Below are 71,798 nucleotides of genomic sequence, written 5' to 3' on the forward strand. Positions count from 1 at the left end.
GAGAACCACGTCTATATATATAGGGCCTAGCGAATCCCCAACCCTGGGCGGTATCGGAGTCGGAGCTCCCGGTCTTTCTTCTTTCATGGCCTGTTCCACGCCTCGTCTGCTTCTTGGACTCCGTCAGCCTGTATGCATGGTGGGCCGCTCCGGATCAGAATATATTTCAACTAGTAGTAGTTGATTCTAGAAAAAAAAAATAGTATTGGTGCACTGTTACCTTCTTGGAGACGTCGCTTTTGGAGAGTCTGGAGTTCTTGTGTTGTCTTGGTGGTGGATATACCGTTGTTGCTAGAGCTAGAATACCGTAGCGGGACTTTTCTTTTATGTAAATTCTTCTTTCTTTTTTTGGATGTATGCATCTGTAATGCTATTAGAGTATTGCGTTGTTGCAGATGCTGAGTGTAATTGGTATTTTCTTGATATTAATATATACTCCTTATCGAAAAAGAAAAAGAAACTAGTAGTAGTTCCATAATGGACAGTGCTAGGAATCCTCCGGCCTCCTAGACTCCTCCTGCTTACATGCGTGATATGTGTTTATTTTCTTCTTAAATCTAGTATTCGCATGGTGGGCCATGCAGCAAGCTCTGCGAGCCTATATGCATGGTGGTCGTGGGGTATAGAGGTGGTCTGCCGAGGGGACACAGATGACATGAGGATCCATGGGTGGTCAGTGAGGATGCTGACATAATTGAGGGGCCACCAGCTGTTGGCACAGTTTAGATGTAACTGGACCGCCCACGTGTTCTCAATGGGAGGCATGTTGCTGTCACGGCCTAGGCAATAGCAGCGTGGGCTCCGCTCGTGATGAGAAGACCGGCTTTGCTTGGGCTCGGACCAGAGGAGGGAGTGAGGGAGACGGTGTGTGGTGGTCGCTAATGAGATGGTCATTGGTGGTAGGGAGAGGTGGCCGATGACAACGTGCCAGCCAACGGTGACGAGTATATAATACACCGAGTATGACATGAAAATTCAACCCATGAAACCAACTGGATAGGCTCGACCAGTCTAGATATTTCCATCGACCTAGATATGGCATTGTCTAGAGATTTCACCGATAATAGAGACTGATGTCTACGCACTTCTATTCGTGTAGACAGTGTTGGGTCTCCAAGTGCAGAGGTTTGTAGAACAACAACAAGTTTTCCTTAAGTGGATCACCCAAATTTATCGAACTCAGGAAGGTAGAGCTCAAAGACATCCCTCTCAAGCAACCCTGTAATTACGATACAAGAAGTCTCTTGTGTCCCCAACACACCCAATACACTTGTCAGGTGTATAGGTGCACTAGTTCGACGAAGAGATAGTGAAATACAAGTAATATGAATGATTGTAAGTAGTAATTGCAGTCTGAAATAAAAATGGCAGCAAGCAAACATGTAGCAGAAGAGGTTGTAAACAGTGTTTCGATGCTTAAAAACAAGACCTAGGGATCATACTTTCACTAGTGGACACTCTCAACAATGATGCCATAATTAAATACATAGATATTATCACTTCACTATGCTACTTGATACGTCCAAAATGTATCTACTTTCCCGAACACTTTTGCTATTGTTTTGCCTCTAATTTGTGTATTTTGGATACAACTAACACGGACTAACGCTGTTTTCAGCAGAATTGCTCTGGTGTCTCGTTTTTGTGCAGAAATCCAACTTTCGGGAAAATCCCCGGAATTTATGTCGAAGGTCTTATTTTTCCAGAAGAATTACGGAGCCAGAAGGGCAAGCCAGGTGGAGGCCCGAGGCCCCCACACACCAGGCCGACGCGGCCCAGGAGGGGGGCGCGCCGCCCTACTGTGTGGCCGCCTCGGCTGGCCTCTGACGCCCTCCTCTGGACTACTTAAGGGTTTCGATCTAAAAACGCGAGAAGGGAAGTCGAAGTCGCCATAAACCATCCAGTACGCCGCCATCGTCGCGAAACTCCGTCTCGGGACCAGAAACTCCGTTCTGGCACTCCGCAGGGACGGGGAATTGGAGGAGATCATCGCCATCATCACCACCGACGCCTCTCCATCGACCAGCCATGTTTCCCCCATCCATGTGTGAGTAATTCCCCCGCTGTAGGCTGAGGGGATGGTAGGGATTGGATGAGATTGGTCATGTAATAGCATAAGATTGTTAGGGCATAGTGCCTAGTGTCCGTAATTGGTACTTTTATGATATTGTTGCAACTTGTTATGCTTAATGCTTGTCACTAGGGCCCGAGTGCCATGATCTCAGATCTGAACATGTTATCAATTCATGATGATATTCATTGCTTTATGATCTTACCTGCAAGTTGTATACACCTATTGTTATCTGGAACCCGAGGCCCCAAAGTGACAAAAATTGGGACAACCGAAGGGGAAGGCGGTGATATGAGGATCACATGTGTTCATGGAGTGTTAATGCTTTGCTCCGGTACTCTATTAAAAGGAGTACCTTAATTTCTAGTAGATTCCCTAGAGGCCCGGCTGCCACCGGCTGGTAGGACAAAAGATGTTGTGCAAGTTTCTCATTGCGAGCATGTACGACTAAATATGGAACACATGCCTATTGATTGATTAGTACTTGGATACCGTTTTATTATTATCTGCAAATGCCCTACTTTGATTGTTACATGAGTTTCTCTCATCCATGCAACACCCGTCATCTATCCCTGTGCCTACAGTATTTTAATCCTGCTGTTTACTATAATCACTACTGTTGTCTTTGTTACACTGTCGTCGTTATTTCACCACCGCTATCGCTATAAAGCTGTTACTATCGATAAACTCTTGCGAGCAAGTCTGTTTCCAGGTGCAGCTGAATTGACAACTCCGCTGTTAAGGCTTTCAAGTATTCTTTGTCTCCCCTTGTGTCGAATCAATAAATTGGGTTTTACTTCCCGCGAAGACTGTTGCGATCCCCTATACTTGTGGGTTATCAAGACTATTTTCTGGCGCCGTTGCTGGGGAGCATAGCTTTATTTGCAAGTTCACTTGGATTGATATTGTTCGCTGCAAATTCTCCATCATGGGTAAACCTCGCGATCCTAAAGTCGCCATATTACCATCCACTACAAGAAAGGTACAACTCGAGTACCTCTCGTTGCTCTTGATTCACCATCTCGTGATAGATAAACTTGTTTCACCACCACAAGCTTCACATGTCTGGTACTTCGCTAGATCTGAAAATTCCTCTCATAATTTTGATGATGCTTCTGCTGTGCTTGATAATGATGGTTCATTGGGATCTTTTCTAGATGCTACAATTGCTAGGTCTAGACAAATCGAAAGTACTCGAAACTCCTAATGAAAATGCTGCTACACTCGTTAATTCACCTAAGTCTCGTTGAATACTCTAGTGATGATCTTGATGAAGATTATGTAGAACTTGATGATGATTTTATTGATAAATGCAATGCTACTACTGATGCAAGGAAAATTAAAAAGTTGCTTGCACAACATACTGTTAGATATAAACTGTCTCCTGATCCTAAATTTGCCTCATCTCCTATAAACATTAAGGATAAGGATTATGATTTTTCTCTTGATTTGTCTCATATATCTATTGTTGAGAAAACACCTTTTTGTGGTACTGAAAAAGAAAGTGTTGTAGAACACATGATTGAGCTGTCTACTTTGAGTAGCTTGTTTTCTGATGATGTTAGGAAGCGTACTTATTTCGTTGCTAAAATTTTCCCTTTCTCATTAAAGGATGATGCTAAAACTTGGTATAATAGTTTGCCACATGATTCTATTAATAGTCCAAAAGAATTGCTTGATGTTTTCTTCCGGAAATACTTTCCGCTAGTGCTCAACATATTGCTTTGCAGAGAATTTATAATTTTGATCAGGAAGATGGAGAGAAATTGCCCGAGGCTTGGGCGAGATTTTGCTCTCTTATTAGAGCTCGGCCTGAACATGATTTGGAAAAGCATGATTTACTTGATATATTTTATAGTGGACTAACCATTGAGTCTAGGGCATACCTGGATAGTTGTGCTGGTTGTGTTTTCAGGAAAAGAACTCCATGACGATCGTCGAAGAATTATTGGCTAGAATAGGCCGGAATCATGATGATTGGTCTACACCCGAACCTACCCCGACACCAATATTGAAGAAGAGGGGTATGATTAAATTAAATGATGAAGATATGAGGGAAGCCAAGAAATCTCTTAAAGAGAAGGGTATTAAATCCGAAGATGTGAAGAATTTACCTCCCATAGAAGATTTATGTAAGATCACTCCCCCTTCATCCATGATTGAGGTACACTCTCTTGAACGCTTTACTAGGGAAGATATTCCGTATTCAAAACCTCCTGCTCAATGCTTAGATGAGTTTGATAATTATATTGTTAAGCAAAGTAATTTCAATATGAGAGTAGAGAATTATTTATTGGAAAATTCTCGAGCTATTGGTGAATTGCATGGTATTGTGGAGAGAACCTCCAATGATGTTAAGATGCTTGTTAAACATTTTCATATGATTCAAACTCAAATTGATCAACTCACTAAAGTGCAAAATGACTTGTTAAAAGATAATTCTAAAGAAAAACATGCTTATGAAGTAACAACTAGAGGCGGTGTTTCTACCCAGGATCCTCTATATCCTGAAGGGCATCCCAAAAGAGTTGAACAAGATTCTCAACGAACCGAAACTAGTGCTCCATCTAAGAAAAAGAAAAAGAAACATAAAGCCGTTGTAGAATCCTCCGAGCCTCGTTAATGATCCTAATAGTATTTCTATTTCGATGTCTAAACCGAAAGTGGTAATGAACATGATAAAGATAATGATAAGAATGATGCTTATGATAAAGAAGAAGTTGAAGAAGAACCTGAAAAGCATGCTAAAAATAAAAAGTATACTAAACAAGATTTTATTGCTAAGAAACATGGTAATGAAAGGGAACCTTGGGTTCAAAAGCAAATGCCTTTTCCTGCTAAGAAACTAAAATCAAAGGAAGAAGAACATTATAACAAATTCTGTGATTGGATGAAACCTTTATTCCTGCAAATACCTTTGACTGATGCTATTAAATTGCCTCCTTATTCAAAGTATATGAAAGATATTGTCTCTAACAAAAGGAAGATTCCTAATGAGGAGATTTCCACTATGCTTGCTAATTACTCTTTCAATGGCAAAGTTCCAAAGAAGCTTGGCGACCCGAGTATACCGACTATTCCTTGTTCTATTAAGAATAATTATGTTAGAACTGCTCTATGTGATTTGGGAGCAGGTGTTAGTGTTATGCCTTTCTCTCTTTATAAGAGACTTTATTTAGATAAGTTGATACCGACTCGATATATCTTTGCAAATGGCTGATAAATCTACCGCTATTCCTGTTGGTATATGTGAGGATGTTCCTGTTCAATTTACTAATAACCGCTTGATATTAACCGATTTTGTTGTGTTGGAAATGCCTGAAGATGATAATATGTCTATTATTCTTGGGAGACCTTTTCTTAACACCTGCAGGGCTGTTATTGATTGCAATAAAGGAAAAGTTACTTTCAATGTCGATGACAAGGAGCATACCGTTTATTTTCCCAAGAGGATTGAGAAAGCATGTGGAGTTAATACAATTTCTAATGTGAGAACTATCAAAGTGGGAACTATTGATTGTCCAATATATGAGCCTAAAGAAGAATATCAAACTCTTGTGATTGGATCCATATCAATACAATATAAGGTAACATGATTGATTTGAGGTTTATTTCTTCTTATGCTATGTAAAATTTATTTGGTGGCAAGACTTGATCAACCTTGTTAACAAATTCATTTTATATGCATAGAGGAACTAAACAACATCTCTTTCTTCCTCCACTTGTTCTACTTGCTGTAGCACTTTTGTTATGCAAAGTTCTTTAGTTAATTAGAGATTTCAAAAATCTTTTTATGCCCAGTAATAATAATTTTGACACCCAGAAATGTGCATTTTTCAAAGTTTTCAAAAATTCACAAAAATTATACCGTTGGTCTTATTTTTCGAAGAGGCACTCGGGAGCACCTGGGGATGACCAGTGGGGCACCCCGGGTGGCACCCCACAGGCCGGCGCGGCCAGCAAGGGGGTGCGCCACCTGCTGTGTGGGGCCCTCCTTGCCCCACCACTTCATCTCTTTCTCCCATCTCATTCTCTCTCCCGAAAAAACTCGCACCAGCTTTCTCTCACTCGCGTTTCTGCTCAAGAGCTCAAGATTTCTCGATCTCTTTGCTCAGCCTGCATTTCTGTCCGAAATTTGGCACATTTGCTCTCCGTATGTGACTCCTCCGATTATCCAAGTAGAATTTTGTTTTGTGGAGTATATCTTGAATATTTTGCTGCTGTAGGTAACATGTTTAGTGAGCTTGCATGCTTGTTCTAAGTGGTAAAAACTAGTTTTGATGCATGTTTAGTACTCTAGCAAGTTCCTATAGTAGTTTTCCTCAATTATATGTCACCAAATGAAATTTTATATTGTTTGTTGAAAAATTTCAGAAAATGGAGTGGAATAGTCATCAACTAAACCAACAAGAATTGGAGGTGCAACAAGTTATGAGAGTTAACCGCGAAGAGGGAGTATACCCCTCTTACTACCCGTGCGTTGATTTTATGAGGAGTGCAGGAATCTTGCAAGATGTTCAAAAACTGATTTCCAATGCAGGGTTGGAAAGTTTTGTTGTTGGTGAACCATACCAATATGCAAAATTGACCATGTCTGTGGTTCAGGATTTTGAATTCAATTGGTCTCAATCTAACCCCATGGTTCGATACAGAATTTATAATAAAACTGTCAACTTGTCATTCGATGATTTTTGTGAAGTTATTAGAGTGCCACAATGGGGATCATGCGAGAAGATAAGGGGACTGCCGCAGGAGCTCTTAAGTCTCTACAAGATGATTTGTCATGGAAGAAGCTTCTCAGAGGATAGTGGTAAAATCAGTAGTATTCAATTCCCAGCTATTCGCTACTTTGCTTATTTCATCACCAAGTGCGTTCTTGCTAGAAAGAATGCAGTAAGTTATCTATCCAGGATTTAGTTTTTCTAGCTGCTGCATTACAAGGTGATAGGACTTATAACTTGGGTGCTTTAATAGCCTATAGAGTAGCTACTAACCATGAGAATGGCGGAATTTGTGGAGGTCTCATCGCCTCTCGTTTATTAGCTATGCATGGTGTACAACCTCACCATCTTGATATTCAGCTCCCCATAGAGAAACTTGACATAGTCTCCATGATTAAGCATGAATTTGTTTCTGATTTGTCTAATTTGAGTAACCTGTCTTACAAGATAACATTTTACAAGAAAACTTGGAGAACAACTAAGAAAACTGAAAAACTAGTAGGATTGCTCGCACTGTTCGTTTAACCTTGATTCCAGGAGGGATTGGTCGACCACGGAAGGTGAACTGAATGCATACATAGAGGGAGATGGCCATCATGCAAGAGACAGACACGGAGGAGGCCGAGGAACACCTCGACTCATCATCCGATGCAAGCAAGTTCTTCGCATCAACATGTTGGGCATGAGGAGCCTTCACCCTTTTCTTCCGCACCGGGACCTTATTATGACTACGCCATGTATGATCCACCGGCATGGAACCCTGACCCTCGCTGGGGTTGATCTCCACTCAGGCCAAAAGCCTAAGCTTGGGGGGAGGTATACCGGCATCACTCATTCTTTGCATATTATGGTTGCTGGATACTTGTACATATCTGTTTAGCTTCTTGAAGTGGTTTTCTAATAAGAGGGAGATGATATTTGGGGAAGTGCTGATTGAAAATAGATTCTGGACTGATACAAAAAAAATTCTCAAAAACAGCCAGAACATTATTTTGCGAAGCCAATTTTTGTGCGTGTTCCCCAGGTTGTTATCTAACTTTCATTAGTTGAACACTTTTCGAGCTGAGCAGCGGAATAATTTCTTAGAAATCGATTACTGTACTGCTGTCAAGTTTGACGAATTCCTGCTGCTTTGTGTTTGTGTGACTCTTTTAGTTTTCATTCTTTAGTTTTTGCTTTGTTTCATTCCTAAAACACAAAAAGAACAAAAATATTTCTGTTGTTTCTCTTTACCATTTGTTTATTTTGTTTTCTTGCTTTTATTTTGTTTTATTTACTATTGTTGGTTTGCTATAAGAAAATCCAAAAAGATTTTGCTTTGTTTGCTTGTTTCCTTTTGTTCTTGTTTCCAATTCAAAAACACCAAAAATATTTGCTGTTCTTCTTTGGTTTTGTAAAGTTCATTATGAGTTCAATGGTCTTCGGTGGCTGGAGCGTGGTTTTCATTTCATATTATTCAAGCTACACAAGTGAAAGGCAATAATGACGATCTACGACAATTCGACCGTGGTGAGAGGCTGGTATGAACTCTATTTGTTTTCATTTTTGTACATACACTCATCCATGTGAGCATGCTTAGTTGGTTCATGTGAGGTATATGTCATTTAAGAAAGTCTAGTAGTTCATGATCTCTCATGTTTAGCTCCAATTTATTAATATGAGTAGCATATCATAAATATTTGCTTGCATTATTTTATTCATAGATAGGTATGACATTGTGGTATCCTCCTCTGAATAATTCACTTGAATCAACTTGGCACATGCTCACGCATGCATATGACTGAACAAAAGTTAATTAAGCCTCGATGATTTACTTTACCTCAGAGTTCTTGTATCACTTTTATGCCTCCGTTAATTTATTTTGTCGCGAGCATGATTATGACAATTACTGCTCTCTTGATTGTCGCTTCCCAGTCTATTGCTAGCCTTCACTTGTACTGAGCGGGAACGCTGCTCGTGCCTCCAAACACCTGAAAACCAAGTTATTCCAGAGTGTCCACCATAAATACCTATGCATGGAATTTCAAACCATTCCAAGTAAATTCTCATGTGCTACCTTTAAACCTTCAAAATACTTCTCAATTTGTGTTGATGTTTTATAGCTCATGAGGAAATATGTGGTGTTTATCTTTCAATCTTGTCATTTACTCTTGACAGACTTTCATAATGGACTAGTGGCACATCCGCTTATCCAATAATTTTGCAAAAAGAGCTGCCAACGGGGTTCCCAGCCCCAATTAATCAACTTTCATTAATAATTCTCTTCACACGTTTTGCCCTGATTTATCAGTAAGCAACTTAAATTGCAAATAGACACTCCTCCATGGTATGAGATTGTTGGAAGGCACCCGAGGATTCGGTTAGCCATGGCTTGTGTAAGCAAAGGTTGGGGGAGTGTCATCCATAATAAAACTAAAGTACGTGTGTAAACAAAAGAGAAGGGGGATGATTTACCTTGCTGGTAGAGATAACGTCCTTCATGGAAGCCGCTCTTGAAAGTCTGGTTGACGAGGTAGTTAGAGTATCCACTATCATTCGTTGACAACAACAAACACCTCTCAAAATAATTTTACTCCTGTTTTACAAATGAAAAGCTCTAGCACATGTTAATCCCTGCTTCCCTCTGCGAAGGGTCAATCTTTTACTTTTACATTGAGTCTCCATCCTTTCTTTGAGCACCTTCTTGAGAGCACAACTGTCATTCTTAGTATAATATGCTTGTCCCAAAATGTGATTATCTGTGGTATAACTTTGATGCTTTTATCTTTGATAATCTCTACTTCCAGTCTTTCTATGAACTTCAAAGGTGCCCGAGCATTTATATTTTGATGTACAAATACGGGCAAGCGAGATACCACTTTATCATATCCTTTTATGAACATTGCAATCCTGCTGATAGACATGATTCATGATGCTTATTGTTAATTTGTTGGTACCTTTACATGATTGACATAGCTGTTAGATGATTTTATTTGCATGTATCTTATTATGAATTGCTTAAGTACTTGCCATATCATGAGAATATTTACATCATATGAACAAATGTGTTCGTGAAAGTTCTTTTATCGCACTCAGTTGTTAACTGAATTGCTTGAGGACAAGCAATAAGCTAAGCTTGGGGAGTTGATACGTCCAAATCGTATCTACTTTCCCGAACACTTTTGCTATTGTTTTGCCTCTAATTTGTGTATTTTGGATACAACTAACACGGACTAACGCTGTTTTCAGCGAGAATTGCTCCGGTGTCTCGTTTTTGTGCAGAAATCCAACTTTCGGGAAAATCCCCGGAATTTATGTCGAAGGTCTTATTTTTCCGGAAGAATTACGGAGCCGAAGGGCAAGCCGGGTGGAGGCCCAAGGCCCCCACACACCAGGGCCGACGCGGCCCGGAGAGGGCGCGCCGCCCTACTGTGTGGCCGCCTCGGCTGGCCTCTGACGCCCTCCTCTGGACTACTTAAGGGTTTCGATCTAAAAACGCGAGAAGGGAAGTCGAAGTCGCCAGAAACCATCCAGTACACTGCCATCGTCGTGAAACTCCGTCTCGGGACCAGAAACTCCGTTCTGGCACTCCACCGGGACGGGGAATTGGAGGAGATCATCACCATCATCACCACCGACGCCTCTCCATCGACCAGCCATGTTTCCCCCATCCATGTGTGAGTAAATTCCCCGCTGTAGGCTGAAGGGGATGGTAGGGATTGGATGAGATTGGTCATGTAATAGCATAAGATTGTTAGGGCATAGTGCCTAGTGTCCGTAATTGGTACTTTTATGATATTGTTGCAACTTGTTATGCTTAATGCTTGTCACTAGGGCCCGAGTTCCATGATCTCAGATCTGAACATGTTATCAATTCATGATGATATTCATTGCTTTATGATCTTACCTGCAAGTTGTATACACGTATTGTTGTCCGGAACCCAAGGCCCCAAAGTGACAGAAATTGGGACAACCGAAGGGGAAGGCGGTGATATGAGGATCACATATGTTCATGGAGTGTTAATGCTTTGCTCCGGTACTCCATTAAAAGGAGTACCTTAATTTCCAGTAGATTCCCTAGAGGCCCGGCTGCCACCGGCTGGTAGGACAAAAGATGTTGTGCAAGTTTCTCATTGCGAGCACGTACGACTAAATATGGAACACATGCCTATTGATTGATTAGTACTTGGATACCATTTTATTATTATCTGCAAATGCCCTGATTTGATTGTTACATGAGTTTCTCTCATCCATGCAACTCCCGTCATCCATCCCTGTGCCTACAGTATTTTAATCCTGCTGTTTACTATAATCACTACTGCTGTCTTTGTTACACTGCTGCTGTTATTTCACCACTGCTACTGCTATAAAACTGCTACTACTGATAAACTCTTGCGAGCAAGTCCGTTTCCAGTGCAGCTGAATTGACAACTCCGTTGTTAAGGCTTTCAAGTATTCTTTGTCTCCCCTTGTGTCGAATCAATAAATTGGGTTTTACTTCCCGCGAAGACTGTTGCGATCCCCTATACTTGTGGGTTATCACTACTCTGAACCACTCTCCGGTTTGATCATAAACACAAATTCACTGTGTAGGATGCATAATCATTCCTTAAAGTTCGCATTCCCAATCTATGGACACCCCACGCTGTCACGTGATACGTCTCAAACGTATCTATAATTTCTTATGTTCCATGCTACTTTTATGATGATACTCACATGTTTTATACACATTATATGTCATTATTATGCGTTTTCTGGAACTAACCTGTTGACGAGATGCCGAAGGGCCGATTCTTGTTTCCTGCTGTTTTTGGTTTCGAAATCCTAGTAAGGAAATATTCTCGGAATCGGACGAAATCAACGCCCAGCATCCTATTTTTCCACGAAGCTTCCGGAACACCCGAGAGCCGCCGGAGGGGAGCCTCGGGGGCCCACACATGTGGCCGGCGCGGCCCGAGCCCCGGCCGCGCCGCCCTATTGTGTGGTGGCTCCGTACCCCCTCCGACTCCGCCTCTTCGCCTATTTAAGGTCCCCGACCTAAATCTTCGATACGGAAAAGCCACGGTACGAGAAACCTTCCAGAGCCGCCGCCATCGCGAAGCCAAGATCCGGGGACGAGAGTCTCGTTCCGGCACGCCGCCGGGACGGGGAAGTGCCCCGGAAGGCTCCTCCATCAACACCGATGTCTACGTTCCCCCTCCTTTCCGTAGACAAGTGTTGGGCCTCCAAGAGCGAGAGGTTTGTAGAACAGCAGCAAGTTTTCCCTTAAGTGGATCACCCAAGGTTTATCGAACTCAGGGAGGAAGAGGTCAAAGATATCCCTCTCATGCAACCCTGCAACCACAAAGCAAGAAGTCTCTTGTGTCTCCAACACACCAAATAGGTGCACTAGTTCGGCGAAGAGATAGTGAAATACAGGTGGTATGAATATATATGAGCAGTAGCAACGGTGCCAGAAAATAGCTTGCTGGCGTGTAGTTGATGGTGGTAGTATTGCAGCAGTAGTAACGCAAGTAAAACGATAAACAAGCAGCGATAGCGATATTTAGGAACAAGGCCTAGGGATTACACTTTCACTAGTGGACACTCTCAACATTGATCACATAACAGAATAGATAAATGCATACTCTACACTCTTGTTGGATGATGAACACATTGCGTAGGATTACACGAACCCTCAATGCCGGAGTTAACAAGCTCCACAATAATGTTCATGTTTTAGTAACCTTATAGTGTAAGATAGATCAATACAACTAAACCAAGTACTAACATAGCATGCACACTTGTCACCTTCATGCATATGTAGGAGGAATAGATCACATCAATACCATCATAGCAATAATTAACTTCATAATCTACAAGAGATCATGATCATAGCATAAACCAAGTACTAACACGGTGCACACACTCGTCACCTTTACACACGTGCAGGAGGAATAAAACTACTTTAATAACATTGCTAGAGTAGCACATGGATAGTAGTGATACAAAACTCATATGAATCTCAATCATGTAAAGCAGCTCATGAGATCATTGTATTGAGGTACATAGGAGAGAGATTAACCACATAGCTACCGGTACGGCCCCGAGCCTCGATGGAGAACTACTCCCTCCTCATGGGAGCAGCAGCGGTGATGAAGATGGCGGTGGAGATGGCAGCGGTGTCGATGGAGAAGCCTTCCGGGGGCACTTCCCCGTTCCGGCAGCGTGCCGGAACAGAGACTCCTGTCCCCCAGATCTTGGCGTCGCGATGGCGGCGGATCTGGAAGGTTTCTGTGGTTTTCGCCAATCGTATCAGGGTTTTCGATCCAGGGGCTTTATATAGGCGAAGAGGCGGCGCAGGAGGGTCGAAGGGGCGACGACACCATAGGGCGGCGCGGCCGGGGCCTGGGCCGCGTCGGCCTATGGTGCGGGGGCCCGGTGCCCCCCTCCGGTCCTTCCCGGGTGTTCGGATGCTTCCGGTGAAAATAGGAACTTGGGCGTTGATTTCGTCCGATTCCGAGAATATTTCATTACTAGGATTTCTGAAACCAAAAACAGCGAGAAAACAGGAACCGGCACTTCGGCATCTTGTTAATAGGTTAGTTCCGGAAAATGCACGAATATGACATAAAGTGTGCATAAAACATGTAGATAACATCAATAATGTGGCATGGAACATAAGAAATTATCGATACGTCGGAGACGTATCAGCATCCCCAAGCTTAGTTCTGCTCGTCCCGAGCAGGTAAAACGATAACAAAGATAATTTCTGGAGTGACATGCCATCATACCCTTGATCATACTATTTGTAAAGCATATGTAGTGAATGCAGCGATCAAAACAATATATATGACATGAGTAAACAAGTGAATCATATAGCAAAGACTTTTCATGAATAGCACTTCAAGACAAGCATCAATAAGTCTTGCATAAGAGTTAACTCATAAAGCAATAATTCAAAGTAAAGGCATTGAAGCAACACAAAGGAAGATTAAGTTTCAGCGGTTGCTTTCAACTTGTAACATGTATATCTCATGGATAATTGTCAACATAGAGTAATATAATAAGTGCAATATGCAAGTATGTAGGAATCAATGCACGAGTTCACACAAGTGTTTGCTTCTTGAGGTGGAGAGAAATAGGTGAACTGACTCAACATTGAAAGTAAAAGAATGGTCCTCCATAGAGGAAAAGCATCGATTGCTATATTTGTGCTAGAGCTTTGATTTTGAAAACATGAAACAATTTTGTCAACGGTAGTAATAAAGCATATGTATCATGTAAATTATATCTTATAAGTTGCAAGCCTCATGCATAGTATACTAATAGTGCCCGCACCTTGTCCTAATTAGCTTGGACTACCGGATCATCACAATGCACATGTTTTAACCAAGTGTCACAAGGGGTACCTCTATGCCGCTCTGTACAAAGGTCTAAGGAGAAAGCTCGCATTGGATTTCTCGCTATTGATTATTCTTCAACTTAGACATCCATACCGGGACAACATAGACAACAGATAATGGACTCCTCTTTTATGCATAAGCATGTAACAACAATTAATAATTTTCTCATTTGAGATTGAGGATATATGTCCAAAACTGAAACTTCCACCATGGATCATGGCTTTAGTTAGCGGCCCAATGTTCTTCTCTAACAATATGCATGCTTAACCATAAGGTGGTAGATCGCTCTTACTTCAGACAAGACGAACATGCATAGCAACTCACATGAAATTCAACAAAGAGTAGTTGATGGCGTCCCCAGTGAACATGGTTATCGCTCAACAAGCAACTTAATAAGAGATAAAGTGCATAAGTACATATTCAATACCACAATAGTTTTTAAGCTATTTGTCCCATGAGCTATATATTGTAAGGCGAATGATGGAATTTTAAAGGTAGCACTCAAGCAATTTACTTTGGAATGGCGGAGAAATACCATGTAGTAGGTAGGTATGGTGGACACAAATGGCATAGTGGTTGGCTCAAGTATTTTGGATGCATGAGAAGTATTCCCTCTCGATACAAGGTTTAGGCTAGCAAGGCTATTTGAAACAAACACAAGGATGAACCGGTGCAGCAAAACTCACATAAAAGACATATTGAAAACATTATAAGACTCTACACCGTCTTCCTTGTTGTTCAAACTCAATACTAGAAATTATCTAGACCTTAGAGAGACCAAATATGCAAACCAAATTTTAGCATGCTCTATGTATTTCTTCATTAATGGGTGCAAAGCATATGATGCAAGAGCTTAATCATGAGCACAACAATTGCCAAGTATCACATTACCCAAGACATTAATAGCAATTACTACATGTATCATTTTCCAATTCCAACCATATAACAATTTAACGAAGGAGAAACTTCGCCATGAATACTATGAGTAGAAACCAAGGACATACTTGTCCATATGCTACAGACGGAGCGTGTCTCTCTCCCATAAAGTGAATGCTAGGATCCATTTTATTCAAACAAAACAAAAAACAAAAACAAACCGACGCTCCAAGAAAAAGCACATAAGATGTGATGGAATAAAAATATAGTTTCGGGGGAGGAACTCGATAATGTTGTCGATGAAGAAGGGGATGCTTTGGGCATCCCCAAGCTTAGACGCTTGAGTCTTCTTGATATATGCAGGGGTGAACCACCGGGGCATCCCCAAGCTTAGAGCTTTCACTCTTCTTGATCATAGTATATCATCCTCCTCTCTTGACCCTTGAAAACTTCCTTCACACCAAACTTCTCATAAACTTCATTAGAGGGGTTAGTACATAATCAAAAACTCACATGTTCAGAGGTGACACAATCATTCTTAACACTTCTGGACATTGCTCAAAGCTACTTGGAAGGTAATGGAACAAAGAAATCCACCCAACACAGCGAAAGAAGCAATGCGAAATAAAAGGCAGAATCTGTCAAAACAGAACAGTCCGTAAAGACAAATTTTTAATAAATACTTCCGTTGCTCAGATCAGAAAACTCAAAACTAATGAAAGTTGTGTACATATCTGTGGAACACGCACGTAAATTGGCATATTTTTCTGATTTTTCTACAGAGAAAACAGCCCAGATTCGTGACAGATAGAAATCTGTTTCTGCGCAGAAATCCAAATCTAGTATCAACCTTCGATTAGAGGCTTCACTTGGCACAACAAAACACAAAACTAAGATAAGGAGAGGTTGCTACAGTAGTAAACAACTTCCAAGACATAAAATAAAAACAAAGTACTGTAGCAAAATAACACATGGGTTATCTCCCAAGAAGTTCTTTCTTTATAGCCATTAAGATGGGCTCAGCAGTTTTAATGATGCACTCGCAAAAATGGTATTTGAAGCAAAAGAGAGCATCAAGAGGCAAATTCAAAACACATTTAAGCCTAACATGCTTCCTATGAAAAGGAATCTTGTAAATAAACAAGTTCATGAAGCATAATGCAACGAGCATATAAAGATAAAACAAGTGTAGCTTCAAAAATTTCAGCACATAGAGAGGCATTTTAGTAACATGAAAATTTCTACAACCATATTTTCCTCTCTCATAATAACTTTCAGTAGCATCATGAGCAAACTCAACAATATAACTATCACATAAAGCATTCTTATCATGAGTCTCATGCATAAAATTATTACTCTCCACATAAGCATAATCAATTTTATTAGTAATAGTGGGAGCAAATTCAACAAAGTAGCTATCATTATTATTCTCATCATCAAATATAGGAGGCATATTGTAATCATAATCAAATTTATCCTCCATAACAGGTGGTACCAAAAGGCTACTATCATTATAATCATCATAAATAGGAGGCAAAGTATCATCAAAGTAAATATCCTCCTCAATGCTTGGGGGACTAAAAAGATCATGCTCATCAAAACCAGCCTCCCCAAGCTTAGAATTTTCCATATCATTAGCAACAATAGTGTTCAATGTGTTCATGCTAATATGTTCCATGGGTTTTTTAATTTTCGGATCAAACCATCCATGTCTTAAATCAGGAAATAGAGTAAAAAGCTCATTGTTGTCCATTATGCCAAACTAGTGTAAACAAGAAATAAAAAGATGCAATTGCAGGATCTAAAGGAAATAGCTTCGAGTACTTACGGCGCCGAGAAATAGCTTAGTAGCCGAGATCCGGAGTGTGAGTACCTTTTACCTTTCCTCCCGACAACGGCGCCGAGAAAATAGCTTGATGTCTACGTTCCCCCTCCTTTCCCGTAGACGGTGTTGGGCCTCCAAGAGCGAGAGGTTTGTAGAACAGCGAGCAAGTTTTCCCTTAAGTGGATCACCCAAGGTTTATCGAACTCGGGGAGGAAGAGGTCAAAGATATCCCTCTCATGCAACCCTGCAACCACAAAGCAAGAAGTCTCTTGTGTCCCCAACACACCAAATAGGTGCACTAGTTCGGCGAAGAGATAGTGAAATACAGGTGGTATGAATATATATGAGCGAGTAGCAACGGTGCCGAGAAAATAGCTTGGCTGGCGTGTAGTTGATGGTGGTAGTATTGCGAGCAGTAGTAACGCGAGTAAAACGAGTAAACAAGCAACGATAGCAGATATTTAGGAACAAGGCCTAGGGATTACACTTTCACTAGTGGACACTCTCAACATTGATCACATAACAGAATAGATAAATGCATACTCTACACTCTTGTTGGATGATGAACACATTGCGTAGGATTACACGAACCCTCAATGCCGGAGTTAACAAGCTCCACAATAATGTTCATGTTTTAGTAACCTTATAGTGTAAGATAGATCAATACAACTAAACCAAGTACTAACATAGCATGCACACTCGTCACCTTCATGCATATGTAGGAGGAATAGATCACATCAATACCATCATAGCAATAATTAACTTCATAATCTACAAGAGATCATGATCATAGCATAAACCAAGTACTAACACGGTGCACACACTGTCACCTTTACACACGTGCAGGAGGAATAAAACTACTTTAATAACATTGCTAGAGTAGCACATGGATAGTAGTGATACAAAACTCATATGAATCTCAATCATGTAAAGCAGCTCATGAGATCATTGTATTGAGGTACATAGGAGAGAGATTAACCACATAGCTACCGGTACAGCCCCGAGCCTCGATGGAGAACTACTCCCTCCTCATGGGAGCAAGCAGCGGTGATGAAGATGGCGGTGGAGATGGCAGCGGTGTCGATGGAGAAGCCTTCCGGGGCACTTCCCCGCTCCCGGCAGCGTGCCGGAACAGAGACTCCTGTCCCCGGATCTTGGCGTCGCGATGGCGGCGGCTCGGGAAGGTTTCGTGGTTTTCGCCAATCGTATCGTGGTTTTCGATCCGGGGGCTTTATATAGGCGAAGAGGCGGCGCAGGAGGGTCGAAGGGGCGACGACACCATAGGGCGGCGCGGCCGGGGCCTGGGCCGCGCCGGCCTATGGTCCGGGGGCCCAGTGCCCCCCCTCTGGTCCTTCCCGGGTGTTCTGGATGCTTCCGGTGAAAATAGGAACTTGGGCGTTGATTTCGTCCGATTCCGAGAATATTTCGTTACTAGGATTTCTGAAACCAAAAACAGCAGAAAACAGGAACTGGCATTTCGGCATCTTGTTAATAGGTTAGTTCCAGAAAATGCACGAATATGACATAAAGTGTGCATAAAACATGTAGATAACATCAATAATGTGGCATGGAACATAAGAAATTATCGATACGTCGGAGACGTATCAAACACCACCGCCATCTTCATCACCGCTACTGTCTCCCATGAGGAGGGAGTAGTTCTCCATCGAGGCTAAGGGCTGTACCGGTAGCTATGTGGTTAATCTCTCTCCTATGTACTTCAATACAATGATCTCATGAGCTGCCTTACATGATTGAGATTCATATGAGTTTTGTATCACTATTAGTCTATGTGCTACTCTTGTGATGTTATTAAAGTAGTCTATTCCTCCTTCACGGTGTAATGGTGACAATGTGTGCATCGTGTAGTACTTGGCGTAGGCTATGATCATAATCTCTTGTAGGTTATGGAGTTAATTATTACTATGATAGTATTGATGTGATTTATTCCCCCTTCGTAGTGTGATGGTGACGAGTGTGCATGCTATGTTAGTACTCGATTTAAACTGCAAAGATCTATTATGCTCTAAAGGTTACTTAAATATGAATGTCGAATGTTGTGGAGCTTGTTAACTCCGGCATTGAGGTGCTCTTGTAGCCCTGCACAACGAATGGTGTTCATTATCAAACAAGAGTATATGTAGCACAAAGGAAGAGAACTTATTTATTTATGTGATCAATGTTGAGAGTGTCCACTAGTGAAAGTATGATCACTAGGCCTTGTTTCCAAATACTGCAATCATCGCTTGTTTACTGTTTTTACCGCATCTTTACTTCCCGCAATATTACTACCATCATCTCGCACACCAGCAAGCACTTTTCCGGCGCTCGTTACTACTGCTCATATTCATCCATATTACTTGTATTTCACTATCTCTTCGCCGAACTAGTGCACCTATACATCCGACAAGTGTATTAGGTGTGTTGGGGACACAAGAGACTTCTTGTATCGTGATTGCGGGGTTGCTTGAGAGGGATATTTTTGTCCTCTTCCTCCCCGAGTTCGATAAACCTTGGGTGATCCACTTAAGGGAAACTTGCTCGCCGTTCTACAAACCTCTCGCTCTTGGAGGCCCAACACTCGTCTACAAGAATAGAAGCACCGATAGACATCAAGCACTTTTCCGGCGCCGTTGCTCGGGAGGTAAGGTAAAAGGTATTCACATCCTCCGACTACTAAGCTATTTCCTAGCACTGTTGCCGGTGTGTGAGTGCTCGAAGCTATTTTCTTTAGATCCTGCAATTGCATCTTTTTGTTTCTTGTTTTTATTTTTCACTAGTTAGGCATAATGGAAAACAACAAAAATATGAGAGATCTTTATGAACTTTATCTTGAATTAGGACATGATGTGTTTGAAGAGAGAATTAAAAAACCCATGGAACTTTATCTCGCATGCTAATGGGAATGTTATTAATATGAATGCTTTGAACACCATTGTTGCTAATGCTATGGAAAATTCTAAGCTTGGGGAGGTCGGTTTTGATGAAAATGATCTCTTTAGTCCTCCGGGTATTGAGGAGAAAGTTTATGTTGATTATGATATGCCTCCCATATATGATGATTATAATGATAGTGGTCTTTTGGTTCCGCCTACTATGGAGGATAAAGTTTATTATGATGATACTACGCCTCCTATATTTGATGATGAGAATAATAATGATAGCTACTTTGTTGAATTTGCTCCCACTACAACTAATAAAATTGATTATGCTTATGTTGGGAGTAGTAATAATTTTATGCATGAGACTCATGATAAGAATGCTTTATGTGATAGTTATATTGTTGAGTTTGTTCATGATGCTACTGAAAGTTATTATGAGAGAGGAAAATATGGTTGTAGAAGTTTTCATGTTACTAAAACACCTCTCTATATGCTGAAAATCTTGAAGTTGCGCTTGTCTAGTTTTCCTATGCTTGTTGCATTATGCCTACATGACTTGTTTATTTACAAGATTCCTTTTCATAGGAAGTGGGTTAGACTTAAATGTGTTTTGAATTTGCTTCTTGATGCTCTCTTTTGCTTCAACTCTTATTTCTTGCGAGTGCATCATTAAAACTGCTGAGCCCATCTTAATGGCTATAAAGAAAGAACTTCTTGGGAGATAACCCATGTGTTTATTTTGGTACAGTACATTTGTTTTATATTTGTGTCTTTGAAGTTGTTACTACTGTAGCAACCTCTCTTATCTTAGTTTTGTTGCATTGTTGTGCCAAGTAAAGTCTTTGATAGAAAGGTTGATACTAGATTTGGATTACTGCGCAGAAACAGATTTCTGTCTGTCACGAATTTGGGCAGAGTTCTCTGTAGGTAACTCAGAAAAATCTGCCAATTTTTGTGTGTGATCCTCAGATATGTACGCAACTTTCATTCAATTTGAGCATTTTCATTTGAGCAAGTCTGGCGCCTCAATAAAATTCTTCTTTATGGACTGTTCTGTTTTGACAGATTCTGCCTTTTATTTCACATTGCCTCTTTTGCTGTGTTGGATGGATTTCTTTATTCCATTAATGTTCAGTAGCTTTGTGCAATGTCCAGAAGTGTTAAGAATGATTATGTCACCTCTGAACATGTGAATTTTTGGTTATGCACTAACCCTCTAATGAGTTTGTTTTGAGTTTGGTGTGGAGGAAGTTTTCAAGGGTCAAGAGAGGAGGATGATATACTATGATCAAGAAGAGTGAAAAGTCTAAGCTTGGGGATGCCCCCGTGGTTCATCCCTGCATATTTTAAGAGGACTCAAGCATCTAAGCTTGGGGACGCCCAAGGCATCCCCTTCTTCATCGACAACTTATCAGGTTTCTTCTCTTGAAACTATATTTTTATTCAGTCACATCTTATGTACTTTACTTGGAGCGTCTGTGTGCTTTTATTTTCGTTTTGTTATCTTAGTTCTCTGAATAAATACATGCTTGTGTGGGAGAGAGACACGCTCCGCTGTTGCGTATGAACACATGTGTTCTTGTATCGTGATTGCAGGGTTGCTTGAGAGGGATATCTTTGACCTCTTCCTCCCTGAGTTCGATAAACCTTGGGTGATCCACTTAAGGAAAACTTGTCGCCGTTCTACAAACCTCTCGCTCTTGGAGGCCCAACACTGTCTACAAGAATAGAAGCACCCGTAGACATCAAGCACTTTTCTCGGCGCCGTTGCCGGGGAGGAAAGGTAAAAGGCACTCATACTCCGGTCCCGTGTAACTAAGTACTTTTCTCGTTGCCGTTGTGTGTGTGCTTGAAGCTATTTCCTTTAGATCCCGCAATTGCATCTTTTTGTTTCTTGTTTTACACTAGTAAGGCATAATGGAAAACATCTCGTGAGCTTTTTGTACTATTTCCTGAGTCAAGACATGAATGGTTTAATGCAAAAATTAAAAAACCTATGGAACCTTATTTGCATGCTAGTAGCAATGATATTAGTATGAACGCTTTGAACACCATTGTTGATAATGATATAGAAAGTTCTAAGCTTGGGGAGGTCGGTTTTGATGAAAATGATCTCTTTAGCCTTCCGGGTATTGAGGAGAAAGTTTATGTTGATTATGATATGCCTCCCATATATGATGATTATAATGATAGTGGTCTTTTGGTGCCACCTACTATGGAGGATAAATTTAATTATGATTACAATATGCCTCCTATATTTGATGATAGCTACTTTGTTGAATTTGCTCCCACTACAATTAATAAGAATGACTATGCTTATGTTGGGAGTAGTAATAATTTTATGCATGAGACTCATGATAAGAATGTTTCATTTGATAGTTATATTGTTGAGTATGCTCATGATGCTACTGGATATTATTATGAGAGAGGAAAATATGGTTGTAGAAGTTTTCATGTTACTAAAACACCTCTCTATATGCTGAAATTTTTGAAGTTACACTTGTTTTATCTTTCTATGCTTGTTGCATTATGCTTCATGAATTTGTTTATTTACAAGATTCCTTTCCATAGGAAGTGGGTTAGGCTTAAATTTGTTTTGAATTTGCTTCTTGATGCTCTTTTTTGCTTCAACTCTTATTTCTTGCGAGTGCATCATTAAAACTGCTGAGCCCATCTTAATGGCTATAAAGAAAGCACTTCTTGGGAGATAACCCATGTGTTTATTTTACTACAGCAATTTTGTTTTATATTTGAGTCTTGGAAGTTGTTACTACTATAACAACCTCTCCTTATCTTTATTTTATTGCATTTGTTGTGCCAAGTAAAGTCTTTGATAGTAAAGTCAATACTAGATTTGGATTGCTGCGCAGAAATAGATTTCTTGCTGTCACGAATTTCAATATGCCTCTCTGTAGGTAACTCAGAAAAATCTGCCAATTTACGTGAGTGATCCTCAGATATGGACGCAACTTTCATTAAATTTGAGCATTTTCATCTGAGCAAGTCTGGTGCATCTTTAAAATTCGTCTTTACGGACTGTTCTGTTTTGACAGATTCTACCTTTTATTTCGCATTGCCTCTTTCGCTGTGTTGGATGGATTTCTTTGTTCCATTACCTTCCAGTAGCTTTGTGCAATGTCCAGAAGTGTTAAGAATGATTGTGTCCCCTCTGAACATGTGAATTTTTGATTATGCAGTAACCCTCTAATGAGTTTGTTTCGAGTTTGGTGTGGAGGAAGTTTTCAAGGGTCAAGAGAGGAGGATGATATACTATGATCAAGAAGAGTGAAGAGTCTAAGCTTGGGGATGCCCCCGTGGTTCATCCCTGCATATTTCAAGAAGACTCAAGCATCTAAGGCATCCCCTTCTTCATCGACAAATTATCAGGTTTCTTCTCTTGAAACTATATTTTTATTCGGTCACATCTTATGTACTTTACTTGGAGCGTCTGTGTGCTTTTATTTTCGTTTTGTTATTTTCATTCTCTCGAATAAATTCATGCTTGTGTGGGAGAGAGACACGCTCCGCTCGTTCATATGAACACATGTGTTCTTAGCTTTATTCTTAATGTTCATGGCGAAGGTTGAAACTGCTTCGTTAATTGTTGTATGGTTGGAAACAGAAAATGCTGCATGTGGTAATTGGTATAATGTCTTGAATAATTTGATACTTGGCAATTTTTGTGCTCATATAGATCATGTTTAAGCTCTTGCATCATGTACCTTGTACCCATTAATGAAGAACTACATAGAGCTGGTTAAAATTTGGTTTGCATGATTGATCTCTAGAGTCTAGATATTTTCTGGTCGAGGTGTTTGAACAACAAAGAGACAATGTAAAGTCTTATAATACCTACAATATGTTCATATGTGAGTTTTGTTGCACCTTTTATACTACATAGAGCTGGTTATTCCTCGCGCTCGGTTGCATACTCTAGTGGGTATCAAAGACACCTACATATACAACCTATCGTTCATAGCCAAATACACACCAAACCGACTTTTTTTTTTGCCTCCTCTCAACCACATTGGGGTATACGGATCTTGAGCCAGCAGTGGTTGGAGCTTAGAGGAAGCAAGCATGTGGTGAACCACAAGAAAAAAATACTATAATTCACATTTCGAAAAGGCATGGATACACCATCTATAGGATATATAACTTCCGTCTTGATAATTCTTTATGAGTTATGTCTATATGCACGATCTCTCTTTATGTGTAACCCAAGACATTTAGAAGGACATGAGCACATGGGTGTCTCCGGGTGACGAGACCAAGCAGGTGAGATGCCGGATCTAGGCGACGAAGCCTGAAGAGCACCAGATATGATCTTTGTGAGGACTCTTGTGGCCAATTTCCTCTAGATCCAACAACTTGTTTAGGAGTATGTTGAATTCGCCAGAAGAGTCAGTTGGGGAACACTTCGTTGGAGGGTCTATGGTGTGTATAGGATTTAGATGGGATGAATCATTAAGATATAGGTTTAGAGGCTTGTCGTCCCACTAGCTAATTATTTTAGGTCTCCCTCGGGGTCATCGTTTAGGTGAGGTGACACAATTTTTGTTTTATTTGGCCTCGACCCCATCTCAGTGACATTCCTTAGGCATCGATCCAACAATTAAAGGCTACCTCTCCACCGAATGTGACGTTCCGACGAGTTTTGCTAGGACAAAGGCTACTGGCATGGAATGCTTTAATTCAGAGGTTGGGGGATGTTAACCTGTCGCCTGAACCAGATGAATTTAGGTGGAATTTGCATGTAGATGGCTCCTTCTCGGTAAAATCTTTATATAGCGCCATACTTCATTCTGATCTACCGGTTGATAACAATAAGAAAATTTGGAAGATGAAGATACCATTAAAAATAAAAATATTTGGATGGTATCTTCGTCGAGGAGTCATCCTCACCAAAGACAATCTTGTTAAGCGGAATTGGCACGGAAGTACTAGATGTGTTTTTTGTCATCATGATGAAACTATTAAACACCTCTTCTTCCGGTGCCGCTTGCGAGATCTATTTGGTCTGTCATCCAAGTAGCGTCTACCTTGTATCCTCCCACTAGTGTAGCCAATGTCTTCGGTAATTGGCTTCATGGAATAGATTCAAGGTTCAAGTTGCTTCTTAGGGTGGGGGCGCTAGCAGTTATCTGGGCGCTTTGGCTGAGTAGAAATGACAAGATTTTTAATGACAAAAACTTCTCCTTGTTGCAGGTCATCTACAGATGTACAGGGATTCTTCGTTCATGGTTACCTCTTCAGCGCATGGAGAACCGAGACCTATTTACGGAGGTCTGTACACGATTGGAGGCTACGGCGAGAGATACTTTTTCCCTACATGGGTGGCAGCATAGTCTACGGATGAAGCCCACCCACAACTTAGGCGTTATATGATTCATCGTTCCGATATGTATTTCGCCTTGACATATGAGGAAGAGAAATAGATGTACTATATCTGTCCATTTTTTAGAAGAAAAAGTTGTATACGTGTTGGTTCAGATGTACTAGATTGACATATGAGCAAATTGCAGTTACTCATATGGGAGTACTGTAGCTAGCTATTGATTTACTCCACTGAACAAAAAGCACAAGGACAGCAAGCTTAAAAAGGGGTACAAGTCTTGCTGATCTCCTTGCTGATCCTCCTTGCATAGTTGGTAATAAATGGGACCTCGCCTCGCCAGGAAGAAGAAGTGGGCACGCTGACAGACGGACGACACTCTGTTCCAACCGTCCCAAGCACTGTGGAGTAGAGTGGAGTGTGGCACTTCACCGCTCGGCCGCCTCGCCTCACCCTCTCGCAGGTCGCAGCCCCGCCTCCGGCCGACCAATGCCATCTCCCAACCTCTCTACCACTCTCCCGTCCAATTCCATGGCCGTCGACGGCGGCGGCGGCACCGCGGCGCCAAACGGGGAGGACGACTGGCTGCGTCTGTACGGCCGGGTCGTGGCGATTCTGCCGCAGGTGGAGGCGCTCGCCGCCGCCCGCGCGCGGCTGGAGGTCGTCAACGCGCTCCAGCACGAGTTCTGGGAGGCCCGCGACGCACTCCTCCAGCATCGCCTCCTCCAGGTGACGACCCGTCAGCGCGCTCGCCTCCCCTTCTGTCTCCTAGGGTTTCGCTCTCTCTCTCTGGGTTCCTCATGTATGTATGCTGGTTAACGGCAACGGCAGGCGGAGGAGAGCGTTAGGAGTTGGGAGGCGGCCTACATCCACCTGCAGCCCTCCGGGGATGATCAGAGGTTCGCCGGTAAGATAACCAATTCCCGCAGCTAGCTGCTACTCTGCTACACGCTGTCAGCCTGTTACACCTCGATCTTGTATTTCGATTTTGGATTCCTGCTAGCAGCATCTGGGATAGTCAATTACTCCGCATTAGTCAGCCGATTGACATTTCTAAACAATCTTGGGATTCATCCATCAACTAATTTTATGTTGGGACATAAGTTTTATCTTTGTGTGCGGAGCTCAGTGCTTATATCTGCAGATTTAGGAGCCACTTAACTCTTTTTTTTTATCACCGAATTTGATGGGAGGGGATTTGGGACACAAGCTACTGCGTAGGAAATGTTTGGAGGTTTATGTCCTCATGTGACAGTTTTGGTTGATTAAGGACTTAAGGTATTGAGTTGTGCTGCATGTTACTTTCCACTCTGCTCCACTCTAGTTTTTTTTAAATGATCCTTTGGTAATTGTGTGATCTTAGTTATTCAGTGGCAGCCACAAGCTTCTGTGGAGCCCTAAGCGTGCTGCAGACAGCCAATGAAACTTGTAACTATCAAGTAACAACTAGTTATATTACATCTTTGGAAAAAAAAAGAACAACTAGTTATATCACTGATTAGATTCCCTATTTATTTTTGTGGAATGTAGATAATTTTTTCAAACAGATCGCCCAGTGTAAATGATTTTTTGTTGCTACCGTGGATACCTAGGCATAGAACAGGCAGCCAAATGAAACCTTATAACTAATGAATTAACCAATTAATAACTAGTTATATGACTGATTAGATTTCCCTTTTTATTTTTTTATGGAATGTAGATTCTTTTTTTTTTAAAGATCATCAAGTCTTCTGAATTTATGTTGCTACTGATAGCGTTTGTTTGCTCCATCCATTGTAGAACTCCAACAGAGTGACTTGGAGGACTTAGCAACTTTTGTAGATGTTTTCGCTGCAGAAAACGCAGAATTTCAGGTGCGTACAGAAACATAAGTTGCAGCTCAGCTTGTGCATCTCGTTAGTTTCTTTACTCATGGTTTTGTGGCCTTCCTTGCTTCTTGTAATGATAGATAAAAGTGAAGGAAGTTGACGCTGGTGCAGATCATAGTCAAAATCCTGCAGACCACGAGCGCATAACAGAAGATTTAAAAGCAGAGCTACAAAAATTGAAGCAAGCTTATGAAGCCCTTTGCTCAGAGAAGGATAAGAAAGTTGCTGAAATAACTGCAGAAAGGGATTTTGTCAGGGACCAGTTTAAGACACTGGAGCGGGACTATGCTGATTTACGTAGCTACATGAACAATAAGTCTACACGAGATAGTGAGGCAGCGCTAGAGCTTCAGAAGAATGTAGAACAGTTGCAACTGGCGTCCCAAAAGAAGGATGAGGAGATTCGCAAATTGCGAGCACGAGTGAAAGCAGCTGAGGCCAAAAGGAAATTGGTACCTGAAAGTAAGCTACAAAAAATGGACTCTACTCCCAAGAAGATAGACAAAGAAATTGAGAAATGCAAGGATCGGCAACCTGAGGCAAGTAAAAAACACAAGAAAGATACGAGTGGAACACCCAAAAAAGGCTGTTCTGAAGGTCCTGCTTTAGTGGTGGAAACAAGAAATTATTCTTCTAAGCAAATGCTAACAGAAGATGGGCAACCTGAGGCTAGCCAGAAGCGCAAGTGTGCCACTTTCTTATCTAGTGTAAGTATTTCATTTCCGAATTCCAAGTTTTTGAATGGCTCATACCAGACCTTGTTATAATTGTGTGAGCCATGCCTTGCCATAAGTCAAAATGTTTTGCTTATCCAAAGTCACAGCCTGCAAGTTAGTTGCTCGCCACGGATCAGGGTTTTCCTGAGTACAACTCCATTTTGTGCTCGAGATGTACAACGATCCAAATCTATGATAAGATACATGCATGAGATGTCTTGCTGGAAACATGGACTTATAATAAATTAAGGAATTGGATTTTTTTATGATATTTGATATCTATAGGGCCATTAGGAATGCACTTGTGGAGCGAGTGCTAAATTGACTAGGGTGTAGGGTATGTTTTTTAAAACCGGAGATTGGTCAACAACTCAATATTGATTGAATGATATCAATGAGAGGCATTAAAACACTATGTCGAAGGCTTTTTTAGAGATATCAAGGATTTTATCTCTGAAACTTGTGCTCATCATGATTTTTTCCCCATTTGTCTATATTTCTGTCTCTCATTTGCTGAAAAGCTTCCTTTTGGGTTGCTATTTTATTGGTCTAGCATTGGTTTTGATTTCACTGGCCATGTAAATTTACTAATTGCTATTTTGCTAATAGAATGATGGCCAGAATGGAAATGATGAGGAAACACATAGGAAAGTTTTAGAGCCTCTTAAGAAGAAGATGGTATCAGGAAAAAAGGGGGTGGAGCAAGGGGACAATAAGGCCAAAGCCGACGGAAAGGGGCACACTGAAAGCAAACGGTAAATACACTCATGAGTTAGATGAGTATATTTTTGAATGGTTTGTAGACTTAGTCTTTCTTTATATCCTTGCAACTTTTTTAATGTCTTAACACCACATCAAAGTTGATATCAAATACATCAGCACTACCTGACATCTACGCATACATGCCCTTAATTACTTGCTGCACAAAACAACTTAAGCTCTTGGAAACATTTTACCCTTTAAGATATGCGTTAGACCCTTGTAGTCATGTTCATTCGCGTAGGTGGTGAGTATGGGCAGTTGCAAAAGCAGGTGCTACTCTGCCAGCCATTCTTCCTTCATAACTGACCGAAACATGAGATGTATGAAAAGTATGCAAAAAATTAGTCCAGTTTGGTGTGAATGGGCAAATTTTATTATGAAAATAATCAGTATACAAGTGTTTATGACAGTTAGTTTGCAAATTGCAATTCATGAAAACTTGAGTACTACTGAGAAAATAGCACTACCTAGGATGCACTTGATTGCTGTCATCCCAACCTAGTAACCTACTGAAATGGAACTCACAAACACAGAGGAGAATCAGACCCACTTGTACCATGAGCAGGAATATATGCCAATCAGTAAACATTAGCAAATCTAAGTGACAGGTCACAGTTACCATGTTTTACAAATGGGGAAAGTAGCGAGCATTCATTTTAGGACATCATGTGATAAACATATATTCTGATCTTTTTGCAGAAAGTAATGCATAAATATTTCCCGGAGGATCATATCAATATTTCGATAGAGATGAGAATCTCTTAAGTTGTAGCAGAAATTAAGCAAGCTGATACAGTAAAATGATTGAATGTTTATGAATACAAGAAAGCACTTAAGAAAAATTATTACAATCATAGTTGTTCTTTCTGCAATTTTGCTGTTCTGGTTTTCTCATGGAAACGCCATGTACTTCCTGAAGCAGCATCACTAATTTGATCTTAATGCCCTTACAAGCAAACTGATACATCTTGGCTGTGATTCTTGGTTTTTGCGCAATTCTGTATTCTGATGGTGTTCCGTTTGATCCTGTTGCCCTGAAGGTCTCCGGACAAGCTGGCGATTTACAATGCACTCCTGTACCTCCGCAGCGTGAAAGATAGTTTCACGGACAAACCCGAGAAGCACAAGGAGTTCCTGGTGATCCAGAGCGAATTCGTTAGCAGGAAGTCTGTGATGCACGAGCACCTGCATCTACAAATTCTTTTTATTTTGGATTTTAACACCGTGAAAACTTCAGTTCGATCCTCTTACTTTCTTTTGCAGGATCGGTGTCAACGCCTTTATCAGCGCCGTGGCGGTCCTGCTCGATGGGCACCCCGAACTCATCCGTGGATTCAAGAGTTGTTTTACTTATTCTCCAACACAAGTATTAGGCAGTACCAACACTAAGTGTTAGGGAGTACATTGACTTCAAGGGTAAAACGGCAACAAAGGCCAATTAACTGTTGCTTGTTTCAGCACACCGCTCATACTTTGGTTGCCGCCTTTTTGTCTTTTGTTCTGTCAGGTTCGTCTGGTGAATTTGTTTCTAGAAGTCAGAAGAATTAGCATATAGTATAATATCTGTTGAGACAGTGCCTGTTTTTTACTGCATTAACAGAACTTCAGGGTGCTTTTGAAGTGTTGGTGGCTGGGCACTGATGAGGAGGACATGAAGTAAGCAAGAGAGAAGTTTATCTAGGCAAATGGTTTGGTCCGAGGCTCCAGTTTATGTGTAGTTGTGTAGCACTGCACTTAGTATGTGGTTCCATTTTGTCAGTAAATTGAAGTTCACAAGCTCCTCCCAAACTGTTGTTTCACGTCAGTGCTAACATGGACTTACGTTTGACCATGTATGTAAGAACCTTGAAGAACTGATGCATAGTTTTTTTTATAATGTAGATTCTTCGTTTTGATTCGGCAACATATATGAAAGCTTTGATATTCAGGTTGAACTCGATGCATAGTATTCATCCTCGTGGGGTAAGCTAAACTGAATTCCGTTAGGATCGTGCTAAAGAGGAGGCATGCACAACGTGCGCTAGACTAGGCAGCTCGTCAGAGACTTGCTCAGCCGCAGAAGCGGTCTTCAGATAATGTTGTCTAACAATATTTTATATATAGTTGCTCAGTTGGTGGCTGCAGATTCCGGGCATTGTAGTTTGGCTGTAGATTCAAATTAAATGCTATCTAAGAAAGTCAGCCCGAGTTTTCTTGATGCGAAATTTTCTTCTCCAACAAAAAAAAGCACCATCCGAAGTTTTCTTCTACAAAAAGCATCAAGCTCATGAAATTGGATTACAGGTGTTGTCTCCCAAGCGAAATTTTCTTGGAGGCGTCATTTTTGGAGAGTCTGTAATTCAGGTGTTGTCTTGGCGGTGGATGTATTGCTGTTGTTAGGCCCGAGATACTGTAGCGGGACTTTTGTTTTTTAGTTTTCTTTTCTTGTTTTTGGCTGTGTGCATCCGTAGTGCCATTAGGGCGGTGCGTTGTTGCAGAGGCTGGATGTAATTGGTATCTTCTTGATATTAATATATTCCCTTTATCGAAAAAAATGAAATTGGATTACATAGAGAATATGAGCAAGTCGAAATGATAGGCTAACTAGCTGCTGATCTGATATATGATCATGATTACATCCAAATTAACATACTCCATGTAGACATGAGTTAGCCATATATATGTAGCTATAGAATGGTGGCGGTAATCAAACAGTTGTACTCTTCTCATTATGTAGCAAGCCTACGGAAGGCCATGGCTGCACCGTCCACTGGCTTTGGGTGCGGAAGGTAATTAGTTTCAGCGTTAGGATTCAGCAACTCCCATCTGGAATTCATAACGAATGAAAGCCACATTAATTCCAAACAGACAATACAATTGAGCAAAAAAAAAAAAATCTACTTCCTCTAGATCAAATTAATTGACGCATCCGTATACTACAGTACTAAGCTGCGTTTGGGCAGAGGGGAGTACTACTTGTATAGTAAAACCATATTGGCGATTAGATAAACTCTTATAGCTGGGTATCTGAATTAATATTATCTAGCTAGTACTCACTCGTAGCCGATTGAGAGGTGATGGAGCATGATGGTGAGCTGCAGCTTGGCGAGCATATTGCCGGGGCAGATCCTGTACCCGCCTCCAAACACCTGGTACGTCCCTGGCTTGGCTGGTTCCTGCATTGTTCATTATCAATTCTTCGTCAATCCTCATTAGCTAATTAATGCCAAACTTTAACAATTAGATAGAAAAGAGCATTAAGAAACTCTATTTATTCTACTTACACTCCATCTATCAGGGTTGAAGGTAAGTGGATCTGGGTAGTAGCTCGGGTCCGTGTGGAGCGACCTCACCATCACCATCACCTGCCACCCCTTTGGTATGGTGTATCCGCCGTACTCCACATCCATCTTCGCCACGCGAGGCATCATTGACGCGATATTGGCCATGCGGATCGTCTCCTCCACTACCTTCGCCGTGTACTTCATCTTTGGGATGTCGTCGTGCGTAATAAAATACGAGCCACCTTTCGCTTTGCTCATTGCCACATTCTCCTCCTATCGACATGAAATTTTGCTTAGTCGGGACATCTCCTTGCGCTACAATATCTTAAAAGCATCTATGGTTGGAAAGGTATGGAAAATGTAGTGTAGAAAACGATTTGGTACCTTTCCGGGTCATTAATATTAAGGTTTTAAGCTAATCTTGGTTAGAAAATGCCTTACTAATGTTCATTTATGTATGATGATGTCTATGAGGTGTTAATAGGCTAGCTTTCTTTGGAGAAAAAGTTCAGCAGGAGGAACAAGTGGTTTTTTCGCAGGGGTAGTATGAACCATATTATGTGGGCTGCCGGCCGCCATCCCATTGGATGTGCCACTATTGTGGGTTTGAGACAAGGAGGTAGTATGAACCATACTATGTGGTTGGATGGTTAGGAGAGTGGTCGTATCTACATTCCAACGTATCAAAGTAATGCCGCATTAGAGACTAATACTACTCCCTCCGGTTCATATTAAACGACTCAACTTTATCTAGATACATATGCATCTAATTCAAAACTTAACTAGATTCATATGAATCTAGACAAAGCAAAGTCCATTAATATGAACCGGAGGGAGTACTATTTTAGTATGAAAATACATTCTTGTCGATTGCTACATGTATGTAGTGACTTTGTCATTTTTTTTGAATAGAACTTTATCAACTTTCAAACTCGGGTGAATCTAGTCTTTAGTAGTCGATGTATGTGTGTGGAAAGCTATGCTGTGAGCGTTGTTTCTAGAGAAGAGTTATGTGAACATTATTGGTTGATGTGTAGGAGATTGCTTGGCCTACATAGTCAGACCACTATATGGGATAGTCAAGATATGGATGTGGCTTACCCGGAGTTTGGCAAGGGCGTCGGGGGATTTGGCAAGGTGGTACATGGCCCACATGATTGCGGTGGCAGTGGACTCGTAGCCAGCAACAATGGCAGACAAGATGTTGTCCACCACTTCATCATCGCTCAACTTCATCCCTTGCTCGTCCTCTGTTTCCATAAACCCGCTCATCACATCGTCATACTTTTTGCCCATACATTTCCTCGCCTCTATCTCCTCCCGAAACACGGTATTCAGCTTCCGGCGGCACTTGAGAGCCTCGTGGACCGCCGTCCCTGGAAAATCTACCGGCAATGCCCTCAGGCCCGCGAGCAAGCCGGTGAACCACTGGTTGATCTTATGTGTTAGAGGCGACGGCTCCATGCTTACAAACATCTTGCAAATGCTGGTGAACACCACCTGAATAATGTACCTTCATTAATTTAATTGACCGAGAAAACTATTTCTAGGTAAACATATTAGTATTACGGTAGTGCCGTATATATTAATTTAATTGAATAATGTAATGTACGTAGTAGTACTTCATTAATTCACTTACTTTTTTGGCCTCGTCGGAGGCGACGATAGTGCCCATGCCGGCCCAAGAGTTGAACGCCGCCACGATACTCGGCTGCACTACGGCGGCGATTGTCCGGAGCGAGCTAGGCCGGTTGATGGCGCCGACGATGACTCCTCTCAGCCTGGTGTGGTGGCCGCCCTCGACGATCCCTATGGCCTTGAGCCCCACCAGCTCGGGCACAGGCCACCGGACGCCGAAGGTGTCTCCCCCGGCCTGAAACACGAATTTGTTGGCCGCCGGTGCACAGACGACCACGGTGGGGGAACCGAACAGGTGCGTCCGGTACATTCCTATCTCCTCGCCGCCGTACGCGCGCCTCTTGGCGCGGATGAACTCGTCGGGGCGGCGCAGGCGCTTGAAGTACCAGAGCAGGGAGATCGTCTCGCCGAGGAAGGGCAGGCCCATGTGCCCCGGCGGGAGGCGACGGCGGACACCATTGCTGTCCTTGTTGCTGCCGTGCTTGAGGAAGAAGGCGGCGCGGTACCACGCGTCCGCCGCGTGCCAGAAGGCCAGGCAGAGCAGCGGGACGGCACCCAGCAGATATGCCCACGAGACCACCATCGATGATCTCTTTTTTTTATATGATGGATAGATGATCTTGAATGATTCTGAGTGTGCGCAGGAGTGTATATATAAACGATTGTGGATTCCGAGTGGCCGATCCGCTGGTGTGTGCAGCCATATGGGAACAAATATATAGCTGGAACAGATGTATAGCTGGTGGCTAGAGAAATTAGCTATAGCCGACGGAACCACATGTGTCACATGCATGAGCAACCAAAAGAAAAAAAAAACTATAGCCCGCGAAACGACGCTATGTTCCCGTCAAAACCAATGTGATGATGTTAACTGTAATTATAACTGTGGATGCGTCACTCTAGTTTGTACTCCATATACTAACACTTATCTAGTGTAGTGTTTGGATTTTGGCAACACTGCCTAGATCGTTAGTTCGCTTCATTGTTCCAGCTGCCGGATACCATATATAAAATATGTGGAGACTTCTATACATAAGCGGACCCAGAAATTTTTTGAAGCCTGGGCAAATAGGCTTAGTGTGCTAATTTTGTATCAAATACATGTAAAATAGGGACGAAAATAAGCCTGTCGGTCGGCCGGAAGCCTGGGCGGCCGCCCGGGCTGGAGGGATGCTAGGTCCGCCTATGCTTCTATAGGATCTCTTCATCGACGTACATCTACAAAAAAAAAAAAAAAATCATCTCAAAACTCAATCTACATTTAGAGAAACAGAAAGATAAATTCTTGCGAATAGTATTTCACACTATTCACTCTCAAATATATATCCTTTTGGGCTCTCTAAATGTAGGCCGAATTTGAAGCAACAATTTTTTGGTGTCCCATATATAACACAGATGTATGTTTTCAATTATTAAGAGAATATTTGAACATATTTTTCGCTTTCAAAAGAATAGATCCCGTAGATCCTTTCTAAAACAAGATCCTACACAAGTTGTGCCGTATAAAATCTTATATATTGCCATGAAAAACAGAGAATTGATGTTACATGGTGCATGCTCGCGAATAGAAACAAATTGTATAGAAAAAATGCGCTACAACTGCAGTGCAACTCACAACCTTTTTTCCGTTGACCGTTCGCCGTTGTTGTTTGCGGCTACAAATTTAAATAATCCGTCAAAAAGTAGGCCAAAAAAGAACCTAAAACATGAAAACGCAATTGCACTTACTGGTTGAGTTGACCACCCCTTTAGGATGTCGTAGGATCCAGGCACCGCCCGAAGATTAGCACTCCAGGTGGCCCAACCACCAAGGTACCTAGTTAGGACAACGGTGAGGTGTACCGACTTGAGAAAGGCGCTGAGAGGCTCTGTTTCCACTGCCGGTAGGGGTGCGGTTTGCAAGTTGGAAGCAACTTCGCTGCCAACCCTCCACATGCGGCGACCCCGCAGCCACCTTGACGGGCTAGCCGAGCACTGCACGTTGGCGATCCCCTTCTTCACTTTTTCTTCCTTCGTCCCGTCGTCGACTAATTCCACGCATCCCACTCATCTTTGGACACTGTCGTGGTCTCGCCGGAGAGGCTCCTCTCCCGCGTCCCCTCTAGCACCCCGCGCCTGCCATTAGTCTCTTCTGTAAGTTTTCTATGAAGCACATGCCTTTGTCTCGAGCTGGTTGCATGTTAAATAGATAGCTAGTGACTTGGAGTATACACACAATTTGTTACATCACTTGAGGAGACATAGAAGTCAACGTTGACATGACCGATCACGATATAAGGCGGGAAGCAACTGAGCTGAATATGGCCATGACATGGGAGGCAACTGAGCGGAATATGGCGATGGTGGCAAGCCGAGAAGGAGACAAGCACCAGTGAGGGATACACACCCGTTAGGGCTTGTTTGGTTGCAGCCCATCCCGGAGGGTTCCCTCCTTTTCCCCGGCCTCCCATTTATGGGTGGGGGATACACACTCATGAGGGAATGAAATCCGCTTGACCATCGAGTTTAGAGGGATGCTCACCCCTATGGTCCACCCGAGAACTCAAGATAGCAGACTGCAAAGGACCTAAGAGCAAGTTTAACATATCTCATATATTCAAACTTTTAAAGCACATACTACCTCTGCTTAGAAATTTAATCATTTTAAAAACTAATTAAATTTATATTTTGAAACGAAGGTAATATAAAAGCAGCTGAAAAAAACATTTGAAGGTAAATGAAAACCGGAAAACAACGGTTGTTTCCTCCCGTCTCTTTCCCTGGTTCTCCCCTGCTGCCTAGGCTCCTCACCAATTCATTTTGCCGCACACGAGATCGAAACGGTAAAGACCGAAATACCCAAACGGTCATCTCCCTCCCACACTCCCCGACCCCATGTCCGCCGCCGCCGCCGCCGCCGCCTCGCCGGCGTCGGAGGGCGGCGGCCGAGCCGAGTGGCTGCGCGTCTACGACCGGATGGTGGCCATCCTCCGCAAGAACCACCGGCACGTCGAGGCGCTGCTCGCCGACCGGTCCCGCCTCGAGGCGCTCCTCAGGGTCCAGCACGACTTCTGGCTCGCCCGCCACGGCCTCCTCCGGGGCCGCCTCAACGAGGTACTGTCCTGGCTAAGGGATCCCCCCCTTCCTTTGCAAGCTCTTCTTTCGCTCCCCGCTCCCCGCTCGGCCGGCGGCTGACGCTGGCTAGGGTTTCGCTACAGACGCGGAGGGCGGAGGCGTGCCTGCGGAGGTGCGACGCGGCGAAGCTGGAGCTGCTTCTCGGGGCCAAGTTCCGGAAGCTGCGGCGCTACCAGATCCACGCCGGTAAGAAGAGGCCCTCCCCACCCTCGCCTGTTCTTGTGGGGATCTTTCGTCGATTTGCTGAAAGAATTCGACAGCTGAGGGTTCGTTTATGGGATTGAGGTGACCCTAGGTGCAAAAGTTTGCATCTTTTTGGCCTGTTTGGGCTCAGGGCTGGGGATTGGAGGTTTGTGCGCTGCGGATTGATGTTTTTTGTTTCTCAGGGCTACTACCTCTGCCAAATGTCTCCATCTTTATTTGTGGTCACTGTAGGATGCTTGGGTTAGTGTGACTTTCCTAGTGCTACTTTGCTGCTACCAGTGGAAAATACATCATCTTTCTGTTCAATGTGAAATGCCTGATGTGAAATTTGTCACACTTGCCTGTGCATTGATAAGATTTGTTGCTACTGTCCACTGATATCATCGCCTTTTGTGCTCAATGTAGAAAACCAAGATGAGGACTTGGAAGATTTTAAAACGTGTGCAGTAGCTTTGGCTGAAGAAAATGCTAAACTGAAGGTACTTACCGATTTGCGTCACTTAGTCCTCACAAGCATGGAGTACAACTTGTCCATCTCATTACCTATCGTTCCGTGTCTGCTCTTTTTTCTTCTTAATTTTAGTTAAAACTGAAGGAAGTTGAAAGTTCTCCTGAGCTTAGTGAGAACACTGGAGAACATGAGCACAGTGGACGAGATTGGAGAGCTGAGATAAGGGAGTTAAAAATAGCATACAAGAACCTGAGCTCAGAGAAGAATAAGGAAGTTTCTGCATTGGCTGCTCAAAAGGATTTTGTGTGGCACCAGTTCAAGACGATGGAGAAGGAGTACGGCTCGCTCCTTAAGAAGAAGACAACAGAGGCAGCACAGGCTACTGAAGCAGCACAAAGGCTTCAGCAGAAGGTGGAAGAGCTGCAAGCGGCTGCCCAAAAGAAGGATGATGATATTGGTAGATTACAAGCAGAAGCTAATGGTGCTAAAAAGGTGATACTGGTTCTGGAGGATAAGCTACAAAAACTGCACTCCTTGGCCAGTGAGAAAGATGGAGAAATCCAGAAGGTCAAGGGTGGGCACCTACAGGCCAGTCAAAAGCGAAAGCAGGATATCAGTGGGACACATATAAAGTCTAGGTCCGAAGGTCATTCTCAACGCGGCAAATCCAAAAATAATGCTCGGAGGAAAATGGTAGAAGAAGATCAACCTGAGACCAGTCAGAAGCGTCAGTGTGCGTCTTCCTTATCAAATGTAAGTAGTCCATGCCCAAGTATATCATTCATGTAGTAACATGCTCCAGTGATAACCTAGACTGCAAGCTTCTATTATAGAAGTAGTAATGTTTACTTTTCCTATGGCTGTAACAGCATTTGATTGTAATGTCTTGTTGGCAAGCTGCACAAGTTGCATAAGCTGATGTAAGTTAAGCGAGTATTGTTTGAGTCGTAGGGGCTCATAAAGGACCATTGCATATACACTCTTACCGACAAGACAAAACTGGAGAAAACATGCTTCTGACCTACCAGGTTATCACTTTCGATCTAATGGGGTAACCTTGTAACGCTAGTTTGTTCATCTATATGCATAAACAAGCCTAACATGCAAAAAGAGACATACTATCATTTCATAACTTTTCTCATCAGTTACAGTGTCCTAATTCATATGCTGCATGAGTTGTAATCAGCTCTTCATACATAGTATAATTTGTAATTTTCTTACGGTAGTGTAACAATTTTTGATCAATAACTCTAATGTCTAATTAGAGCAGCATGAGTTCTATCTTGCTATAATTATGGAAAAAAGTAAAATTAATAGATTTTAGGTGAGCATTTGGCGAACGGTTGTTTCAGCTAGCACACATGCATTCAAGGACACTAAGAAGTGGCCAAATATGTTCCTTGACTACCATCTATAACCTTGTACTGCTGGTTTGTGCATTTCTATGTAAAAACAACACCTACCCTGCAAAGAGTAGAACAGCAAATCAATATTCATCTTATGTCACTAACTTTTTTGCTCATCTATGTCCTAATTCTTGGTAGGCTGCATTAGTTGCGTCCTGCTGTAAATATGGACAAAGAATAAGGTTGATGGAATTTAGGTGAGCATCATGTGAGTCGTAGATGCTCATAAAGGACCATCACATATACACTTGGGAGACTAATAGGACATGTCACTGCAACACTTCTTGCTCATCCGTGTCCTTATTCTTGGTGGGCCGCATGAGTTGCGCCCTGCTGTAAATATGGACACATAATAAGGTTTATGGAATTTAGATGAGCATCATTTGAGTTGTAGATGCTCATAAAGGACCATCGCAGATAGACTTGGGAGACTAATAGTAGGACATGTCACTGAGACTTTTTGCTCATCTATGTCCTAATTCTTGGCAGGCACATGAGTTGCAGCCTGCTGTAAATATGGACACATAGTAAGGTTGATGGAATTTAGATGAGCATCATGTGAGCCGTAGATGCTCATAAAGGACCATCACAGATTCACAGATACACTTGGGATGCCAGGAGTAGGATACTAGGATGACAGCATGTCGTTCTCGGTACCAGTATTTCATCCTCGCATTATAATGCCGTAATTCTTGGTGGGGGCTGCATGAGTTGTATCTTGCTGTAAATGTGGACGAATAGTGAAGTTATGGAAAGTTGGAAACTAGGCGAGTGTTCTGCAAGTTTTTAATGCAGATAGTTTTCTTGAGACTATAGAGAAACCTTTGTTTCCGAACATCTCGGCAATCACAATCAAAGCTTTAACTATATCATGGTCAAGATCCTTTCATATATAGTTCTGTTGAAACCCTTATGGAACACATACAAATTTTGCCATTGAGCTATTGTAGGTTGAGGATAATTACACCTTGGAGGTGTCCTCTTGCTTGATTCAGTTGCATAACCTGTTTCTGAAGTTGCATTATAGTTAGCTATTTTGAATGATATTTAGGGAGTTGTCCTTCTCTTGTTATTGTCATGAAGGATGAAACCTGTTTAGGCTCCTCTAGCAGACATAGTTTTAGTTTGTTCAAGGAAGCTAACATGTGCCGAGTCATCACCATTCTGCTTTTCTCTAATTGCTGAAGATCTTCTTGGGCTTTTAGTTTGTTCAAGGAAGCTAACATGTGCTGACAGAACGCCAATTGCTGCATGCAGGGTCTGGCCCTCGGACGTTGCTCGTCGAGGATGCAGCTGAAACCTGCTGGGTCGCCTGCGCTTCAGCAGGTACTCTTCCACTCCAGTTTCAAGGTCCCAAAGCTGAAGACCCCTCCAGCTCCTCCTCCCCCTCCTCCACTGTAGCCTGATCTGATGATGGTACCCTGACTGACATGCATGTGTGTGCAGCTGCTGTTAGACACCACCCGCCGCAACGACGGGGTAATTTAGGTGATCAGGTTAAGCTTATCCCCACTGAAAGCGGTGGCTGTGTCTGTAATTTATTCTTGCCCTTTATTTTGGAAGTAGTGGTCCTTTTGCAACATATTTTGCGGAGCCGCCCTGCGGACGAACCGGTGAGCTGATTGACTGACAGTGTGTGTATATTGATTAACCATGTAATGTAAGTTGTGCTAAGTCAGCTAGTGTCAGATTGGTTGTATGACATTATTTTGTTGATGATTGTAGAGAATGTGTCCATTTTTTTGTTTTTGCAAAAAAGTTTGCACTGTTTTATGTAGCCAGTTAGATTTGTCCTATCATTCGCCAGGGTGAATTTTTGTTTTGTCCGTAGAAAATTGGTGTTATTTCCGCTTTGGATGGATGCTGAAACCTGTTGAGGAACCTCCTACGGCGGTCTTGATTCTTTTGTAAAACCGAGAGAGCCGTATATGCCATTACTAGCAGGTTTCCCCTCTGTCCAAAATACGAGTATTAGTAGACGGGTCTTGTACAAAATTGCTTGTTTGTGTGATTGTGTCCGTGTTGTTCCCCAACTCGTATGGCTTTCTTGAGCTCCAAGAAGAAAACCCCTCTCCGACCACTTTCCCCAGTCAATGACACGCGGGGCCCGCCCGCAGCACTCCGCCCTCCTCACGCCTCCACAGCGGTCCATTATAAGGCCCGGCCCGGCCCACCCTCTTCATCGATTCTCATCGTCTCCCTCGCCTCCGTCTCCTCCGCCACCGAGACCTCGTCCTCTTCCCCCCCGGATCCCGCCGCCGCCGACATGCCGTTCGTCCCGGGACCCTACTCCGGCGTCAGCACCCTCGCCCTCGTAAGCCTCCACGCACCAGCCCGACCGAATCTCTCGGTTCATCCGCTGACCGTAGAACCTCGGTAGATCGGATCTGACTGGCCCGCTTTTCTGACCTGTCGATTGCAGGTCGCTAGGGTGTCGGCCCTCGGCGTCGGCGTCGTCTACGGCTCCGTCAAGCTCGGCATCCTCAAGGTAACCACGCCACACCCAATCTCCCCATCCGCGCTTCCTATTCCCGTAACGCTTCTGATCGATCAACTGTGGTAGCTTCAACGATGTAGTGTGATGTTGTCGTTGTCCCCTTGTTGCTCTGCTCTGTCGATAGGGTTTGGACTTAAGAGTTCTTGACTAGACGGGGTTCTAGGGTTGGATTGGAATCTGGAATTATCCAAAGCTTTTGGCTAAGCTGCAGCGTCGATAATGTGGGTGGTTGATTTGTTTCATGTTAGCCTCGATGAGACCGTACTACCTGCTAGAGCGACATAAACGCTTCTGCTGTCACACCAATTTCGGGCCAACTGTTTCTCTGGCGTGATGATAGTTGTTCATCTGCCTGTAACTAGATTGGCATGCTTTGTTGATTTAGTTCCTTTTACATGATTATTATGAAACATTACTAAGTAGTTCTAAACAACATATCAGTTGCTTTATTCCTTCAAGTTGTACCTGTGTGGTGTCTTACCGTAGTGGTTTGTTCTGCCGTAATGTGACGATTATGGTCTAAAGCGATAGTTATTGGGACACAGCTCAAAATTGCTGGGATGCATGCCATTGGTCTGTGGATTCTGTTCGTGTCTTGGCATTTGTACAAGACCTGTAGGTTTATTTTGTGGAGATAAAAATTTCCTTGGTTGGAGTTAAGTCTCTGTAGTTTCATTTTGTGTGGTGTCATGTTTAATCTGGTGTTGCTGTAGTGGTTTGTTCTGCCCTTATCTGGCTCTTGTGCTCTAAATCGTGAGTTAGCGGGGCACAGCTTTAAACTGCTGGTGATGCATGCCAATGTTCTGTGATTTCTGCTTGTGTCTTGGCATGTTTACAAAACCTGTTGGTTTGCGCATTCAACTAGGACATATGATGTTAATACACTAGTATTTGTGCAATCTAGTTCTGTAAGTGTATCCTTGGATACTTCTTGTTATCGGTAATGCATGCATCTACTCTTCGTGGGAGTAGATTTGTGTATTTTGTTTATTAGCTCCTGTCCAGTACATGTGAAGATCGATTGAATCTCTTTTCCGAGTCAAAAACTTGTGATTGGGAACACTTGGTGGAGAACAATTTATTGATTGAGAATGCAATTTATTTCATACGTTGCTTGTAATATCTAACTAACTTAAGGAAACCAAACTGATACTCTATTTCATAAATAAGGAGATGATCTGCTATGATTGTACATGTGTTTAGCTCCACATTGCTGAATCTTAGGATTCCTAGTTTTACATAAATCTTGATCAGACGATTGATATTAGATCAGTACTCTCTAGATCATGCAATTACCTCTGTTTATTAGCAACTAACAAAACCTGCTTGTATGAAGGTTGTCTTGGTCAAATTGTTTTATCTCTCTGTAATGTTAGGTGTTACTGAATTGGATGCCGAAACATCATATTTTCGATTTCAGCATATAATAATCTTTCATGCCTGCTTTAGAGCATCCCCACTCGTTGGCGCTCCCCACGCCCAAATCCGGCGAAATTTTTGTCCGGATTGGAGGAAGATTTGGCGTGGGGGGCAGTATATTTCCAGTCGTGTGCTCCCCAAGCGGCGTTTCTCGGGGAAAAAGAGGACGGCTCGGGGAATCCGGACGAAAGAGGAGACACGTGGGCGTGGGCGGTTGGTTTAGCTTCATCCGGAGTCCCCGAGCGCTCCCCGGGGGGCCGGGGATGGCATGGGGAGTCCGGACGAAAATAGGCTCAAATCCGGATCAAAACGAGGAACCGGGGGCCTGACTGGGCCGTTTTTCGCCGTCCGGATGAAAAAAAGTGGCCGTGGGGGGCTCTGCGGGAAGACGAGTGGAGATGCTCTTATATATATTCTACACACCTATCTGGTACTTAAATCTATTTATCTTGTTGGTAGTTTCTTACTGTTGGTTTCACATTTGCTTGCTCTCCAGGCGACCAAACCCCACAAGGAGGAGGCTGCTGCTGCTCACCACTGAGGGCATGGATGCTAGGCGGTAGCTCCAATTGGAATGACCCCGTAGATTTCGCAATGTAACTGCTCCTACATACGCACATGCAGTTTATGATTTGTGGGCCATTGTCTGAAAACCCAAACCAAGTTGAGAGTTAAGTCTTGTAGTTTCGTTTTGTGTTGATAATAATATGCTCGGCTGAATGAGTGATATCAGGAAGAGAAATTCGAATCTTTTTGTTGTGGTGTTGGAAACTGGAATCCTGCATGATTGTCTCACTGGGTTTACTTTTATCTGCGGTAGGTAGGGCCTGGCTAGTCAACTCGCTAATTAGCATTTAGGTGTGTTGTTTGAATTTTAGCTACAATTCATGTTGCGACTCATGACTAACATGAATAAGTCCAAATTGCGTACAATGACTACCACGAATTATGAAGAAATTTGATGGTCTGAGTCATTGTTTTCTTGCAACAAATCAAATCTGATTTGAAAAAAAAAACTTAGTTAGAGTTAATGTCTAGCATGAATCATGAGTTCATGACGCATTCCTATGGTCTATGAGTCATTCTCAGTTGACTTAGAACTAGTTAATTTGGAATTAGCAAAACCGCACCATTTTTGCGGCAACGGCTGCAAGAATGCGCGTCGAGCAGCGAACGCAGGGACCGACAAGCAGAGCACATGCCACCACTATCGCCGTCGATGGCCTGACCAGAGAGTGCTATCTGTGATTGTGACTCCGTGGGCGCTGGCCTGGTGACCGAGCTCTGGAGGGAGCAGAGCACCCTCCGCCATCTGAGCTAGCCCCGTAGCCCGGACTCTGCAGTGGCCGTGTCGGATGACGACAGTTGCAGGAACGATACTCTCATGGAGTACGCGCCAGTCACGACATGATCCATATTAAGCCTGTTCATGGTTTGGTGTCAAACCAGGTAAACCATAAGCCCAACCCGCACCGAACCAGATATACGGTTTGTACCGGGTTCAATTGGTTTCTGGATTGAAACCGTGAGCACAAAATTTAGCTGGTTTGAGACCAGCTGAACCTGACGAAACCCATCACAAACCGTCAGGTCTTGGTGCTGCTCGCCATTAGCAGCCGCGGCAGACTACCGCGAAGCTGCACGGTCGTGACTGGTGCGATTCAGGCGCTGCGCATGGCCGCCGCCTCTCGTCCAACTCAGGTCGCCGGCCGGCCGATTCCGGCCGCCGCCATCCCGGCCGTCTGCCGCTGCTCCGGCCATCCAATTCCGGCCGCCTGTTCTCTTCCAGCCGCCGCCGTTACGGCTGTCCGTCGCCGCTCCGACAGTCCGATTCCGGCCGCCTGTTCTCCCAGCCGCCGCCGCTGGTCCTCTCTTGGCCGTCCGCCGCCCCGTCCCGGTTCCAAAACCGCATACACCGGCAAACCAGCCTGTACCAACCCGCTGTATGACCTTCTAACTAAACGGTGTAAACCAAACCAATCCAGTTAAACCTGCCACTGACGGGCTGGTTTGAGGAACCTATCTAAACCATTCTAAACCGGGAATGCTCAGGTTGAATCCATATATTCTTCTAAAATATAGAGAAAGGGATGATAAAAATAAAAAATGTATTTAAGAACAAATTGCGAGAACAAAAGTATATGCAGGAGAGCAGTAAACCTATTACGTCAAATGTATAAAACAATAAAACCAACATAAAAATTCGCTCAGACATTTTATGTTTATGACAAAAAATGTACGATGAATAATCATGTTGAAGCATTAAAACTTGTCTTTTACACATTACATAAATAATGTTTTTTCTTTCGAAAACTTGTGTGAGAACATAGAATGTCTAGACTGGATGTACATGTCTAATTTTATTTCAAAATTCATTAATATTTTAAATCTGTTTTCTCACAACAGGTTCATATGCACAAATGCTTATCCTCTCTTGGTTGGCTTTACATCGGTACCACACATATATGCTTATGCATTGTATGACATACTCCCTCCAATCAAAGCCTAGATACATCTAATTAATTTAGATAAATCTAAAACATTCTTTCATAGATGGAGAGTATATAAAGCCAACCAAAGCGAATCGAAGCACATATCCAACTTTGTGGGTATATCCACATGACTGGACTCAGGCACACTTGAGACTCTCTAATTTTATTTTTATTTTGTGGGGTCCCGACCAGCATACCAATTACATTCACTCACTAGTAGTCAAAGCCATTTTCCCTGAATTAGATATGTTTGTTAGACATTGTAATATGTATATGTATTGGGTATAGGGTAGTACCCTATCCCTCTACGTATAATACTTGTAAGCCACGGTTGAGGCTTTTCCAACCCAATATAACCGTACTCTATGGCTCCAACGAGCCTATCGTTTCCGCCACAAACTTCCACATGGTATCAGAGCAGGTCCTCTTCGTGACCTAGCCGCCGCCACCGCCGCCTGCCGCCGCCGTCCACCTCGGGCCGCCGCCGCACGCCGCTCCTACAAGCAAGAAAAAGATCACGACCCCTGCCGCCGCCGTCCTCTCTGGGCCGCCGTCACAGATACAACTGTCGCCGTCCACTCTGGGCCGCCGCTGAAGACCACGTCCACGACCTGCCGCCGCCGTCCTCTTCGGGCCGCCGCCGCATCCACGACACACAACCATGACCTGCCGCCGCTGTCCTCTTCGGACTGCCGCCGCATCCACGACACGACACAATCTGCTGCTCCCGTCCACTTCGGACCGACGCCACGATCTCTGTCGTCCCTGCCAACCTATGTCTTCCTCCTCGTCAATGGCGTCACTTGCCACCAACCTGGGACCGTCGCCGTTGCTGAAGCTCAAGCGCGACAACATGCTGTTCTGGAAAGCCTTGGTGTTTCCTCGCATGCGGTGCGCTCTCGCGTTTGGCCTCCTTGACGGCTCTGACGCCGCCCCGGATAAAACCCTAGAGGCCACAGATTCAGATGGGAAGAAGATCGTACCAAATCCTGACTATGCAACTTGGGCTGCTCGAGATCAATTTGTTCAAGGGTGGCTCAATGATTCACTTTCGCCGGACATCCTCGCGCACGTCCTCGACAAAACATCCACCGCCGACACATGGGCCACTATTTCCAAGATGTTTGCTAGCGCCTCTAAGGAAAAGGTGTCTCATCTATGGACCTCCCTCAACAACACGAAGAAGAAGGAGATGACTGCTGAACAGTACCTCTCCAAGATGACAGGGTTTCACTCTGAACTTGCTGCTGCTGGGAAAATCATTGATGATGAAGAGATGATAGGTTACATTACAACTGGTCTTGGTGGTGTCTACAACTCGCTGGTTGATAGGGTGGATCATACACCCAGTATTACCCTTGATGATGTGATGAACCATATCAGTGTCTTTGATATGCGTCAGTCTTTGCTGGCCGAGAGTGATGATGTTGATGCTACTCCTTTTGTTTCTTCGGCCAATCTCAGTAGCTGTCCCCGCAGCAGTTTAGTTCCTGTCCAGAAACCCGCTATGGTGATACTAGGCGACGTGATGACTAGCGCCGTGATGATGACAGGCGTCGCGATGAGCCACGTCGTGATGATCAACGTCGTGATGATCAACGTCGTGATGATAGGTGTCGTGACGAGCCGCGCCATGATGATAGGCGCCGCGATGATGATAGGCACCGCGATGATAGGCGCCGCGATGACTGGCACCGTGATAACAGACGCCGCGGTGACCCCGTCATGATGATAGGCGCTGTTATGATAGGCGCCGTGATGGAGGAGGCAAGGTGCGACCAGATCGTGCCCCTACCCCCTTTGTTGATGTCCGCTAACAGATCTGCACGATATATGGCCATCCTGCCAGTGACTGCTGGTGGCGTTATGGCAATGATGACTCTGATGATGATGGTGACCGTCATGATAAGGATGCCCATGCTGCAGCCTATGGCATCGACATCAGCTGGTAATCCGACACCGGCGCCACTCACCACTCACGACAAGTACAAGGGACATGACCGTGTGCACACTGCAGACGGCAATGGTATGAAAATCAATCATATTGGTCATTCAATTTTGCATACCCCTAATCATTCTTTGCATCTTAAAAATATCCTTCATGTTCCTAGTGCATCCAAAAATCTTCTATATGTTCATAAGCTTACACTTGATAATCATGTATTTATTGAGTACCATCTTTTTTCTTTTTGATAAAGGATCTGGCCACTGGAAGGATTATGTTTAAAGGTCCCTGTCAAGATGGTCTCTACCCGCTAGTGCCTTTTTCTACCGGGTCGTCTTTCAAGCAAATTTGCAGTACAATAAAGTTGCCATCTTCTACATGGCACAGTCGTCTTGGGCATCCTTCTTCCTTTGTAGTTCAACAGATTATTAGGAAACATAAACTTCTTCATACACCTGAAATAAATCCCTATATTTGTGATTCTTGTCAATTAGCCAAGAGTCATCAGTTGCCATATCCTGTGTCTACCAGTATATCCACTGTTCCTTTGGAACAAGTGTTTTCTGATGTATTGGGTCCTGCACCTGTTTCTGTTGGCAAATATGAATATTATGTCAGTTTTATTGATGATTTTAGCAAGTTCACATGGATATATCTTCTTAAGAAGCGCTCTAATGTTTATCAAGTTTTCCTTAATTTTCAGCAACTTGTTGAGCGAAAATTTAATAGGAAAATTGTTACTATGCAAACCGACTGGGGAGGTGAATATGAAAAACTCCACGGTTTCTTTCAAACAGTTGGTATCACACATGATGTATCATGTCCTCATGCTCATCAACAAAATGAGTCTGCTGAGCGTAAACATCGTCATATAGTGGAGGTTGGCCTTGCTTTTGCTTGCTCATGCATCCATGTCTCTAAAATTTTGGGATGAAGCTTTTTGTTACAGCCACATTTCTCATTAATCTTCTTCCCAGCAAAGTCATAAACTTTGATACACCCACAGAGCGCCTTCTTGGAGCCACACCCAACTATGAGTCTCTTCGTATTTTTTGCTATGCTTGCTGGCCAAACTTGCGCCCATACAATAAATGAAAGCTTTCTTTTCAGTCTATTCGGTGTGTGTTCTTAGGATACAGTCCTCACCATAAAGGTGTCAAGTGTCTAGATCCTTCTACTGGACGTGTTTATATTTCTCGTGATGTGGTGTTCGATGAGAGTGTTTTCCCCTTTGGTGCCCTCAATCCTAATGTTGGGCGGTGTCTTCAAAAAGACATTCTTCTTTTGCCAAAAAATACATCATCACATCATGGGGATGCAAATATTGATGACTATATGCCACTGCCTGTTGTACCTAATGTTTTTGTTCCAGAAAATGTTACACTTGATGCTCAAGATGATGCAGAAAACGATACAGAAAAAGATGCTGCAGAAAATGCCTCAGAAAATGGTGAAGAAGAGCCCCACCAAGTGGCAAAAAATGCCAAAACTAGCAGCAGATCCGATGTTGATGTTGATGTTGCTGTTGATCTGGCGGACGCCGATCCCGGTGGAGATTCTTCCGCGTTGGTCTCCGAGTCCACGCCTGCGCAGACTCCTGCGTCGTGTCCGCGCTCGCCACGTGCCGGCGCTGCACAGGGTGTGGCTACGGACGGGAGGAGCGTCTCCCCGCTCAGCACCAACCCGGCGCCTCCACGTCGCCGCCTGTCGGACCCGCATGGGCCTCGACCTCGCTCCGCGTCCCCCACGAATCATCCACAACAGCGTCTTCATCGCTCTGCGTCCCCCACTTCAGAACCACGACAGCGGTCCTTGTTGCCACCTTCGCCGTCTGATCATGATGCCGATGGTGGCTCGGGTGAGGAGCATGAGGAGGATTCTTCGCCAACACCAACACCACCTACACCGCCTTCGCCACCTCCTCCACCTCCGGTGCCGAGGATGACGACTCGGTTACAGAAAGGTATAAAACAACCTAAGAAATATACTGATGGCACCATTTGATATGGTATGTTGACTTCCACAGGTGAACCTAGCAATCTTGCTGAAGCACTTGATGATACTCGCTGGTGTCAAGCCATGCAGGAAGAATATAATGCTCTGATGGAGAACAAGACATGGTGATGTAGCCCGACCTACGGTCTTCGCTTCATCATGTGCGTCAACGTCAAGAACCACACTCAAGGCCGAGGTTACGGAGGCATGGAAGAGAAGAAGGAAGAAGAGCGTCCGAGGTTGCCTAGGAGAGAAGACGTCTGCCACAAGTCAATTCGGGCCAAGGCCCATGTACCCCTTTGTTTCCCTAAAATACCCCTCCTTAGTGGCCCCCTATATATAGGCTCCCACCTCCCCCTTCATTAGGTTAGAGTAGATGAACTAGAATTTGGCTCATGCCTCCACCATCCCTTTGGGATTAGGGAAACCCCCTCCTTAGATTATCATATCTATTGTATCAAGGCACTCCTTATATGATTAGTCTCTCACACTTGTGATTCTACCACCGGTCTCTCACTCGTGTGATTCCACCGATCGTATACCGATCTTCCTCTCGGGGATTCTACCGCGTGTCTCTCCCTTGAGAGATTCTATCGGGATAGTGGTTCGGGCTATCGGGAGTAAACCGGAATTGTATCGGGTTGGTGTGTGTTTGCGTGTGTTCATCGTGTTCATCGCCGTGTTCTTCGTGTTCTTCCTCTCCCCCGCCTTTCCCTCGGTCAATTCGTGAGATCGGGCAACCCACATCGCCTTAGGCCGCATCATATGGTATCAGAGCAAAGGTTGCCACGAATTTGACCCTCGAATCTCTCCAATTTCATCCAAAAAAATTCTCCAAAAATTGCCCCAAAAAATAACTCGAAAATTGATCTCCGGATTTGTTGAGTTTTTTATGGTTTTGATTCACAGATCTGATGTTTAGGGTGCTGATCTACACTTTTCCATCATTTTCCCTTTGAATTCCATCCGATTTTGAGCAAATCTGAGCAATTTTTCTTCCGTTCCCGTGACAAACTGGGAAGAACAGCTCGAGGAGCTTGTGCCCAGCGGGTCAACGCCCAGCTCGCCTCGACTCGGGCCGCCACCACCTGCCGCCGCCGCCCCTGGCCCACCCCGCCCGCAACTACCGCCGCAGGCCGCCGCCACTACTCCACGCGCGCCTGCCCCAGCTCCGCTCATCGCCCAAGACCCGCCGCCGGCTGCCCTCCTCCGCATCCTCGCGCGCGCCCCAGCAAGCCACCGCGCGCCCGCCTCGATCCGCCTAGACAGGCCGGCCCGCTCCTCCCTGGTTTGCTCGCCACAGCACGCCAACCAAGCCACCTGCTCGCCTCCACGCCCGCGCCCGGCCCCGGCCAAACAGCCACAGCAGCACAAGGCCGCCGCGCCAAATCAAGCAGCGCCGCTCGCTGCCTGCCCGCCTTCCGCCCGCGCCCGCACTGCAGGGCCCCATCACGTGGACACGCCTCTGCTCTGGCCGCACCCATCCATCGCTGCTCTTCCCTGCATCCATTCATCAGCCAACGCAAAACCCGGTTGAAACCGGAGCAAAACCGGACGTCACGCCGGATTTCTCGCAAAAAACTGTTCGGACCGGGCGCCAACCGGATGGTCCGGCCCCAGACCCGGTCCAACCGGCCCCATGACCGGATTTCACACTTTTGACCCAAATTTCGTCCCATTTTGACTCCTTTTTTGCCCCAAATTTTGACAACTTTCCGGAGCCCGTTTGACTCCAAATTTTAACAGCATCCCCCAAATACTCCACATAGCCCATCCCTAATTTTTGATGATTTTTGGAGCCCAACTTTTGACCGCTCGTTTTGACCCAACTTTTTGGGTATTGACTTAATTTGCCCGGTTTCATTTTGGAGTGCCTTTGGTCCGTGAGAATCGTTTCCGCGCCTACACCAACACCGCGACAACGGCATCGGCACCCCGGATTCCGGCGCATCTTCGACACCATCGTCATCACCATCATCGCAAGTTCGTGTGCTTGACACCGCCTAACCTTTTCACTAGGTATAACTTGCCCCTTACCCGTTGTAGCCCTGTTTCTTTCTTTGTGTACCTATCCCATTGAGAGTGGCTTTCCGAATGTTGCGAAGCATTGCACAAGTATCGTGACCGTGAGAGGGTGTGTGTGCGTTGTGTTGAGCAAAACTCCGAAGCAAGCTCGGTGAGAAAGATACACAAAAGAAGAAAGAAAAGTGTGACATATACATAGAGAAAAATAAAGCTTCTAAGCATAGAAAAAAAAAGTGAAAAAAGAGAGAAAAAGAAATAGAAAAAGAGTGTGTGTCCACCGATACAAAGGAGAAGTGCAAAGCTTGTGAGCACTAAGAGAGAAAAGAGAAGAGTGGCATTTGTGCAAATCTTGTTGCTTCTTTCTTGTGCAACCAAGCTACGTTCTCTCTTGTGTTGGCGTGACACCGAGCATATAGTCTTCGTTAGGACCATCTTCATCACTTGCTCACTTCCTTGGTCGCGCTAACCACATTGTTCTCCTTTGTGTGTGTTCCGTGTTTCCTTGACATAGATCACCACTCTTGACATTTGACTTTGGATCTTACCCACATTTGACAATAGACTTTTCTGTTGATCTTTTTCGTTTGCTGTCCACTCCTTACCCACCACATATAGAGTTCTTAGCCTTTTGCGTGTGCTTTGAGTGTGTGTGTGAATAACCCCGGTACAATTTTGACTTTGCTCTTGACTTGAACCATTTTTCCGATACTTTCTTGAAAGGTGGGATACTTGTGTAGTTTTCCTTCCACCATACATATACACCTATCCTAGTGAGATATACATGATGACCCCACAAGAGCAAGCCGAGATGAGAGCATACTTCGCCGAGCTAGATGCTCGAGAAGCCCAAATGACACCCAAAGAAAAAGCCGAGTGCAACGCATACTTCAAACACCTTGAGAGCAAGAGTGATACACACCATGAGTCGAGTGAGGATGTTCCGATTTCTAACAACTTAACCTCTACTCCGCTTGTGTTGTCTTCCTCTTTGCTAGGTTGCTCGGACATCGACGACGCCATTGCCATGGAGATGAGGGGCTCCACTATATGTGAGATGAGCGACTCCACTATATGTGAGATGAGTGACTCCACTATATGTGAGCGTGATGAGTGCCTCCATTTCGAGAACATGAGTGATACACCGAGTGAGATGAGAGTGGTAGTTGATAGGTCAAGTGAGACCATTTCGAATTCTAACAACTTACCCTCTACCTCTAGTGTGTTTTCTTGTGTCTCATTAGGTACCATGGATGACGAGACGCCGATCATGGAGAAGATGTACATGGTGCATGAAGATGATGCTATCACACCATGCTTGCTTGAAGATGAACATGGAGGCCACATCGAGCCTACCTCTTCCACAACACCTACCTCATATGAGCGGAACCACAAAGGTACGTATACGGGTGTTGATGATGCCATGATCCCACTAGTGGACATGATGATTGATGAGTGCATGCATGATCTTGATGATACAAATGCTATGTCATATGCTTCTTTCATTTTCCCATGTGATGCTTTGCTTGATACCAACATTGTTGATCATGTGGACTTGATTGCTTGTGATAACATGACCATGCCATGCTATGAGTGTTTCGATTTCTATCCTATTGCTTGCAATATGTCGAACAATTTCTCTTTCCCATGTATTGCTTGCAATGTTGATAATGATGCTTGTGTTGTGACAACCTTGCCGAACAATTGCTCTTTCCCTAGGTTTGTCGACAACAATGATCAAATGTTGAACATGTTTTGTGCTACATGCTTGCAATATTCTCCCATTAATGCAACCAAAATGATGAACAATTTCTCTTTCCAATGCTTGGCTTGCAATAGTGTTAATATGCTTGTAAATGAGATTGCCCCCATAGCTCTCTCAAATTTTGGAGACTTTGCATATATCCATGTTGATCATGTTCCCATGTTTACTCCGCATATTCACCATATCTATTATGATGCTTGGCTTAACGCTAATGGTGATGTGCAAAAGAAATGGAACATCATGATGGATGATGTGTTCATATACCATGCACACACGTTCTTTGTTTTGCCTATGGTGTGTGTAGGTACCCAAAATCCAATGTCAACCTCGATTGAGCACGAGTTGACAAAAAGAGCTCTTGAGAGCATGATACAAGTGAGCTCCAATGAATGGTTTCGCTCGCACACTTCGACTACACAAGATCTCTCAATGAGAGCACACCGACATCTCGCTAAGGTGACCTCCTTCTACTTGCGCTCTCTTGCTAAATCCAATGAACCTTGGCTACGCTTTGATTGCTCCTTTGCTTTTCTTGTGCTATTGATAGGGCTCTTGACAAGTGAAGGAACATTCAAGCGTTGGTGTCATCTACCTCCTCTACACATTCACGAAGACTCATCGTCGAGGGCGACTCTTTTTCAAGTGGGGGGAGATGATGTAGCCCGACCTACGGTCTTCGCTTCATCATGTGCGTCAACGTCAAGAACCACACTCAAGGCCGAGGTTACGGAGGCATGGAAGAGAAGAAGGAAGAAGAGCGTCCGAGGTTGCCTAGGAGAGAAGACGTCTGCCACAAGTCAATTCGGGCCAAGGCCCATGTACCCCTTTGTTTCCCTAAAATACCCCTCCTTAGTGGCTCCCTATATATAGGCTCCCACCTCCCCCTTCATTAGGTTAGAGTAGATGAACTAGAATTTGGCTCATGCCTCCACCATCCCTTTGGGATTAGGGAAACCCCTCCTTAGATTATCATATCTATTGTATCAAGGCACTCCTTATATGATTAGTCTCTCACACTTGTGATTCTACCACCGGTCTCTCACTCGTGTGATTCCACCGATCGTATACCGATCTTCCTCTCGGGGATTCTACCGCATGTCTCTCCCTTGAGAGATTCTATCGGGATAGTGGTTCGGGCTATCGGGAGTAAACCGGAATTGTATCGGGTTGGTGTGTGTTTGCGTGTGTTCATCGTGTTCATCGCCGTGTTCTTCGTGTCCCTCGGTCAATTCGTGAGATCGGGCAACCCACGTCGCCTTAGGCCGCATCATATGGTATCAGAGCAAAGGTTGCCACGAATTTGACCCTCGAATCTCTCCAATTTCGCCCAAAAATTTTCTCCAAAAATTGCCCCCAAAAATAGCTCGAAAATTGATCTCCGGATTTGTTGAGATTTTTATGGTTTTGATTCACAGATCTGATGTTTAGGGTGCTGATCTACACTTTTCCATCATTTTCCCTTTGAATTCCATCCGATTTTGAGCAAATCTGAGCAATTTTTCTTCCGTTCCCGTGACAAGCCGGGAAGAACAGCTCGAGGAGCTTGTGCCCAGCGGGTCAACGCCCAGCTCGCCTCGACTCGGGCCGCCACCACCTGCCGCCACCGCCCCTGGCCCACCCCGCCCGCAACTACCGCCGCAGGCCGCCGCCACTACTCCACGCGCGCCTGCCCCAGCTCCGCTCATCGCCCAAGACCCGCCGCCGGCTGCCCTCCTCCGCATCCTCGCGCGCGCCCCGGCCAAGCCACCGCGCGCCCGCCTCGATCCGCCTAGACAGGCCGGCCCGCTCCTCCTCGGTTTGCTCGCCACAGCACGCCAACCAAGCCACCTGCTCGCCTCCACGCCCGCGCCCGGCCCCGGCCAAACAGCCACAGCAGCACAAGGCCGCCACGCCAAATCAAGCAGCGCCGCTCGCTGCCTGCCCGCCTTCCGCCCGCGCCCGCACTGCAGGGCCCCATCACGCGGACACGCCTCTGCTCTGGCCGCACCCATCCATCGCTGCTCTTCCCCGCATCCATTCATCGGCCAACGCAAAACCCGGTTGAAACCGGAGCAAAACCGGACGTCACGCCGGATTTCTCGCAAAAAACTGCTCGGACCGGGCGCTAACCGGACGGTCCGGCCCAGGACCCGGTCCAACCGGCCCCATGACCGGATTTCACATTTTTGATCCAAATTTCACACCGTTTTGACTCCTCTTTTTGCCCCAAATTTTGACAACTTTCCGGAGCCCGTTTGACTCCAAATTTTAACAGCATCCCCCAAATACTCCACATAGCCCATCCCTAATTTTTGACGATTTTTGGAGCCCAACTTTTGACCGCTCGTTTTGACACAACTTTTTGGGTATTGACTTAATTTGCCCAGTTTTGTTTTGGAGTGCCTTTGGTCCGTGAGAATCGTTTCCGCGCCTACACCAACACCGCGACAACGGCATCGGCACCCCGGATTCCGGCGCATCTTCGACACCATCGTCATCACCATCATCGCAAGTTCGTGTGCTTGACACCGCCTAACCTTTTCACTAGGTATAACTTGCCCCTTACCCGTTGTAGCCCCGTTTCTTTCTTTGTGTACCTATCCCATTGAGAGTGGCTTTCCGAATGTTGCGAAGCATTGCACAAGTGTCGCGACCGTGAGAGGGTGTGTGTGCGTTGTGTTGAGCAAAGCTCCGAAGCAAGCTCGGTGAGAAAGATACACAAAAGAAGAAAGAAAAGTGTGACATATACATAGAGAAAAATAAAGCTTCTAAGCATAGAAAAAAAGTGATAAAAGAGAGAAAAAGAAATAGAAAAAGAGTGTGTGTCCACCGATACAAAGGAGAAGTGCAAAGCTTGTGAGCACTAAGAGAGAAAAGAGAAGAGTGGCATTTGTGCAAATCTTGTTGCTTCTTTCTTGTGCAACCAAGCTACGGTCTCTCTTGTGTTGGCGTGACACCGAGCATATAGTCTTCGTTAGGACCATCTTCATCACTTGCTCACTTCCTTGGTCGCGCTAACCACATTGTTCTCCTTTGTGTGTGTTCCGTGTTTCCTTGACATAGATCACCACTCTTGACATTTGACTTTGGATCTTACCCACATTTCACAATAGACTTTTCTGTTGATCTTTTTCGTTTGCTATCCACTCCTTACCCACCACATATAGAGTTCTTAGCCTTTTGCGTGTGCTTTGAGTGTGTGTGTGAATAACCCCGGTACAATTTTGACTTTGCTCTTGACTTGAACCATTTTTCCGATACTTTCTTGAAAGGTGGGATACTTGTGTAGTTTTCCTTCCACCATACATATACACCTATCCTAGTGAGATATACATGATGACCCCACAAGAGCAAGCCGAGATGAGAGCATACTTCGCCGAGCTAGATGCTCGAGAAGCCCAAATGACACCCAAAGAAAAAGCCGAGTGCAACGCATACTTCAAACACCTTGAGAGCAAGAGTGATACACACCATGAGTCAAGTGAGGATGTTCCGATTTCTAACAACTTAACCTCTACTCCGCTTGTGTTGTCTTCCTCTTTGCTAGGTTGCTCGGACATCGACGACGCCATTGCCATGGAGATGAGGGACTCCACTATATGTGAGATGAGCGACTCCACTATATGTGAGATGAGTGACTCCACTATATGTGAGCGTGATGAGTGCCTCCATTTCGAGAACATGAGTGATACACCGAGTGAGATGAGAGTGGTAGTTGATAGGTCAAGTGAGACCATTTCGAATTCTAACAACTTACCCTCTACCTCTAGTGTGTTTTCTTGTGTCTCATTAGGTACCATGGATGACGAGACGCCGATCATGGAGAAGATGTACATGGTGCATGAAGATGATGCTATCACACCATGCTTGCTTGAAGATGAACATGGAGGCCACATCGAGCCTACCTCTTCCACAACACCTACCTCATATGAGCGGAACCACAAAGGTACGTATACGGGTGTTGATGATGCCATGATCCCACTAGTGGACATGATGATTGATGAGTGCATGCATGATCTTGATGATACAAATGCTATGTCATATGCTTCTTTCATTTTCCCATGTGATGCTTTGCTTGATACCAACATTGTTGATCATGTGGACTTGATTGCTTGTGATAACATGACCATGCCATGCTATGAGTGTTTCGATTTCTATCCTATTGCTTGCAATATGTCGAACAATTTCTCTTTCCCATGTATTGCTTGCAATGTTGATAATGATGCTTGTGTTGTGACAACCTTGCCGAACAATTGCTCTTTCCCTAGGTTTGTCGACAACAATGATCAAATGTTGAACATGTTTTGTGCTACATGCTTGCAATATTCTCCCATTAATGCAACCAAAATGATGAACAATTTCTCTTTCCAATGCTTGGCTTGCAATAGTGTTAATATGCTTGTAAATGAGATTGCCCCCATAGCTCTCTCAAATTTTGGAGACTTTGCATATATCCATGTTGATCATGTTCCCATGTTTACTCCGCATATTCACCATATCTATTATGATGCTTGGCTTAACGCTAATGGTGATGTGCAAAAGAAATGGAACATCATGATGGATGATGTGTTCATATACCATGCACACACGTTCTTTGTTTTGCCTATGGTGTGTGTAGGTACCCAAAATCCAATGTCAACCTCGATTGAGCACGAGTTGACAAAAAGAGCTCTTGAGAGCATGATACAAGTGAGCTCCAATGAATGGTTTCGCTCGCACACTTCGACTACACAAGATCTCTCAATGAGAGCACACCGACATCTCGCTAAGGTGACCTCCTTCTACTTGCGCTCTCTTGCTAAATCCAATGAACCTTGGCTACGCTTTGATTGCTCCTTTGCTTTTCTTGTGCTATTGATAGGGCTCTTGACAAGTGAAGGAACATTCAAGCGTTGGTGTCATCTACCTCCTCTACACATTCACGAAGACTCATCGTCGAGGGCGACTCTTTTTCAAGTGGGGGGAGATGATGTAGCCCGACCTACGGTCTTCGCTTCATCATGTGCGTCAACGTCAAGAACCACACTCAAGGCCGAGGTTACGGAGGCATGGAAGAGAAGAAGGAAGAAGAGCGTCCGAGGTTGCCTAGGAGAGAAGACGTCTGCCACAAGTCAATTCGGGCCAAGGCCCATGTACCCCTTTGTTTCCCTAAAATACCCCTCCTTAGTGGCTCCCTATATATAGGCTCCCACCTCCCCCTTCATTAGGTTAGAGTAGATGAACTAGAATTTGGCTCATGCCTCCACCATCCCTTTGGGATTAGGGAAACCCCTCCTTAGATTATCATATCTATTGTATCAAGGCACTCCTTATATGATTAGTCTCTCACACTTGTGATTCTACCACCGGTCTCTCACTCGTGTGATTCCACCGATCGTATACCGATCTTCCTCTCGGGGATTCTACCGCGTGTCTCTCCCTTGAGAGATTCTATCGGGATAGTGGTTCGGGCTATCGGGAGTAAACCGGAATTGTATCGGGTTGGTGTGTGTTTGCGTGTGTTCATCGTGTTCATCGCCGTGTTCTTCGTGTTCTTCCTCTCCCCCGCGTTTCCCTCGGTCAATTCGTGAGATCGGGCAACCCACGTCGCCTTAGGCCGCATCACATGGCATCTGGTTCCTCCTAGTTCTACCCGTAGTCTTATAGATTGCAAATGGGTATATCGTGTCAAGAAAAATGCTGATGGCACTCTTGACAGGTATAAAGCTCGTTTGGTTGCAAGAGGATTCAAACAAAGATATGGCATTGATTATGAGGATACTTTCAGTCCAGTGGTCAAAGCAGCAACTATTAGACTTGTTCTGACTGTTGCTGTTTCCCGTGGCTGGAGTTTGCGGTAGCTAGATGTCAAGAACGCATTTTTACATGGCGTTCTGGAAGAGGAGGTTTACATGAAACAACCTCCAGGATTCGAAAATTCTCAAACTCCACACTTCATATGCAAGCTTGATAAGGCTCTTTATGGTTTGAAGCACGCTCCTCGTGCATGGTTTTCAAGGCTCAGTAACAAGTTATACAGTCTTGGTTTTGTTCCTTCCAAAGCTGATACATCATTGTTTCTCTTTAACAAGTCTGGTATTATCATATATGTGCTATTTTATGTTGATGACATTATTGTGACAAGCTCCTCAGATAAGGCTATTGGTGCACTCCTTCATTGTAATATCCCAGGTATTGGGGTTACAAAAATAGAGGAAACAGATGTGTGCATTGCATTCATGCATAGAAAATCCGGGGAATTTTCGCGCTTTAAAGTAAAACAGTCACACTAACTGAAGTTTCACTTGACCTTGGTGGAATTGAAGTAGCTCATCAAGTCAAGCGCTATAAACCTCAATGTGACTTTGCTAAAACCTTGTTTTGGGTAGAGATGATTTGATCTAAGGGGTTAGATCAAATGGAACTAATAATCAACACAACAACACTTTACTCAATGATCAATTGCTTGATTTTATAAAAGATTATAATATGGTAATCCTTGCCATAACATATGAACATCCATTTAATTGGAAATCAAGTAACATTAAAATGGAGAAACCATTCTTGACTAATCTTTTCCATGTCTTAAACTAATCCTTGATCCTACCATGAAACCTCATGGTATTCATTCCACTTCAACATTGGAAGTTATAACAAGGAGATCCACTCAAGAAGTATATATTCTTCTCTATTCCAAATAGCTAAGCATCAAACCTAGAGAGGTGAGAGTTCTATTATAATTATTAGAGAAGCAATGGAAAACCTTAAGCTAAAACCTTGGATATACATCCATGTAAGCAAATCATCACCTTTAAGAGAAACCCAGGGTATTATTCAAGACAACCCTAGAGAGAGATAACTAATTATGTTAAACATAGATATTGATGATCACATCAACCTCTATGGAGCCTAACCTTACGTTAGTATTAAATACATTTCCAAATGAGAGAAACCATAGATACCAATTTATATCTTTACATATTTAAGAATCAAGAACAACCTTGAGCTAAAGTATTAGGTTGCAAATCATTTCCTCTTGGAGTGTTGAGCTAACCTAGTATCAAGTGAAACAAGATCATATCTATGAAATGATGAAGTAAAGTAGCAACTAATCCAACTAAGCATCTATGTGGAGACTTAACCCTTTATTATCTAATGAGATTTTGTGAGTACACCATAAACCCTAGAATAAACCATTCCTATATGAGAGAACTCAAGCTATGGAGTTACACTCAAGATAGATGAGGCAACACCTGAATTGAAGGGAGAGAACTATTCTTTAACCAGATGATCATATCATCATTGTTTAAGTAGAACTATAAGTTATTATCTTAGGCATTCTCCTGGGATAGAAATTATTGAGGTAACCCTATCCATTCAATATAGTAAAAGAAAGAAACTATATTTAGTTGATCAAGACAATACTCAATCCAGAGAGTGAGAAACCTAATTTAATAAGAGATACCTTAGGAAGCCAAACCTTGATCATTATAAATTGAGTGATGATCATAAACCCTAAGAACTTGAGGTAAGGATATTAAGAACAAGTGGATCATGCCTAATCCATGACCATGCTTTGGAGAAATAGGAGAATAATCCAACTGCTAACACTTATATGATTAGTAGATATTATTCACCACATGAAATCATAGGGAGATCACTAATAAGCAACCTTAGACTTATATCTCAATCCCAACTTGTGAATCACTTGGTGATCATAAGTAGAACTCTATCACATCTACATTCCATTTATTCCTCAATTAAAGTACCTAAGAAAAACCTAGAGTAAAACTCCATACCTTATATAGTGAGGAACCATTAATCTATATGACCAAAGTTAACTATAAAAAGAACTATAATCAATGTAGTTACTTTAATGATAAATTGAGGTTAATAATAGAAGTTAATTGGTAGAAGATAAAACCAATTCTCAAGTCCATAGTAATTAAAGGAGAACAGAAACAATTAAGCAAGTAACCATATTACCTTGGTTAGGGGAGATTAAATCCTAGCAAATGCAATATGATGTCATCCCAATTCTACCAACTAGAATTATATCTCAACCCTAGTCTATGTATCACTATGGTGATCATAATATAAAACCAGGCTCTAATTGAGATTCAAACCAATTGCCATTAGGTGAATATGATGAGAACCCTAGAATTGTTCACTAATTAAAGCTCATGCTTAAATATGGAACTTAAGAATAACCTAGTGTTAAACCATTTGATTAAAACCATGGTGGTGATCAACCACTTAGTTAAGACCAACCCATAATAAGAGTAGTATCAACCTTAGGTATTTCAAGGTGCTATTAAAATATAACACTAGTGCAAACTTTGAAATAGGATTATAATAATGCTTACAAGACATTAACAAAAAGATGCTCACATAAAATATTATGCAAGTGATTAATTCCTCAAATGGAAACCAAGATATAATAACAATCTCTGAAAAACTTTGAGATGAAAGTATCCACTCCCATAATTCTAAACAGAATTGATTGCATAGTAAAAGGAGAATTAAAGGGAACATATAAAATTCATGATTAATTGTTATTTTGAATAAGTCACTAATATGCAATATAATCTCATCTAAAATAATTGTTCCAATAGAATACTGGTATGAAAGACAGGAAACTAAATCTTGATTGAAATTTGCATAATTGAAAGATCTGCAAAAGTAAACCAAACCCAAATATGAATTTCAATGGATAAATATAAAACAGGAAAATAAAAACAGAAAAGAAAAATAGGAGAAACACTTACCTGGCCGTGCAGCCCGTGGAGTGGCCTAACACTGGCCCAAGCCTGAGCCCAAAACCAGCCCACCTAGAAGCCCGAATACCCCTTCGTTAAAAAATAAGGGGAGGAACTCGTCCTCATCCCCTTCCTCGTGCATGGAAGCCAGCTCGACGCCGTGACCGTCTCCACCTCGCTGCTGTCGATCTCTCGTCGTCCGAGCGCATGACGAGGCGCATTCTCGAACCCTATAAGTACTCTAGACGACGACCAATCTCTGTTTTCCCCTCTCTCTGCTCCAATTCGCCCTATGCTGAAACCCTGGCCGCACCACTCCACCATTACCGCCGTCGATGTAGACCTCCCCAGGCCTCGCCATGACCACCAGCAGCATCGCCGTCCTCGACAAGCCCACCGTGCAAGAGGAATCGAGCCAGGGAGCTCCCAGTCGCCGGGGAACCGTCGTTCCCTTCCGCCGGTATCTCACAGCAAATCGGAAAATTGTGTCACCACCGTCGACAATCGCCGCCGTCGAGCCTTCCTTAAGCATCACTGTGAGCTTGCGCTTCTCCCGAGCCCTTAATTTAGTCCCAACATGCACCATAGCGTGTCCTACTTGTCGCCCGAAGAACAAGCGGTTGGCTGGGGAAGCCTTAAGTCCCCACGGTATTGCGGTCTATGATGGGTTGCAGCTACCGGCGAAGGAGTTTGGTTAACGAGTCCCAAACTGTTGTCGTGGTCGGGGTCCACCCGTGAGTGGGAATAATGGGACCGGCGAGGACCCAGGGTCGGGGTATGCAACAAAGGGTGGGTGTGCGAGGTAGCGGAGGAACTTGATTGGCTAGACCTTATACCGGGTCTCACACCAAAGGAAGTGTGGACGAGCCTGCAACTCGGTTGGCACCAAGGTTAAGATCTCTTATGGGTAAAGCAACACACCTCTGCAGAGTGTAAAGAACCGTGACCTGTCACTCCTCGTTCCGGGATATGGAACTGCGAACGCGGCCGGAAAGGAGCTCCATGAAGTTCTAGTAAACCGGTGAAGGTCGACGGACATAGTTCTTCCGAATAAAAGCAATCTTTTGAAGAAATGGTTATGAAAACTTGCATTGGTATTAGACTTTACTGGTCTAATGCCGTAGCTAGTGCATTAAACACCTCTTTCCTATAATGAACTTGTTGAGTACGCTCGTACTCATCCCACTCTTAAATCCCCTGCTTAGATATGGAGGCATCGAAGGAGGATCTACAGTGCAACTCGAAGGCCGAGGAGTCAACAACTACTTCAAGAAACAGGACCCTGTCAGAGGAGTCAGGTACCACAACCAACAAGGAGAAAACCTAGTTTAGCCATAGAAGGGAACTAGCTTCCTAGACCTAGCTCCTACTTAGCTAGAATCTATTCATAGCCTCTATAGCCAGTTAAATACTCTACAAATAGAGTTCGTGATAAGATTAGACTACGAGTCGTTCTTTTGGAGTTTATTTGCAGTTTTACCTCATTGTAAAGTAGGAGGTTATGAGGATCTTTTGTAACAGAGTCATGTTGTAATTCTATAGACATGCCTTGGACCCGCATATGTTTCTGTTGTACCACTCTGAGCGATGTAATACTAGTGGAACGGTGTTTCATTGGTGTTATATCAGATTTGCATACTACACCATGCAGTGGTATGCCAGGTCACCACAGTTGGTATCAGAGCAAATGCTTTGACCCTAGGATTAAAACCCTTTAAAGGAGACCTATAGGATTGGTAGTGTCTATAGGAAGTTGTCATAGTTAGACCAAATATTCTTATGACTTGAGATGGATATTCAATTGAGAATAATCCTGACACACTTGAGTCAACCTTTTTATCTATCTTTCCTAAGTAAAGTTAGTTAGCTAATCCCAAACATGTAGTGCACAATTAAGTTCCTAAACAATAGATGAGTAGATCAAAGTTGGTATACAATACATGGTAGTCCAAAGAGAGGATACAACCATAAGGAAGATATCCTATTGGAAGATGTGTACCAACATATGTTATGATTAAGTAAAAGTTATTCAGACCTGTAATAGGAGTAATATCAAGTGATGAAGGTAATTAAGATATCATAATAAAAGATGTAGACCAAGTTAAGTAATGAGTAAGTAAAATTATCCAGACATGTGAAACAATTGATAGTAAGTGATAACTATGAGTCATATGAGGTAGTATAAACCATGATAAGTCAATCATGGGGGGAAAGGAAGAGGGATAGGAATAATATATGTCTACTTACATGGTAGAGTTGTTAATCCTATATGATTCACCTGAGAATCGTTATGTGATGGATTAGAACATCTAAAGTATTTAGGAGGAGTACAATAAGAAGCCAAGTGCTAAACAATAGTGCAAGAATTGTGTTCCCAAAACTATGGGAAGTGTGCCAAGCACATCATGACCATAGTCTATGATAGAAATACTTGGAAATATAGCAACTATATTCCAATAGTTATGTGTTTAGAGTAGCCATGTTACAACCTAGACATATCATGTGAGATAGTCCTCAACAAAATGGAAGTTAAGTAGTACTTCCCGAGAAAATTAGGTTAACCACAACTATTCCAGACCACTTTGTGTCAAGTTTATCCCATTGCAATTGTGCAATTAAGGTAAATGTTGAGAATAATAGTAGAATCCCATATACTCGTGCTAAGTATCACGATATAAACCTATATTATGTGGTGTTATATACTACACATCAGAGCCTGATGTTTAGAGATGTCTTACTCAACTATTATAATTCAGGCTTATGATGATGTGTATTATAAGCACAAAGCTGAATCTTCTTGGATTTTTATTGGATTTTCATTGTTTGACTAGATCCATACATGAAGTTTGACTTTGATATGCAAATGCATGTTGCAATATCAAGTTCTTACTTGGTGCTATAGATCTAGAGGGTAATGGTAAACGTGTGAGGAAGCGACGAATTCTGGAAGATTCCGAAGACAAGATGAAGGTTCATCGGAGAAATGAAGTAAAGTTGTGGGAAGTAACCACAATACTCTGAAAGAAGTACAATCAGAAACTCATGCTTACATCAACAGAGGAGTACCTTAGTACAGAAGAAGCATGAAGGTGAGAAATATGATGATTATGGTGAAGCTCAAGCAGATCCCTAGTCATCATGGAAAAGGGAATGCATGGGAAATCACTTCGGATACTATATTCATAGTGTCAGTTTGTGGTTCTCTTGCAACAATAAACCCTCGAAAAAGGAAGATGACTTATGAAACCATAGCAGCTATAAGAAGACCATAGTTGACATCAGAAGACCACAATTGGTATAGGATCAATACTGCGAGATAAAGTAGAAGATATCTCGCCCAGTTGATCAGAACCTATAATAGAATCCATTTTTAGATAATAAATAGCCACAATTGGTATCAAGTAGTCCACCATTGGATTATTTGTACCAAGAAGTTGTGAACAAATAAAATTTTGCTAGCCAAATAACAATGACCTATAATCATTTAGTCGAAGGATTCACATTGGATGTCCACAATTGAGTGGATACACCACAAATATTCTTCGCGAGACCTTAAAAGAAGTATAAACCATAAGCTAGACCCAGACCAATATTCTAACCATAAGTCCAATGGTTGGAAGAAAAGGAGTTGAAGACCATAAGAAAACTCTAAGGGGTAGAGTAAAGATTGAGTTGGATGTACAATAACTCAATACTTTAAGCTAGATAGAAGCAGAAGGTCTGAACTGAGAGGAAGTTCGATCTTATTTTCATAAGATTGTACGTTGAACACTACTTTCAGAAGTATGTCAGACCAGAAGCCGAGGTTCATACCTCGAGGAAGTAAGAAGTGGACTATAACTTGAGAAAGTGAGTAGTATTTACTCAGAAGTACGAAAGCTCAAGTAAGCTAAGTATAAAGAAGTTGGACGAAGAAAATACCATATACAAAATACAGCTCAAGAAGGCAAAAACTGAAGTAGATTAACCATACCAAAACTAAGGTCTATTTGAAAGATTCCTTTCATGGAACCTAAATAACCTAAAATAGTTATAGGTATCAACTATAAACCAAGATTGGATGGACTAAATGAGTCTAATCCATTCTTAGAGGAATAAACCATCATGATCATTTCCATGTTAAGTACCTTACTTTGTACCATTATTGCAATTTTTGTAGTAAGGGAAAACAAAGACCTATTTACCAATTAGGAGTATGTTATCAAACTAGTCTTCAGTTAAGACTAGCAGCATCAGAAGAAGTCTCAGTCATTGAATCCTCAATGAGAAAGGAAACAAGCTTATAGAGTTGGAAGATATCAAATAATCAAAGTAAGAACCATGGTTCAGAGACAAACCTTAATGGATTCCAGGAAGAATCTGGACAAGGGATATATTCAATGATATCCAGTAAGATCAATATGGAGTCGAGAAAAGTTTAAGTCTGCATAAATCAGATCCACACTCCGAAACGTGAGAGAGATCAAACTTCGAGGACGAAGTTTTGTTTAAGGGGTAGAGACTGTAATATCCCAGGTATTGGGGTTACAAAAATAGAGGAAACAGATGTGTGCATTGCATTCATGCATAGAAAATGCGGGAATTTTCGCGCTTTAAAGTAAAACAGATCCACGATGGCGAAGTTTCACTTGACCTTGGTGGAATTGAAGTAGCTCATCAAGTCAAGCGCTATAAACCTCAATGTGACTTTGCTAAAACCTTGTTTTGGGTAGAGATGATTTGATCTAAGGGGTTAGATCAAATGGAACTAATAATCAACACAACAACACTTTACTCAATGATCAATTGCTTGATTTTATAAAAGATTATAATATGTTAATCCTTGCCATAACATATGAACATCCATTTAATTGGAAATCAAGTAACATTAAAATGGAGAAACCATTCTTGACTAATCTTTTCCATGTCTTAAACTAATCCTTGATCCTACCATGAAACCTCATGGTATTCATTCCACTTCAACATTGGAAGTTATAACAAGGAGATCCACTCAAGAAGTATATATTCTTCTCTATTCCAAATAGCTAAGCATCAAACCTAGAGAGGTGAGAGTTCTATTATAATTATTAGAAAAGCAATGGAAAACCTTAAGCTAAAACCTTGGATATACATCCATGTAAGCAAATCATCATCTTTAAAAGAAACCCCAGGGTATTATTCAAGACAACCCTAGAGAGAGATAACTAATTATGTTAAACATAGATATTGATGATCACATCAACCTCTATGGAGCCTAACCTTAAGTTAGTATTAAATACATTTCCAAATGAGAGAAACCATAGATACCAATTTATATCTTTACATATTTAAGAATCAAGAACAACCTTGAGCTAAAGTATTAGGTTGCAAATCATTTCCTCTTGGAGTGGTGAGCTAACCTAGTATCAAGTGAAACAAGATCATATCTATGAAATGATGAAGTAAAGTAGCAACTAATCCAACTAAGCATCTATGTGGAGACTTAACCCTTTATTATCTAATGAGATTTTGTGAGTACACCATAAACCCTAGAATAAACCATTCCTATATGAGAGAACTCAAGCTATGGAGTTACACTCAAGATAGATGAGGCAACACCTGAATTGAAGGGAGAGAACTATTCTTTAACCAGATGATCATATCATCATTGTTTAAGTAGAACTATAAGTTATTATCTCAGGCATTCTCCTGGGATAGAAATTATTGAGGTAACCCTATCCATTCAAGATAGTAAAAGAAAGAAACTATATTTAGTTGATCAAGACAATACTCAATCCTGAGAGTGAGAAACCTAATTTAATAAGAGATACCTTAGGAAGCCAAACCTTGATCATTATAAATTGAGTGATGATCATAAACCCTAAGAACTTGAGGTAAGGATATTAAGAACAAGTGGATCATGCCTAATCCATGACCATGCTTTGGAGAAATAGGAGAATAATCCAACTGCTAACACTTATATGATTAGTAGATATTATTCACCACATGAAATCATAGGGAGATCACTAATAAGCAACCTTAGACTTATATCTCAATCCCAACTTGTGAATCACTTGGTGATCATAAGTAGAACTCTATCACATCTACATTCCATTTATTCCTCAATTAAAGTACCTAAGAAAAACCTAGAGTAAAACTCCATACCTTATATAGTGAGGAACCATTAATCTATATGACCAAAGTTAACTATAAAAAGAACTATAATCAATGTAGTTACTTTAATGATAAATTGAGGTTAATAATAGAAGTTAATTGGTAGAAGATAAAACCAATTCTCAAGTCCATAGTAATTAAAGGAGAACAGAAACAATTAAGCAAGTAACCATATTACCTTGGTTAGGGGAGATTTAATCCTAGCAAATGCAATATGATGTCATACCAATTCTACCAACTAGAATTATATCTCAACCCTAGTCTATGTATCACTATGGTGATCATAATATAAAACCAGGCTCTAATTGAGATTCAAACCAATTGCCATTAGGTGAATATGATGAGAACCCTAGAATTGTTCACTAATTAAAGCTCATGCTTAAATATGGAACTTAAGAATAACCTAGTGTTAAACCATTTGATTAAAACCATGGTGGTGATCAACCACTTAGTTAAGACCAACCCATAATAAGAGTAGTATCTACCTTAGGTATTTCAAGGTGCTATTAAAATATAACACTAGTGCAAACTTTGAAATAGGATTATAATAATGCTTACAAGACATTAACAAAAAGATGCTCACATAAAATATTATGCAAGTGATTAATTCCTCAAATGGAAACCAAGATATAATAACAATCTCACGAAAAACTTTGAGATGAAAGTATCCACTCCCATAATTCTAAACAGAATTGATTGCATAGTAAAAGGAGAATTAAAGGGAACATATAAAATTCATGATTAATTGTTATTTTGAATAAGTCACTAATATGCAATATAATCTCATCTAAAATAATTGTTCCAATAGAATACGGGTATGAAAGACGGAAACTAAATCTTGATTGAAATTTGCATAATTGAAAGATCTGCAAAAGTAAACCAAACCCAAATATGAATTTCAATGGATAAATATAAAACAGGAAAATAAAAACGAGAAAAGAAAAATAGGAGAAACACTTACCCGGCCGTGCAGCCCGTGGAGTGGCCTAACAACGGCCCAAGCACTGAGCCCAAAACCAGCCCACCTAGAAGCCCGAATACCCCTTCGTTAAAAAATAAGGGGAGGAGCTCGTCCTCATCCCCTTCCTCGTGCATGGAAGCCAGCTCGACGCCGTGACCGTCTCCCGCCTCGGCTGCTGTCGATCTCTCGTCGTCCGAGCGCATGACGAGGCGCATTCTCGAACCCTATAAGTACTCTGGACGACGACCAATCTCCGTTTTCCCCTCTCTCTGCTCCAATTCGCCCTATGCCGAAACCCTGGCCGCACCACTCCACCATTACCGCCGTCGATGTAGACCTCCCCAGGCCTCGCCATGACCACCAGCAGCATCGCCGTCCTCGACAAGCCCACCGTGCAGGAGGAATCGCGCTAGGAAGCTCCCAGTCGCCGGGGAACCGTCGTTCCTTTTCATCGGTGGCTCGCAGAAAATTGGACAATGGCGTCGCCACCGTCGACAATCGCCGCCGTCGAGCCTTCCTTAAGCATCACTGTGAGCTTGCGCTTCTCCCAAGCCCTTAATTTAGTCCCAGCATGCACCATAGCGTGTCACCGCCGTAGTCCGCCGTGCACCGCCGCAGACAGAGCTCGCCGGAGTCACTCCGGTGACCTTTTCGAGGGGGCGCCGCTACCTTCTGGTTCAGCGCGTCGCCCTGAGTCGAGCCAGCACCCGCGCAGCCCCGCGGGAACGCTCTAGCTCCGGCGACCATCGCCACTGGCCGTCGGTGGAGGCTTTGGGTTGCCACCTCACCGCCACGGGGGCAGCCAACATGGCGACTGGCCCACCAGTCAGCCCCTGGGGGTACATCTGTCCGGGTGTGTTTAGTGTTTAGTTTATTTTTCAAATTACAGAAAATGTCTGAAACTTTTAAATAAATCTAGAAAATTCATATTAGCTCAGAAAAATATAAATAAGACATCAAAATTCTTAGAAAAGAAAACTCTATCCAATAAAAATATAAAATGAAATTTTTATTTTTAATAAAAATTCAATTATTTAATACTTGTTATTTAAGCCTTTAATTTTAATTCTAAATACAATTAAAATTCAGAAATTAAGAAAACATTTATAAAATACTTAAAACCAGTAAGCAAATAAAGAAAACATGAAAACTCATTTTCTTTATTTGTTATCCTATTCAATTTCTAATAGTGGAAATTGAAACCCTAATTAATAATTACCCTAATTAGGAAATTATTTAAAAATAATAAAAAAACCAAATTGACTATTATTTTATTTTGAAGTTATTAATAACTTCAACTTCATTACCGAAGTTATTAACTTATGAACTAAATAGTAATTATACAACCCTAGTTCCATATGGTAGAAAACTAGGAACTCATCATTTCATGTGTAACCCTAAAACCCTAATGACATTTAGACCCTAGTTCCATTAGTACATGTGAACCCTAAATTGTCCTAAACCTAAAACCCTAGGTTAGAACATGTGATCATGGTACCTACTTCCAAATCATAGAACCATAGCAGCAACTAAATACTTGTCTTGGCCACATAAAATGTAGAAGACCTATCACTAATATATGGGTATCCCATGTGTTCATCCTCATCAGACCTAACTAATCAGGTAGGGTCAACCAAGTGAAAACCCTAGATCCTATTACCAAAGCCATCATCCTTGTTTATCCCTATTTAGCATCACACCATTGTGATGAACCCTAATAGCAACCATACCTACTATTTTACATTACATAACCCTGTTCCACTAAACCCTACTAGTGTGAGATACTTATGAACCATCCTATTTAGGAACCAACCATTCTCTACTTAGAGATCCAATAGCTAAAACAAGACAACCTCAACCTTAATTGTTATACTTCTTATTATTTAAGAAGTATGTTCTTCAAAAGTTATTCTTTTGAAGTAAATAAAGAATCATCATCAACCCGGCTTATAAGAACCTACAAACCCTAGCTAGCAATCACCAGCCAGATAAATCAACCTTGATAGCAAACCATGTATAAATACTTGCTTAGGATACCTAGGCTTAACTCAGCCTTACCAGCTCTAGGTATTGATGAATCCAACATTGTTGTGATCCATCTACTACTTACTCCAGAAACCAATTAGAACCATAGAAAACCATAGAACCCCACACACCTAGATATCATACTTGTTCTTTATTATAGAACATGTTCTTCAAAAGTTATTCTTTTGAATTATATAATAAGTAATCATCAACCATGCACTATAGGACTTAAAATTGATAATTGTTCTTTACTTATTATACTACTACTATTCCTTGGTGTGTATGATTGCTACTATTCATTTTACCACTTGCTTATGATTCTAAAACAACACAAACCTGAATAAGAACCTTGTTTGTGAATCTCTCTAAAAGTGCAACACACCCTGAACTAATCATTACCACTCACTGATCCTAAATCATCGGGGTTAGGTCACGCTTAGAGCGATTGCATCTCATACTTATGCATTATTGCATCCTTGCCAATCTTTTAATCATCGTCCTTACCGGACGATGATGCTATTTCAGAATTTGGAGTTATTGCGTATCAAAGACCTTGCCTCCATAATCTTGCAGTCAAGAAAGGCAAGTTCATCGCTTGCTCATACCATTTGAGTATCTTTATCAAATTACTTGCAAAGTACTATGATTATCACTATTGCATAAAAATCAAAACCACTATTTTCATAACTATGAATATGACTATGTGGTGGGCAATGGAACCATGGATTGTGTGGATATAGTGGAGGTTCCATTGCAAGGGTTTATATCCATCTAGGATTAACAACAAATATCATCCAGTGATTCTTGTGCCGTAATACCCGTGTTAACCATAAGATCCGGAGTGGGACGGAGTAGTCAAAAGTGTTTTCACCTCTCGTACATCAACGGATGCGCTCTACCGTAGACACTTGTATCTGTCGGGGGCGAGCGGTTGGCTGGGGAAGCCTTAAGTCCCCACGGTATTGCGGTCTATGATGGGTTGCAGCTACCGGCGAAGGAGTTTGGTTAACGAGTCCCAAACTGTTGTCGTGGTCGGGGTCCACCCGTGAGTGGGAATAATGGGACCGGCGAGGAACCAGGGTCGGGGTATGCAACAAAGGGTGGGTGTGCGAGGTAGCGGAGGAACATGATTGGCTAGACCTTATACCGGGCCTCACACCAAAGGAAGTGTGGACGAGCCTGCAACTCGGTTGGCACCAAGGTTAAGATCTCTTATGGGTAAAGCAACACACCTCTGCAGAGTGTAAATAACCGTGACCTGTCACTCCCTGTTCCGGGATATGGAACTACGAACGCGGCCGGAAAGGAGCTCCATGAAGTTCTAGTAAACCG

General features: G+C 42.9%; 4 protein-coding genes and 3 non-coding genes across 7 annotated transcripts; 6 read left to right on the plus strand and 1 right to left on the minus strand.

Annotated features, from left to right (window-relative positions):
* The first annotated feature begins 25,605 nt into the window (after positions 1 to 25,605).
* LOC124673016 lies at positions 25,606 to 30,080 on the plus strand. Its single transcript, XM_047209153.1, has 9 exons — positions 25,606 to 25,803; positions 25,906 to 25,981; positions 26,854 to 26,927; positions 27,023 to 27,649; positions 28,268 to 28,413; positions 29,461 to 29,586; positions 29,684 to 29,786; positions 29,928 to 29,936; positions 30,021 to 30,080. Exons 1-9 carry the CDS (start codon positions 25,606 to 25,608, stop codon positions 30,078 to 30,080), a joined length of 1,419 nt encoding a protein of 472 aa, XP_047065109.1.
* A 1,048-nt stretch (positions 30,081 to 31,128) lies between these two features.
* LOC124673017 (ent-kaurenoic acid oxidase 1-like) lies at positions 31,129 to 33,904 on the minus strand. The gene is made up of 5 exons (XM_047209154.1): positions 33,323 to 33,904; positions 32,785 to 33,183; positions 31,684 to 31,956; positions 31,457 to 31,575; positions 31,129 to 31,225 (listed from the first exon to the last, which is right to left on the minus strand). Exons 1-5 carry the CDS (start codon positions 33,902 to 33,904, stop codon positions 31,129 to 31,131), a joined length of 1,470 nt encoding a protein of 489 aa, XP_047065110.1.
* A 2,291-nt stretch (positions 33,905 to 36,195) lies between these two features.
* LOC124673018 lies at positions 36,196 to 40,184 on the plus strand. Its single transcript, XM_047209155.1, has 5 exons — positions 36,196 to 36,414; positions 36,519 to 36,621; positions 37,045 to 37,118; positions 37,223 to 37,843; positions 39,754 to 40,184. The coding sequence occupies exons 1-5, from the start codon at positions 36,196 to 36,198 to the stop codon at positions 39,895 to 39,897; spliced, it is 1,161 nt and encodes a 386-aa protein (XP_047065111.1). The 3' UTR covers positions 39,898 to 40,184.
* LOC124679976 lies at positions 38,636 to 38,742 on the plus strand. Its single transcript, XR_006995384.1, has one exon. It is a non-coding gene; the product is annotated as a small nucleolar RNA snoR103 (small nucleolar RNA).
* Positions 38,811 to 38,917, plus strand: LOC124679992. The gene has a single exon (XR_006995399.1). It is a non-coding gene; the product is annotated as a small nucleolar RNA snoR103 (small nucleolar RNA).
* LOC124679983 lies at positions 38,986 to 39,092 on the plus strand. The gene has a single exon (XR_006995390.1). It is a non-coding gene; the product is annotated as a small nucleolar RNA snoR103 (small nucleolar RNA).
* A 509-nt stretch (positions 40,185 to 40,693) lies between the features above and the next one.
* Positions 40,694 to 43,166, plus strand: LOC124676463. Its single transcript, XM_047212516.1, has 3 exons — positions 40,694 to 40,810; positions 40,919 to 40,984; positions 42,909 to 43,166. The coding sequence occupies exons 1-3, from the start codon at positions 40,763 to 40,765 to the stop codon at positions 42,951 to 42,953; spliced, it is 159 nt and encodes a 52-aa protein (XP_047068472.1). The 5' UTR covers positions 40,694 to 40,762; the 3' UTR covers positions 42,954 to 43,166.
* Positions 43,167 to 71,798: the final 28,632 nt, after the last annotated feature.

This window comes from Lolium rigidum, chromosome 7, assembly GCF_022539505.1.
Source record: "Lolium rigidum isolate FL_2022 chromosome 7, APGP_CSIRO_Lrig_0.1, whole genome shotgun sequence".
Taxonomy (NCBI): Eukaryota; Viridiplantae; Streptophyta; class Magnoliopsida; order Poales; family Poaceae; genus Lolium; species Lolium rigidum.

Excerpts from the sequence above, each read along its gene's own strand:
- LOC124673017 (XM_047209154.1), bottom strand. The coding sequence starts at position 33,904 with ATGGTGGTCTCGTGGGCATATCTGCTGGGTGCCGTCCCGCTGCTCTGC. Across the intron at positions 31,576-31,683 it reads TCAACCCTGATAGATGGAGT|GAACCAGCCAAGCCAGGGAC; the intron begins GTAAGTAGAATA and ends TGAACAATGCAG. Across the intron at positions 31,226-31,456 it reads CACCTCTCAATCGGCTACGA|ATGGGAGTTGCTGAATCCTA; the intron begins GTGAGTACTAGC and ends TATGAATTCCAG.
- LOC124676463 (XM_047212516.1), top strand. The coding sequence starts at position 40,763 with ATGCCGTTCGTCCCGGGACCCTACTCCGGCGTCAGCACCCTCGCCCTC. Across the intron at positions 40,811-40,918 it reads GCGTCAGCACCCTCGCCCTC|GTCGCTAGGGTGTCGGCCCT; the intron begins GTAAGCCTCCAC and ends TGTCGATTGCAG. Across the intron at positions 40,985-42,908 it reads TCAAGCTCGGCATCCTCAAG|GCGACCAAACCCCACAAGGA; the intron begins GTAACCACGCCA and ends CTTGCTCTCCAG.
- LOC124673018 (XM_047209155.1), top strand. The coding sequence starts at position 36,196 with ATGTCCGCCGCCGCCGCCGCCGCCGCCTCGCCGGCGTCGGAGGGCGGC. Across the intron at positions 36,415-36,518 it reads TCCGGGGCCGCCTCAACGAG|ACGCGGAGGGCGGAGGCGTG; the intron begins GTACTGTCCTGG and ends GTTTCGCTACAG. Across the intron at positions 37,119-37,222 it reads AAGAAAATGCTAAACTGAAG|TTAAAACTGAAGGAAGTTGA; the intron begins GTACTTACCGAT and ends TCTTAATTTTAG.
- LOC124673016 (XM_047209153.1), top strand. The coding sequence starts at position 25,606 with ATGGCCGTCGACGGCGGCGGCGGCACCGCGGCGCCAAACGGGGAGGAC. Across the intron at positions 26,928-27,022 it reads CAGAAAACGCAGAATTTCAG|ATAAAAGTGAAGGAAGTTGA; the intron begins GTGCGTACAGAA and ends TTGTAATGATAG. Across the intron at positions 27,650-28,267 it reads GTGCCACTTTCTTATCTAGT|AATGATGGCCAGAATGGAAA; the intron begins GTAAGTATTTCA and ends TTTTGCTAATAG.